The sequence below is a fragment of the Girardinichthys multiradiatus genome, chromosome 19 (assembly GCF_021462225.1).
Source record: "Girardinichthys multiradiatus isolate DD_20200921_A chromosome 19, DD_fGirMul_XY1, whole genome shotgun sequence".
NCBI lineage: Eukaryota > Metazoa > Chordata > Actinopteri > Cyprinodontiformes > Goodeidae > Girardinichthys > Girardinichthys multiradiatus.
The window spans coordinates 4,106,494-4,178,582 of NC_061811.1; the positions used below are offsets into that span (position 1 = coordinate 4,106,494).

The 72,089-nt window shown below is 39.7% G+C and overlaps 3 long non-coding RNA genes across 3 annotated transcripts; 2 read left to right on the forward strand and 1 right to left on the reverse strand.

The window, feature by feature from the left end:
• The first annotated feature begins 7,044 nt into the window (after positions 1-7,044).
• On the forward strand, positions 7,045-16,630 carry LOC124855432. Its single transcript, XR_007035083.1, has 3 exons — positions 7,045-7,231; positions 7,689-11,717; positions 11,944-16,630. It is a non-coding gene; the product is annotated as an uncharacterized LOC124855432 (long non-coding RNA).
• Positions 11,928-33,383, reverse strand: LOC124855433. The gene is made up of 4 exons (XR_007035084.1): positions 33,001-33,383; positions 32,199-32,286; positions 31,072-31,145; positions 11,928-12,050 (listed from the first exon to the last, which is right to left on the reverse strand). It is a non-coding gene; the product is annotated as an uncharacterized LOC124855433 (long non-coding RNA).
• LOC124855430 lies at positions 21,211-46,580 on the forward strand. Its single transcript, XR_007035079.1, has 6 exons — positions 21,211-21,477; positions 21,747-21,830; positions 23,164-23,382; positions 34,415-34,970; positions 46,180-46,283; positions 46,522-46,580. It is a non-coding gene; the product is annotated as an uncharacterized LOC124855430 (long non-coding RNA).
• Positions 46,581-72,089: the final 25,509 nt, after the last annotated feature.

Genomic DNA, 72,089 nt, shown 5'->3' on the forward strand with positions numbered 1-72,089 from the left:
AACAATGTTTGTGACAATCATTTCTGAACACAATTATTACAGTCGTGCGATAAAGCTAGATTCCACCGCAGGAAATGTGTTTTTATTTCCATTTGCTGGAATGGTTCTTCTCTCCTACATCCAAATCTAATGATCTGCACTCTGCTCATCGGAGTAACTCAGTTCCGCTGTATTGATTTCCTTTGTGCTGCAGATTGATCTGTGCACAGTTACAGCTCAATATGTCCCTGCTTCTCTGCTACATTTCCACGACAGAAAAACAGAGGCGACGCTATTGTCTTCAAAACAAACCGTGTGGTTCATCAGATTCATCTGCGCAGGTATCTGATATGTTTTCTCTTTAATGCTCGACTGTCTGTGGTTCCTTTCATAGAAGCAGCTGTGTGAAGTATAATCTTGTTAACAATCTAGAGCGCAAAACAAGATTACATCTGCTCGTTCAGAGCTGCAGTATGTTTTTTTGTATTTGCATGAGAAGCAGGGAAAAAAATGGATGCTTAAAAAGGAATTGATTAACATGTGTATGTGTATCTTCTGTCAGATCGAGACAAATTTATGTTTTTGTTTTGGGGGGGGGTTATGTTTTTTTTTTTTTTTTTGCAAGACCATACACAGACTGTTAATGAACTGATATGATGCTGGCTATCATAGTGGCCAAAGACACCCAGGTTTGACCTTTCACACACATTTATCTGCTCTTCTCTAAGCACACTGAAAATACCCCTGATAGACACTTTTAGATAAGGCAAACAGTCTTTTTTCCCAAGCCAACGATGTCAATTTGTCCTTAGAAAATCAGGGTCTTCATGAGCATGAGGTGTTAATGTCTGAATGTCTGTGAATATGTGTCAAAGCATCTCCTATTTGAATGATCCTATTTTGTTGAAATTCCGAAAACACCTCATGTTAGATTCAACTATTTGTTAACTTTAAATGTGGATGATTGTTTGAAACTTTGAAGGAGGAAGCAGCTCTAGGAGGAGATAGATTTATCTACAAGAATGCTACTTTAAGTTTTCCCTCTTTTTGAGCATAACAAATACTGTAGAAAAAAAATTATTCATTTTTTTCATTGGTTGGGTAATGCCAGGTGTTCCAGATTCCATCTCGGATTGGCTGATCGCTCCTGATCCCCAAACAGCGTCAAATTATGCTCTGAAAGCCCTTTGTTCAAACTCCAAAGAGAGATCAGCAAACATTTGATAAAGGTTTCACCTTTTCTGGCTTAAGCAATAACTGGAAGATTCATTTCTCCATTAGGAATAACTCTTCCCTCTCAAGAATAATAGCCTATACAATCACAGCTAGTTCATGCTTCTTTTTACTTAAATAAATCATAAGCACATAGACCATAGTGTAAATAATAATTAATAATGTAAGTACAATAAAAAAATGAAGAAATCTGTAGTGGGAAAATACTTTTTGACAGCACTGTATAAAATCCTTGATTATGTGAAATTTTTTGAACTATGGTAAATAAATATTTTCTGTAAATCTACAAAAAATTCCTTATTCTTTTTTTAAGGGTACATAAGATGACTCCCTAATTATTAAAGAATTATTCCTTCAAACTGATTTTTCCACAGATATGAGGCTGGTTCATTTCTTAATGAAACTAATGGAATTCTTTTACAATAGTTCAATCTGGTTTATCAAATCCGCCACCCTATAATGCTGCTGCTCCTGCCAGTGCAGTGTAATAACATGTGAGCATTAGCCTCAGAGAATGTAGGGTCTCGTTACAGCTTCGAACGTCTCCGACAGCGTCATCTCACTGCAACCAGTAAACCAAAATTTCCCAGGGCTGATGCACACAAGTGGCTATAAATGTGCAAACCAATGCAGATGCACAAATTACTGCCCAGTTCTTCCCATTAGGCCATTTGCTAAGTTCTAACATGGTTGTCTGACTTCCCTCTCTCTTCCATGCTAATGCAGACTAAGCCAGCATCACGCATCTAAAAGGAAAAAATTATCACTCCGTCAGTTTTGGAGCTTTAAATATTAGGAGCTGCAAAGAAAAAAGTGGTAGAAATGTGCAAGTCCAGCTAACGCATGCATGCCTGTGCATGTGTTTGCAGGATGCGTCTGTGCAGAAATGTGTGCCTAATGTCTTCTGAGGGGTTCGGAAGGCACACGATGGGACACTCTCCCGCAGATGCAATTAGACTAAATGGGATTATGCCTATCACATTTCAGACAGGCCGGCCCCAAAGCCACCTGGGGGAGGGCTTGATGGTTAGAGGGGGAAGACAGGGGTGATGAGCAGGGATAGAGAAAAGGGAAAGTGTTGGGGGAGGAAACTATTAAAATATAGACTTTTAGAGGCAGCATCCTGTGTGTAAGCGCACAGATGCTACGCTTACATGTTTTCATTCCTAATGCACTTAAAGATATAACAGAAGTGATAAATCGAGGTTGATAGCACATTCAGCTAAATTTTTCAGATCCTGCAGTGTTGTGGGCAGACATGTCTTTTCCATGTGATGTACTGTAGGATACCCTGCTCTGGTGTCAGGCTAAATGTCAGCATCAATAAAGAAACTGAGGGTGGGGTGTCTGACATTTTCACACAGAGTGATTGTGCTCATAGATTCTCCCCCTATACTAAACTGTGTGGTCAGAGGGTTTAGCAGAAGACCTGGATGAAGGGGAAATTGCAGGGATTTTTGCCTAGCAGACATGTTGTTTAAGTGTGTCTGTGATGCAAACCTAAGAAGATAACAAAGATCTCATGGAGGCAGAACACAAAGAATTGCAAGAAATGTGACAGGAAGATAGATTACTCAATAATGCAGTCACAATTGGATCTACTGTGCTTTGCAAAAACATTCATAGACCATATACTTTTTCACTTTTTCTCACAATGCAACCTCAGACTCCATTGTTTTTAATTGGGATTTTATGTAACAGACCGACACAAAGCAGGGCATAATTATAGTCAGTACTTCACCACGTTTCACTGCAGTTACAAGTCTTTTGGGTTAAGTCTCTACCAGGTTTGCACATCTAGGGACTGACATTTTTGTCCTTTGCAAAACATTTCTTAAAACTCCTTAGATTGGGTGGAAGGGGTCTTTGAAGATAAACATATGTTTTTTTCTTTGACTGAACCATTTGACAGGGCAGCTTCTACCATGTTTTCTTTCTGGATTGTAATGTACTTGGATCCATCCATTACTCAACCAATGATGGCCAATGTTCTGATTCGTTTTTACTTGCTTGACCTATCAGTTTGGATGGACGGCTATGTCATCATGAGATGATTAAATATTGGGATATTGTTTTAGAACTGAACCCTGCTTTAAACTTCTCCACAACCTTCTCCCTGACCTGTCTGCGGTGTTCCTTGGTCCTCTCTGAGGCCTTCACAGAATGTCTGCAGATATACTGAAAGGAAATTACACACAGGTGGGCTCTGTTTACTTAGTTTAATTAGTTTTACTGGATTATATTTAGGGGTACCAGAGTAAAGACAGCTGAATACAAATGCAAACCACCTTTTTCAGTATTCTGTTTATAAAGGATTTTGAAAAGCATAATTTTTCTTACCTTTCACAGTCATGGACTATTTTGTGTTGGTCAGTCACATAAAATCCAACTAAAATTGGCTGTAGTTTGCAATTATAATATTATATTATAATATTATTCCACATTCAGAGGTGGAATAAGATTACATTTGCAAAGTGCTGTTTGGAGCTACTGAACAAGAATGCAATTTCTCTTACAGAGAAACACTTGGGTGCAACATTTCATCAAATCCAGGGTCAAAACACACAAACACATTTATCCACATTATTTATTTGTTTCAATAAAAGCTCACAATGTCACAGGAAAAACGCACCATATGTTTTGATGTTCACATGTGTTTAACTCATGCATTATTCTGATTTACACCCAGATGTTCTGTATCACACATGGGGAGAAGGTTGATGTTACTGAATTGTTTCCTTGCGTTCAATCCATCATTGGAGGCCCATAGAAGTGTGTATGCATGTCAAAGTAAGCAAATAACTGTGCAGATACAACTAGACATCTTATAATGATGAGGAATTAAATGTTCACAGGTAACTGCTAGATGGACCTACAGTTTAGCTCCTGAATGCCCGGGTGCAGAGATCTGAGACTTAGAGGGGGTAAACAGGAGAGCTGTGATAGGATACGGCCCATTAATTATTGAATTTGCTGACGTTAAGACAAATGGCATTGTTCTGGCCCTCGCTGGAGCCCGTGACTTTTACAAGGCCAGCTGGACATAGCCTCAGCAGTTCTACAGTTAAACCTTTAACACAGGTTTAAAATATGTGCTGTTTTATTAGGAGCTTTTTCTCAGCCCATCTGCAATATGACAGACGTTAGATTAAAGAGCTGGAATAAAATACCTCTATGCTGGGCTCATTTATATTGTTGCAAAAACTAAAATCCACATGGAGAACCTCTTTGTAGCTTTGCTGATTTGTGAAAGTGAGTAGTTAGGTGAAAGTGAGAGAACAGTGTCATTCAAAAGTATTCACACCATTAGACCTTTCTTCATTTTGTCACACTATAGCTTTAAATTTCAGTGTATTTTATTTGCATTTTCTGTGATAGACCAACACTCTGTAGTGAATAATTTTAAAATGAAAGGAGAGACATGCCTTTCTGTTTTTAAAATAAAATTCTCAAAAGTGTGCAGTTGTACGTATATTGCCCCCTTTACTGTGATACTCCTAAATAAAATGTATTACAACCACCTACCTTCAGAAGTCACCTATTTTGTAAAAAGAGTATGTACGTAAAATTACAGCACAACTTAAAATCTACCCAGACATGACCATTTACCAGAACTGGCAAACCTCGCAAAGAGAGCATTGATCGAAGGAGCATTGAAGAAGCTGATGGCAACTTTGGAGGGGCTGCAGAGATTTGCAGCTCAGGTGGGAGTGTCTGTTCACAGTACAACTAATAGGGGTGCAAACGTTGTGTTAATGTAAGAGTAGCAACAAGAAAACCACAAGAAGTCCTGTTAGACATTTGCCACATGGCAGGTAGGAGAGACAGCAAACATGTGGAAGAATGCACTCTGGCCTCCATGCAAAACACAAAGACTGTACATCAAACTCAACGTACCATCCTTCTGGTGAATCATGTTGGTGGCAGCATTTTGCTGTGTGGGTGCCTTTCTGGAACAGGAAAGATAATCAGAGTTGATGAGAAGATGGATGGAGCTACATCCAGCACAAGAAAACCTAATAGAGGCTAAATGTTACAACCAGAGCCGAGATGTTCTATTACGTCCTAGGTGTATGTCTTTGTGAGACAAGTTCAAATCAAGTCTTTCACTATGACAGAAATAAATATTTTTTTGGAGAGAGGTCTCTGTGGTCATTATTGTGAAGCTACAGCTAACATAAACACGTTGTAAACATTTAACATCCTGCAGTCAGAAACATTACTGATAGAGCAAGCCCATCCTCTCACAATAAAAGAGCTCAGCAGTGCATCGCCAGCACAGGCTGCAGTCTGTAGCTTGTATACCAGCCCACTTTTTGTCACAGTTATATAACAAGACTGTGTCAGACTCTAACCTTGAAAACTGGCTCAGAGTTTATTTGTTCTTTCTTTCGAGGTGAAACGACTAAAGGAGCTACATCCGCTAACATTTACTTTTCCTTCCCATAGAAAGTACTCCTGGATCAGTGCTTCTTTGTTCTCTTTGTGTCTCTGCTCTGTTCTCTCTAACCCCCAGTCGGTCGTGGCAGATGGCCGCTCACACTGAGCCTGGTTCTGCTGGAGGTTTCTTGTTGTTAAAAGGGAGTTTTCCTCTCCACTGTCGCTACATGCATGCTCAGTATGAGGGATTGCTGCAAAGTCAACACCAGTGACTGTCCACTGTCTCTACATGCTCAACTGGGAGGAGTTAATGCTACAAGTCACTGACTGGATGCAATCTGCTGGGTTTCCTTGGACAGAAACACTTTTTATCCAATTTGAATAAATAACTGAATCTGACTGCACTGTTCAATGATTAGGATTAATTGGAATGTATGTACCTGACTGTTGTGAAGAGCCTTGAGACAACATGTGTTGTGAATTGGTGCTATATAAATAAAACTGAATTGAATTGTACAAGACTTGAGTCTTAGACCATGAGTCAAGTCTTGAGTCCTTAGAGCACATGTTTTAGTCAAGTCTGAAGCCTTTGTATCTTAAATGCGAATCTGAATCTGAAACTCAGGTCACCATCTCTGAGCCAGAGCTGCAATTAAACCATTCAGATCCATTGGATCTGTCACACAAAATAAAAATAAATTCATGGTTGTGGTTGTAACATGACAATATAAAAATATTATATTGTGCAGGTTTGTGGGTAATTAAGCCAGTATGGCACTCAGTTGTTCCTCAGTGTCGGGTGTTTTCATGTCATGAAGCCAGCAGTGAAAGAAAGGTAACAGTGTGCTGTGTTTACACTGCGTGGGACGCCCTCTGTGCCTGACGTTTATGTGGTCAACCGTATCCTGAGAAGTTGTCCCTTAACATCTCCCAGATTCAAAAGTGAATACAAAGTGCATTTTCCCGTTCAAAACACAAAATACTGTATTTATATTTGTTCAGAAGAGTTTTTCCATTGTCTATGTGTTCTTCACTGTCTGTGTCCATGTCTAAGTCTGGCATACAATATACATTTTACTGAATACAAATGATTCTTGTTTGTTTCGTGAAAAATAAATGCCTCAGCAGCTGGCAACTTTTAATAAAAAAGTAACAATAAAAAAAATAAAAAATGTAACATCTGAAATAAGGAACCTGCTACTAGTCACTTTTGTTTCTTCTTGTGATATCCTGCTTAAATTGGTCACGTATAAAGGAAATTGGTCTCCAAGGAATTGAGCAGGGAATGAATGTAAGTAATTTAAATTACTGAACAACTGGTTGGCACATACTGAGTATTATCTGCTCAGATGTTATGAGAAACTGAAGGCGGACCCAACTTAAGCAAGAATAATTGCACCATTTATGAGTCAAACGTGTGGTGAGGAGTCACAGAGGGCATTCAGAATCCTATGCTGTTTTCCTATCACAGAACAGAGCACAGAGTCTGTGAGGGAGCCAGAGTCTACAGGCATTATCGCCTCCTATTTCTTATATTTTGTGTCGTTAGTGGCGCTCCCTGTAGACGCTGCCTGCTGCCAGCTGCTGCTCTAGCCTTCTGGAAAAGAGGGGGGCAATTAGACCTTGTGCCTAAAACAAGGTGAGTCAAGACCTTTTAATAGCGCACTATTTCTGAGCTCCTCGCACATGTGGCCAGTTAGATTTCTGCTGTGCCAGAGAACTTTGTGGCACTGAGGCGTGGAGACTACAGTGTCCATAAGAGCGAAGCAGTGGGTTGCTAAGGAGCGATTTAAAATGTTTTTTTTCTCTCAATAATTAATTTTTTTTTAACTTGTACAAGGTGCTTCACTGACTACAGTATTGTGAAAATATGTTTGCTTGGACACAGATTTCTTCTTTCTCAAACTATTTTTAATATCAGTCATGGATGTCAAGGATAACCTAACAAATTACAGTTTTCAAATGATTGTGTTATTTATTAAGGGGAAAGAAGCTTTGGAAACCTGGCCTTATGTGAAAAAGTAATCGTCCCCTCTTTGTCAAAGCATGGATTAACTGTATTTAACCGCACTTTTTTCTGGGTTGAATTTTATTAGTCACACAGCGGCCGGACTTCTGCCGGACCTTTCCAAGGTTTGAGACTCCAGTGAACCACAGTGAGAGCCATTATCCACAGAGAAAACATGGAACAGTGGTGAACCTTCCCAGGAGTGGCCCGTCTATCAAAACTACTCCAAGAGTACATTGATGACTCACCCAGGAGGTCACAAAAGAACTCAGAATGACATTTATAGCTTTCCAGGCCTCATTTGCCTCAGTTAAGGTCAGAGTTAATGATTATACGATAAGACAGAGAGACTGGGCAAAAATGGCCTCATGGGAGAGTTCCAATGACAAAACCATTGCTGCTCCAAAAGAACAAAAAGGTTCTCTCATTTGCCAAAAAACATCTTGATGGTCCACAAGACTTATTGGCATAGATTCTGTAAAGATGTGTGTACTGTTACATCTGGTGTAAAACTAACACAGCATTTGAGAAAAAAGAACATCATACCTGCTGTCAAACATGGTGGTGGTAGTGTGATGGTCTGGGCTGCTTCAGGATCTGCTGCAATTGATGAAACCATGAATTTGGAAAATTTAGAAAAGCCTTCTAATGTGGCTGAAATTAAATAATTCTGCAAAGACAAGTTGGCCAAAATTCCTCCACAGTGATTTAAATGACTCATTCCAAGTTATTACAAACATTTGATGGCAATTATTGGCGGGAAGGTTGGAACAACAAGTTATTATGTTAAGGGGGCAATTACTTTTTCATATACTACCAGATTAGTTTAGATAGCTTTTTCCTCTTTATAAATAAAATCATCATTGGAAAACCCTTTTTATTTACTCAGTTTATCTTTGTCTGATATTAACATTTGTTTGATGATCTGAAGCATTTAAGTGTGACAAGAAAGCAAAAACAAGGAATCTGAAAGGGACAAACATGTTGTAACAGCACAGTATGTTATTTTCTCACTGCTCTGTAAAACTTTGGTGCTCCTGCATGATAGCTCTGCATTTGGCTCTTTTATTATCTTCAAGGACGAGATTAACTTTCTCTTTCCATCCTACCAGAAAAAGATGAGGAGAGACATTACTATCAGTGCCTTCATTGGTTTATGCTTGGTTCTGAATAGACTGAATGTTTGCTGGGTGAGGTCCAATAAAACAAGGTGAAGTAGTCTAAACACAGACAGCCTTTCCTCTTCTGTCTTATCAATGTCTGAGCAGAAAGATGAGAGGGTATTACACCATTGAAACATATGCACACAGCATGAACGTATTGAGTTAAAGAATAAACCATTTATTTACTAGGCATTTTTTACAAGCATAGTTACAAAGTGCTGTACAAGACATGAAAATCATAAAAATCTAAATCCCAGCAAACAAAAAAGGCCTAAAACATAAATATATTATAGACAAAAGAAGTAAGAACATGCCTAAGAAGGTAAAATATTAGTGCTACTATCACGAAACTGCTTTATATGTGAGCACTAACACTTCGAAATGAAACCAATAAAAAGCTTATTAAACAAGAGTGTTGTTTGAACATCATTAATAACCGGGCCGCTGAACTGATGCTGATTTGGCAATGCAGATGTAAACCTGTCTGCATTAAAGACAGTTATAACTGCATAACACTTTAAAAGTTGCTTTATACGTGTCAAACAATCATTTATTTAGAGTATTAATATTTCAGTCATTTGCTAGTTGTGTGGAAAATAATGTCACAGATGAGGTCCTAACATCACTAATGAAAACCAAAGGGTGTGTAGTAGAGTTCTTTCTAAGATTGGTTTGGTGACATTTAGCTTTCAGTAGGAGTTGTCAGATGGCATAATAAAATCCTCCAGCACCTGACCATGTGAGTCATCCTCTCCCTGTAACAAGCTGTCAATGACTATTGTGCAAACCTCAAGCCCTGAGGAGAACCAGTAGAGGATCTGATTCTCTGCTGGGATCTGCCAACAACAAAATGTAAAACCCATGTAGCAACACCTGGACACATGCCGGTTAAAATGAGTCACTAATTTATGACCTAAAATTTTAGGTTGGAATGTAAAAAAAGAAGAGTAATCTCAAACCAGCAAGACCATCGGTGTGTTTGAAATTCAAGAGTTAAGACTGCAGCATCAACCCTTCGATCACACCTGTAGGTAAATTGTGAGGGTGTAGTCATCTTGCAATCTGATAGTTGTGGGTTTGATTCCAGCTTCCCCCTATCACATGTTGATGTACCCTTGGGCAAGGCACTTAACCCCCAGTTACCTACCGATCTGCATATCAGTATATGAATGTGTGCACGTTAGTCAGTGCGATAGGCTTAATGTGGCTCTAACGAAAAGCGCTTGGAGTACTCAGTACGTCTAGAAAACCAGTATATAAATTCAGTATATTTAACATTGAATTTATCCTCGTCAGATGTTACTAACTTCCTCTTGAACAGCTTTTAAGAAACTTTAATGACATTGTGTGCTGTGGATCACTTCCGGTCTTTCTCGGGACCTCAGTGTCTATGTGTAAGGTGGTCCTCTCACAAAGACACTGTTGGAACGAAGGTTCATCTGAAACTGTACTTCCTGTGGCATCTCAAAAGTACACCCCACCACAGGAGCTGCTGGCCATCTTGTACACTGCCATCACTCAGTCTGTCCTGTCTTCATTCATTACTGTGTGGCTTGGCCCATTCACAAAACAGGACACGTCCAAACTAAAACAAACAATCAGGACTTACCTTCTCTTCCAGCTTGTACAGGTCTAAGGTCAGGAAAAGGGCAGCTAACATGTCTGCAGACCCCACACATTGTGGACACAAACTTTTTAGACTTTTACCTTCAGTGCGGTGCTATAGAGAGACAGTTTTCCCCCCAAGCTGTCTCTGATGAACACAATGAAAACCTTACAGCGGGAGTGGTCGTATATACCGCTCTTTTATCCTTATTTTAAAGTTTATATATTTATACCTACTGTCTGTACACAGTGAGCACTTGAAACCGAAGTCAAATTCCTTGTTTGTGTGCACTGTTTTAATTCTAAGTAATTGTGGAAATTAATCCAGAATTATTTTCCACAATACAGGAACCCTTTGCTGCTCTAAAGACTGATTATACACATATTAACAAAATCTGGAGAGTTGGTCTGCACAATGCTTTTTATGAGGTGCCCAGATATATTGTTCAGACCAGGACTCATTTACTTCTACAGAGCACACTCCTGACATCCTGATCCTTAAAGACAAGATCAGACAGTAGAGAAGAGGAAAACTCCTATTTCATCAGGTTAATTTGATCTCTAAAATCCTAACTATCAAACCCAAGGTAAAAGTTTTGAAATGATCAGCTAGTTCCTTGTCTTAATTAAACCAATTTAGTCTGATGTGTGAATTATGTACTTTCTGAGTGCCTCAGCCTGCTGAATAAAACCACTGTGGTCTACAGGATCAAATGCTGCAGTGGTCTTAAGTAGCACAAGCACATAGCGATGCCCAGCATCACTGACCATCAAAAAGATCATTCTATACCTTTGAAAGAGCTGTTTCTGGAATTTACAGTCTGGCTAATGGAGATTTAAAATGTCATTATACCACCTTTTCCAAAACTACGCCAATAGATCCTGCTTTAGATTGTCTGGTAATCACAAACAAACAGTGAAGACCTCATGTACATGGTGTTTTCTGGTTTTGGATATTTAATCTGTTTTCAGTTCAGATCTTGTTTCAAATTAATCCATTTTTGCTGTGATATGAAAGCAAAAATATATTCTGCAAAATACAGAAAATATCTGAGCAATTGGCTTTTTTAAGGAGTGGCAGCAAGTGAAAAAACCAATGTTATTTTAGTGAAGTGTAGAAGCCTGCCAGGACCTTGCTCAAGCTGTGAATTTTTAATCCTCAGACCAGACCGAAGAGATTCACACTCATCCATACACTGTGACAGACGTAAAGGCCACCTGACCTCGACTCTGCCTGGCTGAGGCGGTCAGGCAGCCATCTGAGGACTGGGTATATACTCATGAAAAATGACAGCCTTCAACCTGGCCAATCTTAATAGATGATCTTGGCTGAGTCTTTCCCAAACCAGGTGCCAATGTGTAAAATGGCCTCACTATGTAGAAACCATACAGTTACTATATTCTGTCTAAAAATAACCATGTGAACAGAAGGAGCAGTTTAAATTGTTTAGTGCTCTGTTTTTATTGATTAGAAACATACAGATTATTAAATTTATTAAAATGTATTTAGATGTAAATGTATCCAACCATTTTGGTCTTTTTTTTATTGTTTTTTTTATGTGTTCTGTCCGGCAGAGTAGCACTCAGAATTGTTGCCCCCATCCCCGGATGAAACGGCAAGCGGAGTAGAACACCACAAAGACCGCCGAACCACCCGGCCAACGCCATCAGCCCCAGCCTCCCTGTCCATAAGAGAAAAATAAAAATAATAATAATAATCCATTGTCTTCTACTTAATAGAGTAGAAGAGTAGATCAGATTGCAGAGCTAACAGATCCAGGAGGGGAACCCAGACATATTTCTGTCCGTCGACACTCTTCATGCATATAGTTCCTCCACCAAGTTTTGGGCCTGCATTCAGTTAATAATTCTAAGAAAAATCAACAAGAACTTGTAATTATTGTAATCCAGGATTAAGCATAAAACATAAAACATAAAAGCAAAGACTACCTTATTTCTACTTTACTACTATATATAGGATATAAAGTCCACCTGTGTGAAATGACAGAAGTTACATTTATCATGGGTTTATTGATCTGTCAGGAATCAATGAAAAGATGTTTTGCTGCCGAATTCTAGCGAATGTCCACTACGATTTTAGAGGCAGAAGACAAAAATGGAGGATTAAAATGCTTGGAATCCCCTGGATCCATCAGCTTTAAGCTCCAAAACCGACACTAACCTTAGCTTATCCAAACATGCATCTGGGATGTCCATTAGTGCTATACAGCCTACACGTCTATAAATATACATATATACTTGTTGCTACACACAGCACCAAATTGTATTAATATGCAAATATTTGTACACTGATCTATTTTTAATTATCTTTACCTAATATGTAGGTAAATTAAAATAATTGCCAGTAATAATGCCAGTAAGGATCCAGGTACTTTTGATGACAAAATTAAAATGTGTGTGCATGGATGCGTAGTGCGATGATGTACTTGTCTGCAAAAAGCTCTCTGTCTTTTGTTCTCCAGGAGATAGAGAGCATCCGCTGCTCTAGTAACAACACATAAATATGCATTAATCTGTTCTGGTTGGGCGAATTTGAAGAACTGTCAAGCATCAAATGTAAAGGTCATGCTTTGCTTGCTGTAAGGGGTAAAATCCTGGAGACCACGGTTAGGGCAACATTTGAATAAACTATGCAAGGATTTACAAGCAGTAACCTTCAGGGCAAAGCACGCCCCCGTCCCCCACCAGGAAGTAGTTACTGTTACGGATGGGTTCCGTCACTAACTTTGCCATCCTGACTCAGGATGTCACTGAGATAAAAGTAAACAGAGCACTGATATATGCTTTGATTAGAATACACTTTGTGTATTCATATTATTGTCTTTGTTTAATCTCAGATTGAATATAGTTCATCATTTCTCCATTGGTTTTTTGAAGAACAAAAAGTCTTTGCAGAGTAAATCTCCTCTTGAATTTTGAGTAAAGGACCGGCAACCTAACCCCCACCCATCTCTGGACCATGACAGCCAGGCAGAATGTGGCAGGTGGAGGTCTTTCAGGCAGAGCGAGGGGTGACCTTGCCACTTTATTTCCCATTGAATCGGCTTGGTTCACAACACAGTGCCAGATTTGTAACTCCACGGACAGCCATAGTGAGCAGAGGGCTGGTCCCATCCCCGGTCTCATCGCAGCCCTGTGGCAGCAGATGCCACATGGCCGCCCCAGAGCCTTCAGCCAGCTAGTAGACGTAGGCGAGCGCCAGCCGGGTCACCGGAGCCCATGTCTGTGTCATGCAAAGAGAGGGCCTTCTCAGCAGGCGGCCCGGCAGCATGCCGTCCTGTCCTGTCCCCCTTTCATGGAGGAAGTGTGTAACAGCTCATTTGTACGTGCTTTGTGTAGATTAAAGCAAGAGTCTGTCAAAAGTAATTAAACGCAATAGAGTTTATCGCTTTATAGATTACTGCTCTAGACAAAGCTGTTACATACCTCCTAAATGTACAGTGGTGTGAAAACTATTTGTCTCCTCACGGATGTCTTGTATTTTTCTTTTTTGTCCTGTTTAAATGTTTTAGTTAATCCAACAAATTTTCATAAAGTCATTGTGATTTACCACATTTTTAGGTGAGATTTCACCAGGCACATCTGTCAGACCTGTAAAATAAATAAATCACTAAAAAGGAACCTGTCTGACAACTTGAAGTAGGCTTTTTAATTTATTATAGCTGCTTTTTAAATAAATGTTTTTTGTTAATGTTTTACAGTCTCAATCAGTGCTGCAAGAAGCACAAAAATACAGTTTTTGATTCAGGATTTATTAACAATATCAAAAAACTGATCAACTGAGTTTTTAAGAATTGAGTCTGATGACAGATTCTGGGGAAACATTTGCTGTGACTGCAGCTATGCTGATTATTGACTTTCTGATATGCTGTCACAGTCAGTTACAGTGAGCCTTTGTTGTGAAACTTTTACTGCGTTTTGTCTGCAGCAGATGAACTTCAGTGTTCCAGAGAAAGTTTTGAATGATTGTTTAACCTTCATAAGCTCGCCGCCTACCACCTGATGAAAGCAGTTCTTTCCTCCTAGCCTATCTTATGCCTGGATCAATGTTGGTGCTATGAAAGAACCAGTTTTTCAGTGTCACAGCCAAGCCAGAGTTTGAAATGCTTAAAATAGAAAGATTTGGTAATAAGCAATTGCTAGTACCAGATGAGCACTGGAACCAGTTAGGTGGGAACAAACTTTGAGAAATGTATGTAACTCCTTACCCCAAAATCACTAGCAGATTGATGGCAGTAGTCCCCATCGCTTCTATTAGCACTTCAGAATATAAGAATGGTAGGATATTAGTTGTCAACACCACTAATAATTCCGTTGCGTTGCTTTAAATGACCTAAAACCAAAACAGCAATCTCTTACTTGAAGATTTACATGCTGTGTGCACTTGCTGTTATAAGTAATCAGTCCTGTTATCCAAAGTAAATCATTAGCCAGTTAAGCAGTGGTGTAGCTGTTTTTTAAAGCAGGTCAGCTTTAAGCCCTCCTCATGTAACGGCTCTGCTGCTGAGCCTCCAAGCAGACCACATTCCATGCTTCCTCACTCAGCTCAGTCAGCTGAATCGACTCTTGAGCAGTTGGTCATGCAGTTTCTCCCTCACAAAAAACATCTATTATTTTCTAAACAACATTGAATGGCAATCTAATCTAAATAAAGATGATTTACTCAATTTAAATGTTGGTGAAGCTGCAAGTCAAAATGTTAACCTCTTGTTTTTTTCTCACATAAATCCTGATTTAAAAGCTTCACTCCAAAACAAACCCAGCTGGATGAGGTTCTTGATGTTTCCTGTCCCCAATGCAGCAACTTAAATATGTGGGAAAAAGGTGTTAATTGTGAGATTCAATAATCAGTTCTTTTTCTCTATAATAAAATGATACAGGAGGTTGGAATGGCAAGCCATATTTAAATTAGAAGGGACAAAATAACCATTTGGACTTGGTACAGTAATAGCATAATAAATTATGTTCTTCTGGGGACATTGCTTGAGGAAATGTTTTAAAACGCCCATGGGAACCAGCACTCATCAATCACACATGGTGTGGTTTGGGCTGTTGTGATGCCCAGCGGACTTGAGGCTGCAGAGCAGCCAGTAATCTAAATGGTGAGACTGAGCTCCAGGGCCCCCATGGGGCTGCCCGCTCTATCGCCTGCAAAGAAAACAGATCAGGGTAGAAGGATCAAGGTTTGTTTTCTCCCTTTTCTAGGTCATTATTTATTATGTGAAATATCAACGTCCTTGGCTGCAGCATGGGATCTTCCTCCCCCTGCAATTGACAGATCTCATTATAAGATAAACGTGACAAAGATAGCTCATAATGCTTCAGAGAAATGTAACACCATTAGCAGGTCATTGTCATCGTTCTAATGTGTCCTTTTAAGCTGCTTAGTGAACTGGTGCTGAAGTGTGATACAGGGATTAACCTATCAGAGAGTTGCTGCGGAGGAGTTGAGCTGCCATTGATGGAAATTTTTGGATGTGTGGTGATATCTTCCCAGGCGCTGTGCAGAGTCATGGTAGAGCCTGATTCGTAAACATACTGAGGTATATGGTTGAGGATGTCTATAGGGTATAGGCATACATAAGACTGGAAGTGGTGTGTCTGAATTTCTTCATGGATCAAATATATGCATACTGATTTTTTTTATACCAAGAAATTATCTTGCCATATTTATAATTAGGTCATTAATTGGTTCCTGCTGTCAGTTTCATCCAGTAATACAAAATAACTCTACAATATGAGCACTCACATCACATTTGCAATACTTTTACTTTTTTTTAGGAAAGGGTTTGATCTAACCAACTGTTTGTAATGTGTTGATTGGATACATACCGTATAATGTGGGTGCATGTCACCTAAATTAATTAATGAGTAAATTTTAAACTTGAATTGTGGAAATAACTCCCAAATTTGGTAAGAGGAAAATTGGTCCAGGGTTAGGTGATTTTTTATGCATTTATTTTTCTTTTTTTGTTTGTTTTACCAGAAAGTATGCACCTTTGAAAATTCACAGTTATTCATTCATTACTTAATTTTTCTATCTATGATTGGAAACTGACACAGTTAAACTTATGATTTTCACTGCCTCGTCAATCATTTAGTTAAGGATCACATTAACATACGGTGCCTTCCAAATGTTTTCATACCCCCCTTTGATTTTTTCTGTTTTGTCAAGTTACAACAACAAACTTGTAAAAATGGATTAGAACAAGGATACATTAAATATTATTTCAAATAAGAATATGTGGTATGCAGATTCAATCCCTTCTGTGACCAACTACCTTAACTTACTTAATGAGTAAACAGACAAACATAACTGGAAGCTAACGGAGTAGCGCGCAAACTAGCAGCCGGCGTACAGCAACCAGCAGACTGTAATGTGCAAGCAAATTAAATCACCAGAAAAGGTGCTAGAAAGACAAGTTATGCCTTGTTAGAAAGGTAAGTGTCCCTAGTTTGTTATGATGAGACATGTGGGGGTGCTGCAAAGAAAAAGGTGCTTTTTGTTTACAGAGTGAGCAATGTCTAAGGGACCCTAAAATGTCATCGCCTGTGTTTAAGTTGCAGTAAAACTAAAAGGTATTTTTGAAAAACTCATTTGGGGAATTATTTTGTGATGATTAAAGCCTCGTCTTGCGATATATTTAAAAAAAAAGAAATTGGTGGAGTGTTACCTAGTCTTATAGACCACCAAAAAGGGGCGTGACCTAGCGTTGCTGTCTGGCTTAGGGGAATATATTAGTACTGCAGAAAACTAAAACTCTAAATGAACCATAGTGAAACATGGTGGGAGCATCATGCTGTTGGGATGCTTTTCTTCAGCAACAAGATATTCAGAGTTTATGGGAAGATGGTTAGAAAAAAATGTATCCTGGAGGAAAACCTGTTAGATGCTGCAGAATACTTGAGACTGGACATCTTCTAGCAAGACAACAACCCCTAACACACAAAAAGATCTACAATGCACTTGTTTAGATAAAGTATATCCATGTGTTAATGACCCCAAACACACCTCCAGGCTGTGTAAGGGCTATTTGACCAAGAAGGAGAGTGATGGGGTGCTGCGCCAGATGACCTGGCCTCCACAGTCACTGGACCTGAACCCAATCGAGATGGTTTGGGGTGAGCTTGACCGCACAGTGAATGCAAAAGGGCCAACAAGTGCTAAGCATCTCTGGGAACTCCTTCACAACTGTTGGAAAGCCATTTCAGGTGACTACCTCTTGAAGCTCATCAACAGAATGCCAAGAGTGTGTGGAGCAGTAATCAAATCAAAAGGTGGCTACTTTGAAGAACCTAGAATATAAGACATATTTTCAGTTGTTTCACACTTTTTTGTTCAGTATATAATTCCACATGTGTTAATTCATAGTTTTGATGCCTTCAGTGTGAAGCTACAATATTCATAGTCATGAAAATAAAGAACACTCTTTGAATGAGAAGGTGTGTCCAAACGTTTGGTCTGTACTGTATACGCAAGTTGGTTGACACATACAGCCCTCCAACAGAAAAGTATTTTTATAAAGTATTGATGAGGTGTTGTTGTATACAGAAGCATGCCACCATTTTAAGATTTTTATCCATCCATCCATCCATCCATCCATCCATCCATCCATCCATCCATCCATCCATCGTCTTCCGCTTATCCGGGGTCGGGTCTCGGCGGCAGCAGCATAAGCAGAGAGACCCAGACTTCCCTATCCCCAGCCACTTGGGCCAGCTAGCCCGGGGGAATCCCAAGGCGTTCCCAGGCCAGCCGGGAAACATATTCCCTCCAGCATGTCCTGGGTCTTCCTCTGGGCCTCCTCCCGGTGGGACGTGCCCGGAACCTCAACTGGCTCTTCTCGATGTGGAGAAGCAGCGGCTCTACACTGAGTCCCTCCAGGATTACTGAGGTCCTCACCCTATCTCTAAGGGAGAGCCCAGACACCCTGCGGAGGAGACTCATTTTGGCCGCTTGTATCCAGGATCTTGTTCTTTCGGCCATGACCCAAAGCTCATGACCATAGATGAGGGTAGGAACGTAGATCGACCGGTAAATCGAGAGAATTTACCGGTCCTAGGTTTCTCTTTAGTACAGTTGATAAACTTACACAGAGTCATAGCTCTGTTGAGCCATCCATTCCCTTAGCTCTCAGCAGTCATGACTTTATGGGATTCTTCCAAAATAAAATTGATTCTATTAAAAAGAAAATGTTTGACATACTCCCGAAGATGATTACTTCTTCATCAGCAAGTGAGACAACATTTGAAGTAACTGTAAAACCTGATCTGTGTTTGGACTGTTTTGATCCTGTGGAGATTCCTGAGTTATCAGAAATATTAGCTTCATCTAAACCTTCAACTTGTATGTTAGACCCAATCCCAACCAAATTATTTAAGGAATTGTTCCCTCTGATTACCAGCCCCATTTTAGATATGATTAATTTATCCTTAGTAAATGGATATGTACCACAAGCTTTTAAGGTAGCTGTAATTAAACCTTTACTTAAGAAACCTTCGCTTGATCGAGATGACTTGAAAAATTACAGACCTTTATCCAATCTTCCATTCTTATCTAAAATTCTTGAGAAAATTGTTGCTAATCAAATGTGTGAGCATTTTCACAGCAATGACCTGTTTGAAGAGTTTCAGTCAGGTTTCAGAGCTCATTATAGCACTGAAACAGCTCTGCTGAAAGTCACTAATGATATTCTTATGGCCTTTGAATAAATAACTGAATCTGACTGCACTGTTCAATGATTAGGATTAATTGGAATGTATGTACCCGACTTTTGTGAAGTGCCTTGAGACGACATGTGTTGTGAATTGGCGCTATATAAATAAACTGAACTGAATTGAATTGAACAACCAGAGCCTTAAGGTACTCCGGGCGAATCTCATCCACCCCTAGGGCCTTACCACTGAGGAGCTTTTTAATCACCTCGGTGACCTCAGCACCAGAGATTGGAGAGCCCGCCCCAAGGTCCCCAGGCTCTGCTTCCTCAATGGAAGACGTGCTGGTGGGATTGAGGAGGTCTTTGAAGTACTCTGCCCACCGAGCCACAACATCCTGAGTTGAGGTCAGCAGCACACCCTCACTACTGTAAACAGTGTTGGTGGTTTACCTCTCCGCCGAGCATTGTACTCCCCCAGCAGAACAAGGGAGTCCTCCGGAGGGGCGCTCTCCAAACACCCCCTCCAAGGACTCCAAAAAGGGTGGGTAGTCTGAACTGCCGTTTGGTGCATAAGCACAAACAACAGTCAGAATCCGTCCCACCGAAGGGAATCCCAACCTACAGGCGACAAGATGGGCGGCAACAAGTATACCCTAGCTCGGCGCCTCTCACCAAGGGCAACTCCAGAGTGGAAGAGTGTACAACCCCTCTCAAGGAGACTGATTCCAGAGCCAGAGCCGTGCGTCGAGGTGAGCCAGAACCTCTCAACCTCGCACACCAACTCAGGCTCCTTCCCCACTAAAGAAGAGACATTCCACGTCCTAAGAGCCAGCTTCTGCAGCCGAGGATCAGACCACCAAGGTCTCCGCCTTCAGCCGCCACCCATACCACAATGCACCCGACCCCTTTGGGGTGCAAAGCCAGAGCCGTGCGTCGAGGTGAGCCCGACTATTTCTAGCCGGAATCTCTCTACCTTGCACACCAACTCAGGCTCCTTCCCCACTAGAGAGGAGACATTCCACGTCCTAACAACCAGCTTCTGCACCCGACCCCAAAGTGGTCAGGTGCATTGTAATGTACCTGGTCATGATGCAGCAGAACACTGTGATTTCCACACCCTTGATCCCAATACACATGCATTTTTCAAAAAAGGACTTTATCTGAAGTGACACATCTACTTCAATTATGTGGCAGAACTTTTCTTTCCACAAAAATCGCTTTCTCATGTTTGCCCCTACGTATCATACTAATTACAATACAACAGCTTACATTATAAAATCTTGAAGCAGCAGCTTAATGAAAGGTGAGAAAAACAAAATAATGCTTGCTGCCAAATTACATAAAATAACAATATTTCAGCCACATTTCCTAACTGCATAAATAATGATAAAAACTGCTTTGATTTAATTTACATATGATATTAATCTTCAAATGGCAGCGCAATCCATAGCCATAAGCATCCTGGTAATTCTTAGTGAAATAGTAATCATTTCTCTGGGAGCTTTTTATTCATTTGTTGGGCATATTTAGCCGGGATGGATGAGATGAATAGAGACCCTAGATGTAATTTCATCAAAATTTAAAGTTTTGGGGTATAATTTTCAGCTTTTTTGGATTTGTTGAAGTTCTTATTACTGAGGGTCGGCTTCTGAAGTTATGCTGTTTACACTAGAATATCAGACAATATGTGAACCAACAGTCCACCAAGCCACAACACAGTAGTCACCGTAATGGAAATGTTTATTCATCTTTGTTAGGAGAAGAGGTCATGTGATCAGGGGATAGCAATTATAGCATACGCTTAATTACATTAGCAACCCCATGTCTTTTCATATTATCTCTGACGCAAAAAACACAGAGAGAGATTTGATTATGTTAATAAGGTGCGTTTTATACATGGTAATGGAGGCCCAGTTCAAAGCCATTAGTGCTATGAGGAATATCCATTTGAGTGTCGGAGCTCTCAAATGCAGCTCAGCTCAAAGTGCACATTGTTTAATGGTATTGATCAACGGTCTACTGAGCTCCAGGGCTTTTGCTCATTACTGTGTCTTATTCATGCTTTCTTGGATAATGATGCCCGCACAGCAATTACTGCCACAACCATTTAGATGATCTTAGAGAGAAATCATGGGGGTTAAGGAGAGGAGCAAAGAAACAGAACAACAATTTGGCAAAATCGGAGAGTAAAAAAATCGCTATCCATAGGAAAATGTCAGCTTTTCCAACAAATTTTTCCACAATGATTAATCTTTAAATCTTGCTTTTTTAGTGGATCCAAAATAGAGAGACAGATGAAAGAGGACTAAAAGTACAGAGGTCATCTGAAAAACAGTTTCAGCAGACTGCTTGAACATCTGAGATGTCAGTGCGTGCTGTACTAGAAACGGCAAAAGATACTGTGAAGAACCATCAAGCTTCTTGATCTATGGTGGAGTACGCTTATTTTTTAATTGCCGCTAAAAATATTAATTTGATTTAAATTGTATTCCTTTAATGCCACTGGCAGTATAACTAATATTGAAGAAGCATTTAGTGACAGTGATTTTAAAGGCATTTATGATGCTGATAATATTTATCTAATAATAAGTAATGATGTACTTTAAGGATCTGAGTTTTATAAGAAGTATTACTCTTGTCATAATTTGTGATGCACTAATTAGATATTTTCTGTCTTGTACTGATTTCCCATTTTCATAGAAGTCTGAACTGCTGACTGATTTATTTTTCTGAAGACTAAAACACACCAAGGAAGGAAAATGTGCCACAGGTTCCTTGATAAAGGTACTATTTATAATCCAGCAAAATGTGAAGTCACCCCATTTATGCATATGATGGACAAGTAATTGTTCACAACCAGCTGGCTAGCGAACGAGAAGTACCAACTCATGCCAACTCTTTAACCACTCCAACTCAGCTGAGAATCTATGCAAGCAGGACTTTATTCACATCCAAAGGTACGATAATGCAGGCCAAATACTCAGAGAAACATGGAGATGAATTCAACTTCATCCACTGTTAAAAAAGTAAAGAACTAAGCAAAAGCAGCAGCAGGAATGGACCCTGACTGAGCTTATTTTCTATTAAAAATTAATAAAAGTAAGCCTTTCATTAAAAAAGCAAAAAACAATGCTTACTAATGAACAAACATTCATAATTGCTAACTTAGGCTCAAACATATTTTTCACATGAAGAGCTGTTTAGTACCAGCAAGAGCTCGCTTGACCAAGGAAGTCGGGCCCAAAAGATCCAGATCTTTGAAAAGAGCCGGACCTTTCATCATTAATAGGTCCCCAACCTTCAACTGATTTTTACTATACTAGAAAAGGTGTACTCTTAGTCCATCTATAGACCAAACCTGGTGTTTTTTTAAGTTTGGAAGATTTTATTACATGGTGGAAAAAACCAAGATTTTTCAGCAATGGACCCGCAGATCACTAATCAGAGCCGATCATGGGGTTATTGCACGGTTCCAGTTTCTGGCTGATTGGCGCATTTCTACTTTCAATTGTCAGCTTTTTAAGGTGCAACAGACTGACAAAAACTGCAAAGGTACAAAATGGTAAACGGGAAAAATGACAAGCGACAAGTAGGGTGGGATGAAATGATTGGGAGTGAGTACAAGTTGGGGTTAGGAGCCAAGCCATTTCATACCTATGTACTTAAACCATTTTGTATCAGTTTATTCTTCTTTGTAGTTAAGTATTGTCATCTATTTTATTCAGAGTATTATATAAATAAAGTCTTAAAATGCTCAAACCTGACATAATTTAATATATTTGTGTATTATTTACAGAAAGCATTGGCGTTTCACTTAGTTTTTGGTGTACATCCCTGTTTGGGTGAAAGAATCTTTAAAAATATAAAATGTTATGAAACCTCCGGCTTATTACAAATGTTTGTCTGAGTGACATAACCATATTCCTTACAGTACACTATAACTACAATATATACACTGCCTGGCCAAAAAAAAAAGTCACCACCTGGATTTACCTAAGTAAATTGGTACGAGTCTCCCATTGGATAATTACTGCATGGGCGAGTATGTTTCAGCTGGCAACAAGTTATTTAACCCAAACTGGTGCAATGAATTGCTTCTCATTTCTTGAACAACCAGGTTGAAAGACACATCCCATGGTCGTGGAAAAGATGTCAGTCTGTTTCAGAAGGGTCAAATCACTGGCATGCATCAAGTAGAGAAAACATCTCACGAGATTGCAGAAACTACCAAAATTGGGTTAAGAACTGTCCAACGCATTATTAAAAACTGGAAGGATATTGGGGACCCATCGTCTTCGAGGAAAAAAGGTGGCCGGAAAAGTCAACAAACCCTAAGGTAAGGCGTATTCGTCACTTCTTGTTTTCACTGTTGCACTCGGTGGATTGTTTGGTATGTAAAGGCTCTCTCGTTTGATCTGATTTCTCTCTACTGTGATATCTCTTACTTCTTATAATACATAAGCACGTTAAAACACATACTTTCTGTTGCTGCATTTAACGTTTGGGGACTCTCCGTGTCTTACACGATTTTCTAGTAGTGGTAAGTCGTCGCTAGCTTAGCGTTAGCTTTAGCTCCACCATGGCTACCCGTTTTCTACCTGTTTCTCTCTCTGAGTCTCCTCCTCTCTCTTGCTCTCTCTGTCAGATGTTCATTTACTCCATTGCCTCCTTTAGTGATAATGGTAGGTGTAATAAATGTAGCATTTGTGTAGCTTTGGAGGCGAGGGTGTCGGAATTGGATCCCCGGCTCCTCGCTGTTGAAAAAACCAGCAGATAGCCGAGGCCCCTTAGCCAGCATGCATCCGACCGAGGGTAGCTCCCTGTAGCAGTCCTTCAGCAGAGCCCGCGCAGCCGGGGCCTCAGGCCGACTGGGTGACAGTACGTAGAAAGCATAGTCCTAGATCCCAGCCCTCTGGGCGTTTCTAACAGATTTTCTCCACTCAGCGACACACCCGCTGAGAAGAGAAGACAACTCTGGTAATTGGCAGCTCCATAGCCAGAACCGTGGCACTAGAGACACCAGCGATCATAGTCAAATGTCTGCCAGGGGCCAGAACGGGCGACATCAAATCCTACCTGAAACTGCTGGCTAAGGATAAGCGTAAATACAGTAAGACTGTAATTCACGCTGGCGGTAATGACACCCGGTTACGTCAATCGGAAGTCACCAAAGTTAGTGTTGCTTCGGTGTGTAAGTTTGCCAAAACAATGTCGGACTTCGTAATTTTCTCTGGTCCCCTCCCCAATCTGACCAGTGACAACATGTTTAGCCCCATGCTGTCATTCAACTGCTGGCTGTCTACGTGGTGTCCAGAAAACAATGTGGGTTACATTGATAATTGGCGAACATTTTGGGGAAAACCTGGTCTGATCCGGAGAGAATCCATCCCACTTTGGATGGAGCAGCTCTTCTTTCTAGGAATCTGGCCAAATTTATTAGTTCATCAAAACTCTGACAACCCAGGGTTAAAACCAGGAAGCAGGGTTGTAGTTTAATACTCCTCTCTGCAGCTTCTGTACTGCTACCCACCCATTACCTTATTAAGACAGTGTTTCACCCACGGCCAAAATTGAATAGATTAAAAAATAATCTAAAAGGAGGAAATCAGGAAAATCTAATGAAAATAAATACAATTCAGACTAAAAAGAAAAATAAAACAATTAAATGTGGCTTACTGAACACAAGATTTCTCTCTTCAAAGACTTTGCTAGTTAGTGACCTGATTTGTGACAATCAGATTGATTTATTTTGCCTCATAGAAACCTGGCTGCAGCAAAAGAATTATGTTACTATAAATGAGTCAACTCCTACTAATTATTTAAATTTTCACATACCTCGAAATACCGGGCGAGGAGGAGGAGTAGGAACCATTTTTCAGTCCGATTTATTGACTAATCCCAGACCAATTAATAGCTGCAACTCTTTTAAATATTTAATCCTTAGTTTTCCTCATCCAAATTGCAAAGCACTAAAATCACTTCTGTTTGTTGTTTTGTACCGTCCACCAGGTCCTTACTCTCAATTTTTAGATCAGTTTTCAGACCTTTTATCTGATTTAGTGTTAAATACAGATAAAGTTATTATAGTGGGGAATTTTAACATTCATGTTGACACTGAAAGTGATAGCCTAAATATAGCGTTTAATGCTATCTTAGACTCAATTGGCTTTGCACAAAACATTAACAAACCTACCCACCTTTGTCTTCATTCTCTGGACCTTGTGCTGACATATGGCATTGAGTGTAAAGACATAACAATATTTTCTCATAACCCTGTCCTGTCTGACCATTTCTTAATAACCTTTGAGTTTAATTTAACTGAGTACTCCACACCTGAAAGAAAATTTCATTATAGTAGATCATTATCAGACAATGCTGTAACAACCTTTAAAGAATCTGTCCCACTTTTGATTTCACCCATCATTAATAGAAGAGAACAAGAATAATCCTAGGTTTCTCTTTAGTACAGTTGATAAACTTACACAGAGTCAGGGCTCTGTTGAACCATCCCTTCCCTTAGCTCTCAGCAGCCATGACTTTATGGGATTCTTCTTAAATAAAATTTATTCTATTAAAAAGAAAATCTTTGACATACTCCCGAAGATGTTTACTTCATCCTCAGCAAGTGAGAAAACATTGGAAATAACTGCAGAACCTGATTTGTGTTTAGACTGTTTTGATCCTGTGGAGCTTCCTAAGTTATCAGAAATATTAGCTTCATCTAAACCTTCAACTTGTATGTTAGACCCTATCCCAACCAAATTATTTAAGGAAGTGTTCCCTCTGATTACCAGCCCCATTTAGGTATGATTAATCTATCTTTAGTAAATGGATCAGAACCACAGGCTTTTAAGGTAGCTGTAATTAAACCTTTACTTAAGAAACCTTCGCTTGATCGAGATGACTTGAAAAATTACAGACCTATATCCAATCTTCCATTCTTATCTAAAATTCTTGAGAAAATAGTTGCTAGTCAAATGTGTGATCATTTACACAGCAATAACCTGTTTGAAGTGTTTCAGTCAGGCTTCAGAGCTCATCATAGCACTGAAACAGCTCTGCTGAAAGTCACTAATGATATTATTATGGCCTCAGATAATGGACTTGTGTCTGTACTTGTCCTGTTAGATCTCAGTGCTGCATTTGATACAGTCGACCATAATATTCTCTTAAAAAGGCTGGAATATGCTGTAGGGATCAGGGGAACAGCGCTACGCTGGATTAAATCTTATTTGTCTGACAGATTCCAGTTAGTTCATGTAAATGATAAATCATCTTTAAACTCCAGTGTTAATTGTGGAGTACCACAGGGTTCAGTACTTGGGCCAATTCTCTTTACTATATATATGCTTCCAATAGGTCAAATTATCAGGCAGCATAGAATAAATTTTCACTGTTACACTGATGACGCTCAGTTTTACTTTTCCATGAATCCTGATGAGCCCAACCAGTTAGATAGACTACAAGCATGTCTTGAAGACATACAAATTTGGAAGACTTTACATTTTCTGCTTCTAAATTCAGACAAGACAGAAGTTGTCGTCTTTGGAGCGAAGTCTTTAAAAAAGAACTGCTTAGTCAATCACTTAACCTGGATGGCATTAAATTGACCTCCGGTAATAAAGTAAAAAACCTTGGTGTTATTTTTGACCAGGACATGTCATTTAAATCCCACATTAAACAGGTTTCTAGGATTTCCTTCGTTTACCTCTGGAACATTGCCAAAATTAGAAATGTCCTATCCAGGAGTGATGCTAAAAAAACTAGTCCATGCATTTGTTACTTCAAGGCTGGACTATTGTAATTCTTTACTATCAGGATTTCCACAAAATGCAGTTAAAAGCCTTCAGCTGATTCAAAATGCTGCAGCAAGAGTTCTGATGAAAATTTAAAAAAGAGATCATATTTCTCCTATTTTAGCTTCCCTTCATTGGCTCCCTGTTAAATCCAGAACAGAATTTAAAATTCTCCTCCTCACATATAAAGCCCTTAATGATTTAGCTCCATCATACATCAGAGATCTGATTGTTCCATATGTTCCTAACAGAGCACTTCGTTCTCAGACTGCAGGTATACTGGTGGTTTCTAGAGTCTCTAGAAGTAGAATGGGAGGCAGATCCTTTAGTTATCAGGCTCCTCTCCTGTGGAACCAGCTCCCAGTTTTGGTCAGTGAGGCAGACACCCTGTCAACCTTTAAGGCTAGGCTTAAAACTTTCCTTTTTAATAAAGTTTATAGTTAGAGTGGCTTAGGCTATCTTCCTTATTTTTTACCTCCGCCTTCCACCCTCCCTGTTGGACGGAGTAAGGGGGAGTCAGGTTTGGCCTAAACCGGCTCAGTTATGGTTGAGGTGCAAACACACCCTCCATTTCTGCTACCTGTATGACCCCTTCTCTTTTCCAATGGTTATAATCAGTCTGACAGAGAGAGGTATCCCGATCCTTGTGGTTTTTAGTATAACAATGGCCAACAGTGGGCTCTAGATGGACAAACTTTATCAATTTATTATTTTACTTAGTGCCCCTACACGTGGCCCATTCTGGGGTGGCCGAGCTCTGGCTCTTGGTGGTTTGGTCTGGCATCCCCGGCGGCCCCGCGCCATGGAGTAACTAATTATATGTGCTCTCTTTCAGACTCTATCCTTGAAAACTGGCTCAAAGTTTATATGTTCTTTCTTTCTAGATGACACGACTAAAGGAGCTACATCCATTAACATTTACTTTTCCTTCCCATAGAAAGTACTCCTGGATCAGTGCTTCTTTGTTCTCTTTGTGTCTCTCCTCTGTTCTCTCAAACCCCCAGTCGGTCGTGGCAGATGGCCGCTCACACTGAGCCTGGTTCTGCTGGAGGTTTCTTCCTGTTAAAAGGGAGTTTTTCCTCTCCACTGTCGCTACATGCATGCTCAGTATGAGGGATTGCTGCAAAGTCAACGCCAGTGACTGTCCACTGTCTCTACATGCTCATCCAGGAGGAGTGAATACTGCAAGTCACTGACTGGATGCAATCTGCTGGGTTTCCTTAGATAGAAAAACGTCTTATCCAATTTGAATAAATAACTGAATCTGACTGAACTGTTCAATGGTTAGTATTAATTGGAATGTATGTACCTGACTTTTGTGAAGTGCCTTGAGACAACATGTGTTGTGAATTGGCGCTATATAAATAAACTGAATTTAATTTAATTGAACTCCGGGCTGTTTAATAGTGAAAGTAAGAGCATTTCCACACGCACAATGTGAAGGGAACTCAAGGGATTGGGACTGAACAGCTGGGTAGCCTTAAGAAAACCACTAATTAGTGAGGCTAAATGGGAAAACAGGCTTCAATTTGTTAGGGAGCATAAAGATTGGACTCTGGAGCAATGGAAGAAGGTCATATTGTCTGATGAGTCCAGATTTACCCCGTTTCAGAGTGATGGACTCATCAGGGTAAGAAGAGAAGCAGGTAAAGTGGTGCACCCATCACGCCAAGTGCCTACTGTACAAGCCTGTGGGGGCAGTGCTATGATCTGGGGTTGCTGCAGGTGGTCAGGTCTGGGTTCAGCAACAGTATGTGTTCAAAGAATTAGGTCTGCTGACTACCTGAATATACTGAATGACCAGGTTATTCCATCATTGGATTTTTTCTTTCCTGATGGCACGGCCATATTCCAAGATGACAATGCCAGGATTCATTGGGCTTCAATTGTGAAAGAGTGGTTCAGGGAGCATGAGACATTATTCTCACACATGGATTGGCCACCACAGAGTCCAGACCTTAACCCCATTGAGAATATTTGGGATGTGCTGGAGAAGGCTGTGCTCAGCGGTCAGACTTGGTCAGACTCTATCATCAATGAAAGTGGCTGATGAAAAAATAATGCAACACTGCGTGGAAATAAATCTTGTGACATTGCAGAAGCTTATCAAAACAATGCCACAGCGAATGCGAATGCATCAAATCTAATGGGGGTCCAATTAAATATTAGAGTTTAGGACCTTCTGTTTTTTGGTGGCGGGTTTTTTTTTTTGGCCAGGTAGTGTAGTTGAAACATGTTATTTACATACACTGTATAAAAAGACACGAGCATTTTATCTCACTGTCTGACAATAAAACCTAAACTTTTAACTTCCTGGCTGATGTCTAGAGATGTTCCTTCAATCTTTCCACATTCAGTTAAGCCCAAAATGATTCATAATCCTGTCAGATTTCTGTTTACAGTAGTCCTAATTGTACCAACATGTTTCATGTGATTGGAAGCAATATTAACATTTTGCAGCGGTGGAGTCTTGACTTGAATTTGACAGATAATCTGTGGAAAGAACTAAAGATTAGGGTAATGGCAAGGAGGACTTCCAACCTCAAAGACCTGAGGCTCTTCACCAAAGATAAATCATCAAAATACCAGAGGATGCTTGCAAAAAGCTGCTCAGCAGTTATAGGAAGGGCTTTGTTGCTGCAATGCTAATAAAGATTTTTACTTTAATTATTGAGAAAGGCACAAATAATCTTTGAGGTGCCATTTTAAAAAAATGTAAATAAACTGTCCTTTTTCAATTTAAAAAAAAAATATTTTGAGATATGTATTTCTCATTTCCTACCAGAAACAAACTATTTGGTTAAATGTGAAATGTTAAATGTGAACACATGCTGTTGGTTGAGGATTTCTCACTATTTGACCAATCATGTATCAGAACCAATGAAGGGGAGATTTTTTGATTTCAAACTCTGACCGCTTGACTGTTGCATCTGTAGTCAAAATGCTATTGTTCTGTTTGCTAATCTAGCCGAGTCTCTCGTGTCATCTCTGCCTATCTGCCTTGGTTTGGGTTTCTGTCTCTCTTTTACCGGTTCCCCCTCAGCCGCCCTCCCACCCGTCTTCCATCTCACTATATCAATGAGGCGGCAGACATCCCAGACCTGCTCAGTCAACTGCTTCAAGATTTATTCTTTGCAACAAATCTGCAACAGCTGGAGAGCCGGGGAATGCATGTAAACTTTGTGTGTGTAATTTGGTGACAAGTCAGGCTTAATCAAGCTCCCAGTGGCTGGATGAGAGGAGCGCAAGGGAGCGGCATATGGGGACTTGAGTGGTGAACAGGCAGTGGGCAGGGAAGGAGACACAAAACTGTGCTCGTGTGCATTAACATACCATGCAGTGGCAATGGCAGGCCAAAGTTGAGCCAGAAATTAGCCAGCCAGCTTAGTCTCAGACAAGATATTTAAATAGGTTCTGCATCTCTATCAAGAACCTGTTTTCATTTTGTTAAGAGGTGTAAATGACAACATATTTGGCTTATAGACAAGAGCTTGATGTGGTGTACAGTTTAGCACAAAATATTAATGGCAAAAAAGCCACCACAACATTACTGTTGAAAGCAATCTTGTCTTAACCAAGATTACCTATTTGCATTTGTTGTTAAAACATTGAGTTTTCAACAAAGATCTTATTTTGTGGAAATTTGATTGTTTCCTTTGAGTGTTGCTGGGACTGTCTCTGCTTTCCTGGAAATGTGGCCTAAACTAAAGAAATTGTATGTCAAAAAAAATAAATTTGGAAAATGTTTTGTTTAAAGTTTTATCTAAACGTACGAATGTGTGCTACACAGTATGGTATTGAAATTGTGTTTAGATATGACATTATTAAAGCATCTTGTAAAACTATCGTATGATGCTGTTTGCTTTATATTACTGCTACTCTCTACTGTTATTGAATCTAATAGGAAAACTGCTTGCATCACTATAATATACTGAATATAGTTTCAGAATAATCAACACTGTAAGAAAAATGTAATTTTTTTTTATTGATTCATTTTATTGATTTTTTCATGATTTTTTCTCTCTTCAGGGTCTAACTGTGCACAAATAGCAACCTTGATCCAGATCTCAGTTTATAGGTCATATTTCTATTTAACTTTATGGAGCAGAAGAAATTTGTTATAGAGATGTGATTTTTTTGTACAGGGGACAACTTGCTAATTTTACAAAATCTATAAGAGGATAGTATAATAGTACTTATTATAATAGCAGTTAAAACATGTCGTTTACCCTTCCAGCTGTTGGGTGGTCATCCATTATTTACACCAGGAGCAGAGGTGATGCCATGCTGCTGTGTGAAAGAGCTGGTGCAAAAAACAGGTAAAACAATTACAAAATGATGAGTGCAGTTAGCACAGCTAACATGAAAACTCAAAGATCAAAACAGAGCAACACACACACACACACACACACACAGACTATATAACACGTGGACATGTCTAGACATTTTGCAGAAAATACAATGCCTCAGTGAAACTAAAACAGCTAAAATTGAGTCATTTTGATTCAGAAACATCAACTATGTTCAACGTTTGAGTTTTGCCTCATTCATAAGCTATTTGTCAAAGTTAATAGATTAAATATTTATTATGTTTAGCCAAAAATCGAGGCTTGAGAAAATGAAGCCAACTAAAAGCTATGATGGTCACTGGTTCTAAACAAATTGAATTTATTTAAATCAAGTTAAAGGCTCTGATGTGAAATCATAAATCTACTCTGTTGGTTATGAAATATTCCCCTTCACCTTACAGCTGTGATCTAAATTATAATGATGAAGTAAACACATAAGGCAGAAAAGACTCAGTAGTGAAATGTGGCATTAAATGTTATCGCAGCAGGAGGACAAAAGCTGTGGAAAGAGACAGTCTTTTTGGAAGTGTCCTACACTAAGATCCACTTGTGTGGTAATTCCAGCTGTCTCTGGAAGGAAATCAGTCTCTGGTATAAAATAGTCACAGTTAGATACAGGTTTGGGTAATATTTCTCACCTATTCGTCACTGTGGCTCTGAAGGAAAATGAGCTTCTAACTTGACTTCAGTATATTTCTCTAATTTTATTTTATGATATACTAATACCAATGCACTATACAACACCATTGTGCATTGGCTAGATGTTAAATGCATGACTTCTAGGCATTGTTTGTAGCTTTGTGTCGTCTAGTATATGTAGCATTACAGTGTGAACAGCAAGCTTTTAGATTTACAGCAACTGCTGTAACTATGGAACATTCAAATGCAAAATTAATGAAATATCTTCCTGCAAAGTATTTTAATGCAGTTCTGAATCTGCATAGACCTTAAGAACAAACACTCCCTTACACAAACAAACACAAATGTTCATGAGCATGTACAATTACCATGGTGTTGAGTGCTGGGTCACTGATGGGGCCTTAGTGTTAATAGCAGGGTCTGTTGCTGAGCTGCAACAACAGCTGGGTTGGTTTGCTTTAACATAGCACACAATACAACATATTTAATGACGAGGACAAGAGGGAGGAGAATAAAACAGAAGCAACAGTTCAAAGTGTGTAACATGTCGTTTTCTAGATTTATTCATTTTTTGTTGTAGCAACTTGATGCCACACAGCCTTGATGGGATCAGGTCAGATTGATAAGTAAAATGAGAGATTTTGGATTTATGAGCATTTTTCCAGCAGGGTTTTGGGGGTTTAGGAAACATCCTTGCATAGATGTTTTACCCATGGCATTATCACTGTGATAACATGGTCAAAACAATAGCAGGGGAAACCTTAAACTAATTAGACATAAAGTTATGACCACCTTCAAAATAGTTTCTGTTTTACTGCCACAGCAGACCCCTAAAGGTGTGCTGAGGTATCTGGCACCTACATGTTAGCCACTAGATCTTCTAAGTTCCAAGGTTGGGGCTCCTTGGATGACACCCAACATGAGCTATAGGTGTGGAGATGCTTTGACCCAGTCACCAAGCATCACAATTTTGTCCCTGTGAAAGGGACCCAAATTGTTACTCTGCCCAATTTCCTTGCTTCCAACACATCAACTTTGAGGACCTGCTGCCTAATATATCCCACTCACAAGCAGGGGCTAAGAAGAGAACATCAAGACGATTCACTTTACTTCCTTTTTTTCCAGATCGATGTGTGTTGAGTATTAAGAAAAGAAGAGGGTCATGCTTACCTTTACGCTGAAAAGATGGAAGTTTGCTGTGACCCAGCTACGTTCAGTCGGTCTTTCAGATCCTAGAAACCTGAGCGGCGAGGCGGTCTTAATTTGTTGTGCTCCTAATTTTAACAAATTGTATTTTTACAAATGATAAGTCAAATGTTGTAGATGTTAAATGATAATTGATGGATGGATTTATTACAATCACTAGTTGCATCAGAATAAGCATAAAAACACCTTTAAAAAGTAGAGAAAGGGAGAATAATGAGTGCTTCATGTGAAAGTGTTGTGTGAGGTTGGGGAAATGTGCGTCTGTTTTGTCGTGATGCATTCTAGTTTCTCCACATGAACACATGGTTAGGTATTTACCAAGCCATCTGCTAAAATCGCCTGGCTGAATTGAGCTGACATCCAGTTGCTAAGGAAATGAATGCTTTTCAAAGAGGCCAGCCAGTATTGCACACCTGTCAGTGGAAAAGGACCCAGTCTCCCTCTCATCCTCTCCCTCTTTCTTCATCTCTTCATGAATGTGTATCTAAAGCTCATCACTCGTATACAATGTTAAAAAGTAATGAACATTTAATGTGACACCTAACATTGTTTCTCCGAGGAGAAACTCCTGTGCAAATTGTAAATTTGAAGTGCAAACCTAAACTTTTGGCAGCACGTACTTTTTACTTTTAAGAAATCACAATAAAACTGCTACAGTGTGCAATGGCTGAAAACGGAATGATCCAACATGGATGTGCACTGTACCAAGCTTGATGAATACTAGCCGAGAAGTGTGCCTGTGAAATATTTCACAGTTGGGACACATCAACAAGCAGGTGGTTATGATTGCTTTTGTGTCACAATCCCGCGGCCTGCAGCTACACACTTTTCCCAGAAGAAGATAACGCAGTTGGAGAAGTGTGCCCAGCTCGCGTGATGAGTTTCAGAGGATGTAGCTGCGGGGCAGGGCTTGACCTTCGGAGAGAAGCTTTGTCATCTCGGCCTGAGTGCTGAATCCCTGTCTGGGTGACACCTATAAAGGTCACTGCAGGTGCAGGGGCATGGTCATAAATCAACACGGGGACCTGGGAGATTGTGTCCTTTTGGTCCCACTCCTGCTGTCCTGCTTGGGCCTTGACCTATTTTCAACAGAAGAAATTATATTATGAAAGGTAGTGTTTATAATACAGCAAACTGTTTCTGCATTGTTTTATAAATATAAGATTAAAAACTGTTTAATGATGTCAAAACAATTCAGCAAAGAACTAGATTCCTCCTACAGTGTTTGCTATTTCATTATGATGTATTGTCCATTATTTCAGCGCCATACACTAAATATTTTACTGCAACAAAAATACACTAATCGCTTTGACAACACTGACCGGCCACTGTGAGGATCGTGTTCTTTGATTTCTCCAATGTTTTTACTTTCATCCAGCCTGGACTTTTGAGGGACAAACTGGAGCTGTCAAGAGTGGACCACCATCTCTCCCAATGGATACTGGACCACCTCACTGGCCACCTGTAGTATGTGAAGACATGGGGCTGTGTCTCTGACAGCTGGTCTGCAGCACAGGGGTACTGATATAGATGTGGCGAAGACGCCTTATCGAAGTTTTAACTGAGCATCAGAATGGTGAAGGACTAATGGTTTCTGCTGCCAAATGGCCTGGTCTGAGAACTTCACAAACTGCTCATCTACTGGCATTTCCCCTCCCAACCGTCTCTCAGGTTTACAAAGAATGGTCTGAAAATGAGAAACAATTTCCAGCTTAAGCTGAACTGGACCCTGCAACATGACTAACCCAAAACATACCAGTAAATCCATTGAGAACTAGCTGATAAATAGGAAATGGAAAGTCCTGGAATGAGTCAAGGCCTAGATCATGGGATGCTCTGATGTGACCTATAAATGGAGTGTACAAGCAAGAAACTCCCCAAACATCCCACAGCTGAAAGTAAGGAGTGGGCCAAACTAGACCAGCTACCGGGAGGTAAGGTTTCTTAACCTTTTTTCTCAGTTAGAAAACAGATATTGTTTTATCCCTTTTGTGTTTAAGGTTAATTTTTCTTGTTTAGGTAGAATCAAATCACTTTCTTTTTTAGAGATAAATAAAACATCAATAGAGATCAATATTTGTTAACATTTTTAGCAATAAACATTTAATGAGTTTCATATTTTTTCACTCAAATGTATTTCAAACAATCCCAATTCTTGTTTTAAAAGTTATGTGTATTATTCCACCCAGGAAAGAAATCTCCACATCTTGTCCAAAAACAGTCTGCTCTGTACTTTCTAAAGTTCAAACCTTTTACTTTTCAGATCCATGCAGGCTGTAATTAGCCAGATTTATGTGTTCATTTCAAAGCTTCAGAAGGTGAAAATCTGTGTCAAAGATCAGAGCTTTTGTTCTGTATTATACTTAACATCAGCTTTGTATTCCACACGCCAGCAGTATATTATTACTTTGCCATAACAGGACCATCAGCCTTCCATTAGTGAAATATTAATATGCATCTCGGAAAGATAATTGCCCTTGCAGCTCTCATTGCGCAGACATCATGTGAACTTTGAGACAATCCCGCCTGTCTGTGCACCATGAAACAAAAGAGCCTTGGATAGAGGAGGAACATCTTCATTTCCTTCACAAAATACATTTGGCCTGTAAGTGGGCTGGGTTATTGCTGATGCCTGCGTTTGCGTCGGGCACCTGGGATTCTCCAGACCTGTTTGATGTGGCCCTTTTCAAGCACTCTGATCATCCTGTTAAATTGCGACTAATGGACAGGGCCTGCCACTCAGAGAGGCCCAGACAACGGTGGGACAATTTGGTGACACGCACACACCTGTCCTTTGTAGTTGAGTGAGACATTGTGTGCACGGGCACATTAGTCTCTGCGGTGCTCAGACAAGCACTTTGTGAGCTGCGGTGTAGCCAGAGCTGCCATTTAGTCTTGAATAACCCCAGGTGCCATTACCTTGGGTACCTGAGTATACCCACACACGCATACTGTGACCAAACAATGCATGGTCAGCGTGGGTGGAGGGTGCTTGTACATATGCTTGCGCGTGTGTGTTATATATTGTGTGAAGCCGTGTTTGTGTGACTGTGTGTGGACTTTCTTCTTCACCAGGGGGTTGGGTTGATGCATAGCTGCACCTGTCTCGTCAATGGAATCCCCTCGATTGAGAATAATAGATGGGGGAGGTGGTATTTGGGGTGCTGCGGAGACAGATTGTGTTTTCCTAAGCCATGCCTAAAACATCTAAAACAACAACTATGTTTTTAATGCTCTGCAAAGTTTTCGTTCCCGAAATATGGGATAAGAGTTTATAAAACGTTAAGCTGAGACTTGAACATTTTGCATGTTCTAAAATACCCCAAATTAAGGAAATACCCCATTACCAGAGCATCTTCTTATCAGCTTTACACTGTGGTTATATTATGTATAAAAGCAAGGACTTGCCATTGTGAAAATGATTATTACCCAGAAAAAAAAACAAGGTTCAAGCAATAAGGAATTGCAGACACAGCCATTAAATGGTTGGCCACCGAAAATCAAAGTAGTGAACTATCTGCACAGTCAACAGCTGCAGGCTTCTGACTTTAGTTGGGCTCCAGATTAGGTCAATGAGTATGGAGGTCCGATCCTGCCATAATGAAGAATAAATACAGAAATAAATAAATGACTCAATAAAATAATTAATGGGCAAAAACGTAGCTAGAAATATAAATTAGTGCGCCATTACATGCAACAAAATAAGAAAAAGACGAGATTTATTAACTTATTGATCAATTAATCAGATATAAATATATATATATATTTCTATTTTAATCTACTATTTTTATTTAAACCACTAATTTTCAAATCAGATTTTTTTTTCTTGAACTCTTTATTTTTCTTTTGTTTATTTAATACAAGTGGATTTCTTGCTGTTTTATTTTTTTCCTACCTTTTTTATTTTTTTTAATTTGTTACCACTCACTAATATATTTAAAACATGTTTTTTTTCCATGAAAATATATTATTTTTCAAATTATTTTACTATCCTTTTATTTCTTTAGCACTGATATATTTTCCCCTCTAATATACTCCTGTTTTGTTTTACCTAACCGTTTATTTCCATCTTTCTTTTTTACATTAGTTTGTCTCTGTATTGTCTTTTCCTCCTCAACATGAGGAAGAAATGTAAATACGAACGGAGCGGGACTGAGACGGGGGTGGCGGTCTTTGGACCAGCGTCACCGCCTCAGCTTCTTACCTATTGGCTGAGGTCAAGCTTCTAGAAAGTAGCTGCAGAGCCTCACTATGGCTGGCAGGATCGGTCTTTCATAACAAAGAGGGCAAAAACAGCTTAATGGAATGGGTTTATATGTGTGAGTGCACTTGTGAATATAAGGTTTCTGCATAAGAATATTCAATAGCAGACGTGAATATTACATGCATGGGTAAAAATGTTTTGTTTACAGAAACAAAATAAAAGTAGAAAGAGTGAAAAATTAAATCCTCATTAATGAAATAAGGGTAGATTGTGACAATGTGTAAGTTCTCAGGAACATGCTCCATTTGGATTCATCACCCTTATTTAGTCAATTTAAACTAAAAACATAACAGTGTCAATGTTATCAGCTCTGTGATTATTTTTAGAGCATGAATTTGTTTTTTGTTATAAAGATTATTGTTTGTTAAACAGTCTATTTATTAATGTAGTACATTTATGCAACTTGTCTTAACCAGGACTGGCTAAAGAAATGTTGCATCTTAATGGGATTCTTGGTTAAAAAAGTAAAGAATCAATCTTTAGTTACATTGCTTACTTCCCAGGTAAAAAGCATAAAAACACTGCAGCACATTTAAAAGACAGAGTAATAAAACCATTCTGCAGCATTCTGAAACAAGAAAGTGAGCAGGTAAGTTTGAGAAATGTCCGAGGCTTGGCTCCCAACCAGGCCCATATTGAATGGCACCTAACAGTTTTAAATCAAGTCTCTGTGCCCAGCATCTGATGTGGGAGGGACTGGGAAAGGCTTTCTGCAAGCGCACCGGGAGATTTTTATATTTGAGATTTCAATGTGTGTGTGTGTGCGTGTATTTGTGTTTGTGTGGACAATGACAGTATCTGTTGTGCCAGAGGAACTGATGAGCAGGTGGTCTGAGTGGGATTCAGCATACTCTCTCTCCCTCCTATTCACACTAGCACTCATCTCTCTCTGCTTCTGTATTTGTGCATTTTTGTCTGTCTGTCTGTCTCTCAGTCAGACTCATTCTCTTTCTGTTTTTTCTTCTTTGTTAGTTTTATTTGTAAATTGTTTTGCTGCTTGATGTGTAACAAAAAATGCCATAAAGTTTTCATCTAGCTTGATTTAACTGATTTATTTAAAGTGTAAGGAAATCTATAATAAACTCTACTTTGAAGACATTGAAGATGGGACTTCTGAAACCTGCACTTAATGTCTAAATAAATAAAATATTACAAGAACCATCCTCTTCAGTTACTTAGGCAGTGCAATGTTACATGACTCACAGTACTGTGGACAATACACTCTGCTCACACTCACATACATACTTTACATACCTTCACTCACCAGATGTCCACGGTATGTCCATTGATTGCTTCAGTGACATGGTTCAGTGATGTTCCCTTTATCTGGCACGAACAGCACACAGTGTCCGAGCACACACAGGCATCTACAATAGACACACACACACACAGACACACACACACACACCCACACACACACACACACACACACAGTTGAGCAGCTCAGTACAATGCAGTGTAACATTGTGCCTTGAACCCTTCACGGTATATCTGATGTGACCCATATGTTCTTGTTCCGTTATTTTAATAGTGACACCGTGCTGAGTATCATCTCCTTCAAAAGATCAGGTTGTGATCTACATTTACACAGGCATGGTGTCTAATAGCTCTGTTCCTCTCAGACAGGGTTATGGTACGATTTTAAAAAATAAAGATGGATAAATTAACTACTTCTGCTTTGATGCACAGGAAAGAAATATTAATAAGTCTGAACTTGAACTTGAAAAATAATGATTTATGGTTTCAAAACGGTTTTCAACCAGGACCTGAAAAGTGTGGTGCAACTATTCGGCCCACTTTATTCTGATGCCCCTAATTTATTCCCATTAGGTAAAAGAACCCACCCTTTTTATAGTTTAATCTCAAGATAAATCTACCTCTTCTGTGAAGGCCTTAGACATTTATCATATTTACTTGCAAAATGTTTATTACTTACACTTGGAATATATCAGGCAACAAATACTGTGTTCCAGACTGTTCTCTGTGAAATTAATTTTGCCTACACTATTGTTGCAATGATCATACATTCCTGATATGTTGTGCCACCTCAGTTTTTAACAACATAATATTAAAGGTTTCAAGATGTTTCTTCAAAAAAACATTTAGTCTAAAGTCTAAAATCAGTCAACCATTGCATTTACATGGAAAATGTCTTGTTAATGTAAAGACTCAGTAATCATTAAGTCCAATAGATTATCTATTTGCTGCGTTTGGTCTGTACTGACACAAAGCTTGGGCTTCCACTTTACAATAAAAAGGAAACTCATAAAAACAAGATTCAACAAAAAGCAAGCACAGCCACAACACAACACAACAAAGTCTGGTTTGCTGAAATAAAATTAGTGAACACAAGTAGCATAAATAACCCTAATGCTTAAAACAAAACAGCTCCATTTGTTCGCTTGTGTTACTTGCCAGGCTCTGCAAGGCTGTGTAAGGGAAAACTCCTCGGAATGTCTTAGACAGGAATACTATCATCACCTAAGGTGATTAAAAAGAAATTGGAAATTTTAACATGAGATAAACCAAACTGAGTTATCTCACGCCAGCTCTCTGTTGTTTCATTCGCTTTTTTCATGCCTATTTGTGTGTAAAGTTTTGGATGATCTGAAGCTCCAGCTTTAATAGTAATGAGAATTTGCCACTGCCTACAAGTGCTGGGAATCAAGTCAACATTAAAGTGAAGAAATTAGTCAGTGAGAATATTTGTTGATTTACCCAGCAGTATTTAAAAAGGAGTTAGTGAATCATTTATGTTGTTTTTCAATCACACACAGCGTGGGCTCTGGAACCCATCTCCTCGAGAGGGGCTGGACTCTCTTCTACTCTGCAGTGGCCCACAGGGAGAGGCGGCGGGCTGGGGTGGGTTTGCTTGTTGCCCCCCAGCTCAGCCGTCTTGTGTTGGGGTTTACCCCGGTGGATGAGAGGGTCGCATCCTTGCGCCTTCAGGTTGGGGACATGTCTCTGACTGTCGTTTCGGCCTACGGGCTGAGCGGTAGTGCGGAGTACCCGGCCTTCTTGGCATCCCTGTCAGGGGTGCTGGATAGTGCCCCTCCCGGGTAATCCATTATTCTGCTGGGGGACTTCAACGCCCACACGGGAAACGACAGTGACACCTGGAGAGACGTGATCGGGAGGAATGGCCTCCCCGATCTGAATCCGAGTGGTGTTTTGTTATTGGACTTCTGTGCTAGTCACGGATTGTCCATAATGAACACCATGTTCAAACATAAGGGTGTTCATCAGTGCACATGGCACCAGGACACCCTAGGCAGGAAGTCAATGATCGACTTTGTTGTCGTATCATTAGACCTTCGGCCGCATGTTTTGGACACTCAGGTGAAGAGAGGGGCTGAGCTGTCCACTGATCACCACCTAGTGGTGAGTTGGATCCGCTGGAGGAGGAGAAAGCTGGACAGACTTGGCAGGCCCAAGCGCATATTGAGGGTCTGTTGGGAACATCTGGCGGAGCCCTTGGCCAGGGATGTATTCAACTCCTACCTCCCGGAGAGCTTTGACCAGATTCCACGGGATGTTGGAGACATAGAGTTCGAGTGGACCATGTTCTCCGCATCTATTGTCGAAGCTGCTGCCCGTAGCTGCGGCCGTAAGGTCTGCAGTGCCTGTCGTGGCAGCAATTCCCGAACCTGGCGGTGGACACCGGCAGTAAGGGACGCTGTCAAGCTGAAGAAGGAGTCCTATCGGCTGTGGTTGGCTTGTGGGACTCCTGAGGCGGCTGACGGGTACCGTGAGGCCAAGCGTGCCGCGGCCCGGGTGGTGGCAGAGGCAAAAACTCAGACTTGGAAGGAGTTCGGTGAGGCCATGGAGAAGGACTACCGGTTGGCCCAAAACGATTCTGGCAAACCATCCGGTGCCTCAGGAGGGGGAAGCAGTGCTTTGCCAACACTGTTTACAGTGGGGGTGGGAGGCTGCTGACCTTGACTGGGGACATTATCGGGCAGTGGAAGGAGTACTTCGAGAATCTCCTCAATCCTGCCATCACGCATTCCCTGGTGGAAACAGAGACTGGGGACTCGGGGTTAGAATCTTTCATCACCCAGGCTGAAGTCACTGAGCTGGTTAAAAAGCTCCGTGGTGGCAAGGCTTCAGGAGTGGATGAGATCCGTCCTGAGTACCTCAAGTCTCTGGATGTTGTAGGGCTGTCATGGTTGACATGCCTCTTCAACATTGCGTGGTAGTCAGGGACAGTGCCTCTGGACTGGCAGACTGGGGGTGTCGGAGGGTGTGTTCCAACTACAGGGGGAGTACACTCCTCAGCCTCCCTGGTAAGGCCTATGCCAGGGTGTTGGAGAGGAGAGTCCGGCCGATAGTCGAACCCTGGCTTCAGGAGGAGCAGTGTGGTTTTCGTCCCGGCCGTGGAACACTGGACCAGCTCTATACCCTCTACAGGGTACTCGAGGGTTCATGGGAGTTTGCCCAACCGGTCTACATGTGTTTTGTGGACCTGCAGAAAGCATTCAACTGTGTCCCTCGTGATGCCCTGTGGGGGGTGCTCCAGGAGTATGGAGTCGGGGGCCCTTTATTAGGGGCCATCCGGTCTCTGTACAAGCGGAGCAGGAGTTTGGTTCGCATTGCCGGCACTAAGTCGGACCTGTTCCCGGTGCATGTTGGACTCCGGCAGGGCTGCCCTTTGTCACCGGTCCTGTTCATAACTTTTATGGACAGGATTTCTAGGTGCAGCCAAGAGCCGGAAGGGGTCTGGTTTGGGGACCAGTGGATTTCGTCTCTTCTTTTTGCAGATAATGTGGTCCTGCTGGCCCCCTCTAGCCAAGACCTACAGCATGCGCTGGGGCGGTTCGCAGCAGAGTGTGAAGGATGAATGTGTGGGATGAAGATCAACTCCTCCAAGTCTGAGGCCATGGTTCTCGACCGGAAAAGGGTGGCTTGTCCTCTTCAGGTTGGAGGGGAGTTCCAGCCTCAAGTGGAGGAGTTTAAGTATCTCTGGGTCTTGTTCACGAGTGGGGGAAGAATGGAGCGGGAGATCGACAGACGGATCGGTGCGGCTTCCACAGTAATGGGGGGGGCTGTACCAGTCCGTTGTGGTGAAGAGAGAGCTGAGCTGAAAAGCCAAGCTCTCAATTTACTGGTCGGTCTACGTTCCTACCCTCACCTATGGCCATGAACTTTGGGTCATGACCGAAAGAACGAGATCCCGAATACAAGCGGCTGAAATGAGCTTCCTCCGTAGGGTGGCCGGGCACTTCCTTAGAGATAGGGTGAGGAGCGACCCGGTCCCGGATCAGCGGAGGACGACGAGTACGAGTTAAATCAAAAACCCCATAAAAGTTTCCTTTAGATGTTGGATTTCCACTTTGCTGCATTGGTGGACAAACAAAATGACATGTTCTCCTCCAGATATCTATATCTGGATTTTTCATTAGTTTCTTTCAAAACGAATTTACCACTAAAGTTAGTTTAATATCTGCTGTATTTGGACCTCCTGTCCAAACAAACTGTTTTTATTTAGAAAAATTTAGATTTTCAAAGTGCAGATTTTTAGAAACCAAAAGTTGGTGGTATGGACCAATCTATCCGGAGATGATTTAAGATCAACATACAAAAACTACAACACAAAATACATCTTATATGTTTTTGTTCATATCTGTCCCACTTTGTCCTGATTCAGTTTCTTTTTAACATCAAATGTGAGCTGAAAAAGTTAATGACTGAGAGGGAAGCATAAACAGTGTGAAAGACAACAAAAACTACATTTAATTTGTATTTGTATTAATTTAATCTGTTGGCCAAAATCACAGAAGAGTAGAAAGTGCCTGAGCATCCGGATCTGGATTATTATTATTATTATTATTCCTGAAAAGTCTCAATTTATTTGTTAACAATTTGTATACTTATAACAGTGGATCTATTGTTGAGAATTCTATTTGACACAATTATTATAATTAATGAATAATAATGATAATAATCAAGTATCATAATTGTTATAATAAATATTATTATTACAATTATTATTAAAATAGCCAACATCTGAAAAACTTTTTTTAAGGGTTTCACATAAACACCTTAAAATTGAATAATATATAAATAGTCATGACGCAATTTTGGTTAAAGTTCAGTTATTGTATCTAAAACCAATTAAGTGGTTTGTATACTTTCAGAAATGTCATGAAGGTGTCTTGTGTTTAATAACGGTAGTTTTCATCTCTTCATCAGTGCTAAAATAAATGTGTATTACTTTCTTACTCCACAAGAACTTGTGCTTGCCCTCCCAGACCTGCACGAACAAAACCATCAATCTATTCTTGCAGCTTCTTCTTGACAAATATTCTGTGCAGAACCTTTTTCTTGTGTTGTCTCAGAGAAATATAAAGGTGATGTGCTGCAGTGGGAGTGACCTGTGAAGCCTTCCTAGGATTTCTGCACATGGGATTTTTTGAAGTATGAAATGTTCAGGTCAAACAGAACTTTGTTCTTGCAGTCTCAGGTAAAATGATGCATTTCTCTCTTCTTTCGCTGTACGTATAGGCCTTTAGTCAAGCAAAAGATCCTTTTTTCAAATTTAAAATAATCATTGTCTGTGTTATAGACACCTGCTGGAAGGCATAGGTATTACATAGGCTGTGATTGGAATTTCAAAAACACTTGTTTTCAAAAGACAAAAAGAAAAATATCTGTAATTATGTGGTTAATTCATATTAAACAAAGCATGTGTTTTTATGATTTTTTTTTACTTTTATTTGAATTTAAATGACTGATATGCACATTTTTGTTTTTTATCATAATGCAACATGCAGAAAAAGAAAATTCACACTGATGTCAGAGTAACATGAACGATTAGTCAAATGTACAGCTAACTAACCGGTGTTAGTTAATTATGTAATGAGCCTTTTTCCTCTGAGACCTTCAACATGTTATATGACATAAAATGCAGTTTTATCTATACTTGAAGTGTCTTTGAAGTGAAATATTCCTCTTGTGTTTTCAAGGCAGCAGCACCCTTTATCATTTTCCTCCTGTCACTTGCATCAGCCAAAGGCAAGAAAGAAAAAAAGGGCGACCATCTTTCAATATGCAAATATTTTAGGAATCATGGGATTGATTTAAATAATGATGTGAAACGATGAACCCATTTTTCGGGAGAGGAACCGTCGTGGTAGCCATGGACCACTGTCCTTATCATTAGCCACAGCACATCAACCCCACAGATGATGTGTTACTCCTTGTGTGTGTGTTCATGTGTGTTTTGCAAAAACCTTCAGTGATCCTTCATGGCTCTTTAATTAGGGAATATTTTTCTGCATTTTACTTTCAGCTCGTTATCAGTCATGGCACCACAAATGAAACCTCCAAACCGAGGGGAGTGACGGGTGGAAGAAGGAAGATAAACAGAGAAACTGCAGCCTTGACACTGGATGTTGAAATTCATTTTAAAAAAGAGTTTTCTTTTATCTTCTGCTTTAATCTTACATGAAAATGAGCTACTGCAGCATCATTTAATCATTTACGCCTTTACCCTCTAAGCAGATATTTAATTGAAAGCTTCAGTCAGATGATCTTTGTAAATAATATTTTTAATGGGACTACAAATTGGAGGGGAATTTATCATCCGTGTTTTCATACATGGCTGTGATCTGTAGATAATTTCCATCAGAGCTGGGATGGTCGCTGATTTTTATTGCCTGTTTTGTTAACTTGTTTGCAAAGAAAATCAATAACAGAGGCACTTAAGAAAATTGGGTAACAGATTTATTTTATTGGTATTGATTATGAAGTCTGCCACAGGGGCTGTTGTTGGTCTAGGGAATGTTGCTTCAGCATTATTGCGAAAAAGACAGAAAAAATTTAAAGGTTGAAAGGACAGATAAATTGATCAACCTTAGTTCAATTTCCACTTTTTATTATTCATTTAGTAAGAGTCTGACAAATACAGTGAAATGAAAAAGTATTTGCCCCCTCACAGATTTATTTTGTTTTGCTTTTATCTCTCACATAAATGTTTTTGATCACCAAACAAATGTAAATATTATGAAGAGAAAAAGCTATCCAAATAACCTGGCTCCATGTGAAAAGGTAAACTGCAACCAAACCTAAAAACTGCTTCATTTGAACATTTGCTATCATTTTGTGATAACTGGTCTTTTATCTCACCGTGAAGGAATTTTGGGCCACTCTTCGCCAAATCGTTTTAAGTTAGCCACACTGAAGGGTTTTCAGCATGAACAAACTGCTTAAGGAAGATAGGAATTAAGTCCAGACATTCACTAGACTACTCCAAAACCTTCATGTTATTTTTGGTGTGTGTGTGTGCATGAGCCAGTTAGAGGTGGTCTTGCTGGTGTGCTTTGGATGATTGTTTTGCTGCAGAACCCAAGTACGCTTAAGCTTAAGATCACAAACTAATGGCTTAACATGGTCCTTCAGAATTTTCTAGTAGAGAGCAGGATTTATGGTTCCATCAATTACAGTAAATTGTTCAGGTCCTGAAGCAGCAAACCAGCCCCAGACCATCACACTACTTACCTCATGTTGACTGTCACTGAGATGTTCTTTTCTGATGTGCTGTGCTAGTTTTACACTAGAAATATTAGGACACACACTGTCCAAAAAATTTCACTTCTGTCTCGGCAGTCGACAAAATACTTTTCCAAAAGTTTTGGGGATCATCAAAATTTTTCCTTTAGGAGAGCAAACATTTAATCTGCTAAAATGTCCCAAATTGTATTTCTGAAATTCACATTAGAATCTAATCACAAGCCCGGATATTCATATTTTGAGACAACTTGTAGTAGTTCTCCAGAAATAAAAAACGATCAGCGTTTAGATCAACAACTGAAGCATCAGCATTTAACCTATCCCATCACATCTGTCATTCTGCCTTCAACTTCTTCTGTTTTTAACAGATGGTATCATCTGCATACATTGACACATTACATAGTAGTAAGTGAAGAGATTGTACCGAGTATACAGCCCTGTGGGACACCACCTGAGGGGAAGGAGACCAAAGGTAAGAGTTAATAAAATTGTCAAACTGTGTGAGAAAAGTAAGTCTAACTAATTTGCCAAAGTGATAGTTGTGAAAACTCAAATGTTTTCTGTTGATTGGAAATTATGACAGTCACACTTTTGCTTAACTTTTAACATTTTCTATAAAATTGTATGTCGTTATTACGGTTTAATGGTCAGATCAGGAGCACCACAGGGAACTGTACTCTCACCATTCCTCTTCACTCTGTACACCTCAGACTTCCAGTACAAGACAGACTCCTGTCATCTGCAGAAATACTCAGATGATTCTGCAGTTGTGGGGTGGATCAGAGATGGACAAGAAGATGAGTACAGGAAGGTGGCGGACTGCTTTGTGGCATGGTGTGGAAACAATCATCTCATTTTGAATGTGACTAAAACAAAGGAGATGATTGTAGATTTTAAGAGAAACAGGAATAAGTCAAAAACTATTTTCATCATGGGAGAAGAGGTGGAGGTGGTGGAGGAGTATAAATACCTCGGTGTTCACCTGGACAACAGACTAGAGTGGAGATGCAACTGTGAAGCCATCTACAAGAAGGGACAGAGCAGACTGTACTTCTTGAGGAAGCTTAGGTCCTTTGGTGTTTGCAGCAAGATGTTGCAGATCTTCTATAAGTCTGTTGTGGAGAGTCTGATCTCTTCTGCCATCATCTGCTGGGGAAGCAGCATCAGAACCAGGGACTTAAAAAAGCTCAACAAGCTGATAAAGAAGGCTGGTTCTGTTCTGGGGTCTCCTCTGGAACCTCTGGAGATCATTGTGCAAAGACGGATTCTTCATAAAATGAAGAACATTATGGAGAACCCTGAGCATCCTCTTCATGAGACTGTCCTACAACAACAGAGTGTCTTCAGTCAGAGGCTTCTTCAGATCTGCTGTAAGACGGAGCGCTACAGGAGATCCTTCCTGCCCACAGCATCAGCATCTACAACGGCTCTTTGAAGAAACCTTCATAATGAGCTACAACAACATTTAATTTCCCTTTGGGATTAATAAAGTAGTTTCTAATTGAATTGAGTTGAATCTAGAACCAACTTGCATTGGATGCCCCATAATGGAAGTCATTTTAAGAGGATCAGTCAGTAATTGGTCTGTTTTTGTTAGTTGACAAAGAATCATCCTCATGTTGTTTTTAAGGCTAAAAAATATGAATAAAACAAATTCTGTGTGATTCACTGGTCTTTTGTTGTTTGTTTTAGGTTCATATGAGAGGGTTAAAAAGTCAGTCGGAAAGGACCAATGGATCATTTCAGTGTGTTCTCATTCTCTAATGCAAGAGTGTCTGTATATGGGTCTGTATTTGATTTGAGTCTCTCAGTGGGTGTTGTCTGCTGACCGATACATATCAAACTATGCATTGGCAGGTGTGGGATGCTATGTGGGCTAACTAAAGTGTCTAAGCCAGCCAGTTAGCCAGCCAGTCATCCACTCATTCAGGCAGCCAGGCGCACAGAGATGCAGAACACAGCTGTCTGAGCAGGCCTCCATTATCCTGCACAATCTATTGATTCACCCTGTGGGATTTTTCCCTCTTTGGCACGGGATCATCTTTGAAGACACACCAGCTCACTAATGTGCAACCTGGCATACACACTCGAGCATGTGAGCAAACGTTCAGATGTGTGCACAGATGCAGCATGTATGGAAACGAAGACATACATTTCCACCAGCAGTGCCTAGAATCAATAGCCTGGGGAGATGTTTTTATCTGTTCCCAAATATACATCTTCTTACTTAATTTCCTCATATTTTATTTCAATCTGTGTGGAGACTGCTGTGTTGTACTCTTACTCTAATTATACAGCTTGGGAAAAGCTGTTAATATCTGTGACAGTTTTGTTTACTTTATATCATGTTACATGTAACTTTTACTACATTAATAAAGAAATTCTAAATGTTTTTACTGCATTTATGCATACTTAATTCAATTGTTTTTGTCTTTAATTATTTTTAAATTGAAATTAAAAGAGTACAATATTGTTAAACTTGAAGATTTATACCAATGTATGTTCATACTGTCAGCTACATTGCTGTTAATAAATCAAAATGTTTTTTATGTTTGTATTTATTTTCCATGCGTGTAGGTGTATACGTCCAAATATGGATTTGCATCAGTAGGGGTCATTATATTTAGAATATTTCTTCAAAAGTAATAAACCTAGTGGCAAAAAATGAAAAAAGAAATTGATACATTATTGTAATAAATTCAGATTTTTATTAATAATTGTTAGGGCTGCACGGTGGCGCAGTTGGTAGCACTGTTGCCTTGCAGCAAGAAGGTCCTGGGTTCAATTCCTGGCCTGGGGTCTTTCTGCATGGAGTTTGCATGTTCTCCCTGTGCATGCATGGGTTCTCACCGGGTACTCCGGCTTCCTCCCACAGTCCAAAGACATGCCTGTTAGGTTAATTGGTCACTCTAAATTGACCTTAGGTGTATGAATGAGTGTATGCTTGGTTGTTTGTGTGTTGCCCTGCGATGGACTGGCGACTTGTCCAGGGTGTACCCTGCCTCTTGCCCATAGACTGCTGGAGATAGGCACCAGCTCCCCCGTGACCCACTATGGAATAAGCGGTAGAAAATGACTGACTGACATTAATAATTGTTATCAGTTATCATTGTATTTATTGTTATCATTATTATAATAAAATATTAATATATAATAAACAAATAAATTATGATTTTGTTTTACAATTTCATGTATTTTGTTAATACTGTTAATTAATTAATTTAGTATAATAAAATAAAAAATAAATAGTCATCAGGTAATACGACTTCCTTTAATGGCTTTCACATCAACCCTTTGAAATATAAGAAATATAACTATCATTTATAAAAAATATTTTCGCTAAATATAATAATAATAATAATAAAAACAATAACAAATCACAATTAAAAATGGAGCTTATGCAATTAAACATAACAACTTCAACTTTTCTTATCCCCCTGCATGTAATAATATATAGACAACAAAGAAACATTTTAATCTGAGTGAACATGAACTTGTTATCAGGACTTGTCAACTCTATATGATTAATCATATGATCATATGATTAATGTATTTGTCTGATGCATACACCCAGTATTCAGCATAACGGATGATAAATAATGCATGAGCTCCTGGCTTTGTTGAGGCTAAAGGTGCGTCACGGTCATGAGGTCTCTCTCACTGTAGCATCTTTTCCCATCCTCTTCCTTTCAGCTGAATTTGCTCTACCATATATTCCACCTTTGTAACATTTTTTTTATTCCCTGCAGTACTTCATTCATAGTGCAGGCAGTAGGTCAAACAAGGCTGTGAGACAGGGCGAGGAAGACAATAAATTACAGCCGTTAATCTCTGATGGAAAACATCTTTTCATATGAACATTTCCAGGTTGATCTCCCAATCCCACCACACTGACAATCTGGAATATGCAGACCCTAGAGGGAACGGCTCTGTAATCTGCTTAATCTGTGTACCCCCCTCCTCCCTCCCCTCACACAATATCCTCAACGGCAGCTGTTAAGCATGCCTCACTTGTTTTCATCAATGTAGATGTTCTTTAAATATCACTCCAATATTTAACATGTCTCTCTTCTGGGGCTCTGGAAATGATTGAACCAGCATTTAGACTATTGTACACAAGGAATGTGTACTTGGCTGGGCTGTCTCTAATTTGGAAATTATAGTGATTACGAGCTAAATATAAAAAGCAGGGATTTGAAGCTATAAGAGGCCTGCAGTAAGGGCTTACTGTATTGTTTGCCAGGTGCAAACACATCCAGGAAAATACACAAATAGGACATTGTGTGTGCAATGGAAGCATAAATTGTCCGGTAAGGGTTGTGAATGGAGCCACATACAAGATGGCTATCACCTGTTTGCCAGATTACATGCAGTATGGGCTCAGCCGTGCCTCAAATGCAACTGTATGTTTGCATCCAATCATCCTCTGAAGATTTGACTCTTCCCATCTGTCTGTGCTGAATTCCAGTTGCTAGCTTCCTGGTTGCATGTTACAGGAAGTGTATATATATGTGTATGTGTGTGTGTGTGTGTGTGTGTGTCTGTGTGTGTTGGGAGGATGGGGTGTATTGTTGAGAAAAAGGAAGCATGACGAGAGTCTGCTGTGGATATAATTAATAGGCCACATGCGGCTGCACCAAATGTGTCACAGCGAGGAGAAATCAATCGATGAAGTCTGCCGACATTAAGGGTGTGTTTTTGCCTGTGTGTGCGTGTGTGTGTGGGAGGGAGTGTTAAAGCAAGGATTGGTTGATGGTAGATTGGAGGCTAAAGGGGGAGAGGGACATAAAGAAGCTGGTGTTGGAAAAAGAATTAGATCTGTAAGCGATTGAATGAAAAGCAAGCAATACAGACAGTGAAGGAAACAGGAGTGGTAGAAGAAAGGAGCAGAGTGGGGGCAAGAAAATATTCAAGAGAACAAGGGAAGGGGGATTTGAATTCTCTATCACACCTTTCAGCAATATCCTGTAAAGAGATTTGACATGGAAATACGTGACCGTGTTAATATAGGGATTCAGTGTATATCCAACACAGTATTTGTACCAGATACCTTCAACCAAACCAAGTCAGGTTACAGCGGGTGGCGTTGGAGTTATGTGGGTCGTGGTCTGGGAGCTTTTTAATTAACTAGAGATCTATAGAAGCTAACTATGCAACAGTTTGCAAAAAGGGCTATACAAATAAGGTGGATCTATTTAAAAGGTTGATATCAGACATTGCTGAAAGGCAGGCCATTTCTTTAAGAAATTCTAGAAGAAAAGGTCGTACGCTAATCTTATTTCATCAGGTTTCAGGGCCCTTCAAAGCACATAATCAGCTTGATTAAAAGCCACTAAGATATGCTTTAAACAATTTGTAAATGTGTTCCTTTAATTTATCTGAATTTGATTTTGGTCTCTGTTATATTGTTAAATTGTAAAAAATGATCTTCCTCTAGAGCTGCTTTAAGTTGTGCTGTCACTCAATGATCCCTGGTTGTACCACAAAGAGTTTGCGATAGCGTCAACATCACAGTGGTAGAATTTAGGCCCAGTCTTCTTTGCTTCTTATATTAATTCAGAGGTGGACTTGCTAGTGTACTTTGGTTCATCGTGCTGCATAACCTAAATGTGCTTATGCTTAAGGTCATAAACTGATGGCCGGACATTCTCCTTCAGGACTTTCTAGCAAAGAGCAGCAAAGCTTCAAGATAGAGACCATCATACAACCATCACGTTAGACTGGCAAATCTGAGATGAACCTGTCTTCTTTTGGGTCAGCAGTGGTTTTGGTCTTAGAACTCTCGCATGGATGCCATTTTTGCCCAATCTCTTTCTTATTGATGTGTTTGGGCCATCTTGCCGCAGAAATAGACTGTAACTACACCTCCCAGCATCCATTGCAGATCTGACATAACAGCAGAGGTTTTAATAGCCAGACGATGATGAGGATGAGCTGCTTTTTGCTGGCACAATTTGCTGCGCAATTCAGTAACTTGAGGGACAATTTACTCTTTTCCTTTCTCAACAACCCTTCAAAGAAGAGCTTGGCAAACCTTGAAATCATTTCTTTGTCAAATTACTGTTTTATTGACCCCTTTTCCTGACCAAATTGCAAGCGTGAGTTTTATTGCTATTGTTCTACTCAGTTAGCCATCAGCTGAACAGTGGCTAGGAGCTAGGCTGCTCTAAACAGTAGGTAAGTTGGTCTGGTCTTCCCCTTTTTCTCGTCTGATTGTGCCTGGTCCAAACATTCTCATCTACTTGGATATATGCCCAAAGAGATCCATTATTACCTCCCACACTCCAGATTGGTCCAAAGTTTTGATTATTCCTGTCATCGCTCATAAATTGCTGGTTTGATCTCTGTTACTTCTCAGTGTGTATTCCTTTTAAATTGATTGATTTTTTGCATTTTTACTCTTCGTTATTATTTTATCTTTTCAGTAGTTAGTGAGCATCCGGTTTAGGTGATAATTTATTGGACCTGAGAAGTTTGATTGTAAGAGGGGACTATTTTGTTTAATCCATTTTTACATGAGAAGGTATTTGTAATTATTTTATATTAAAGTGATTTGCTGTCAATCAGTGTTGTCAATAAGGCTAGTGCTCCCATCACTCTTTTGGTACAGTTGTTAATCAGAATTATTAATCGTTACGAGTGGCTAAACAATCTCAATTCCACAATAAGTTGGTATATACGTTTTGTGTGATTTAGGTTAATGATTATTAATTATTAATGACAATTTGTTATTTATAATTATTGATGCTAGTAGCCCAAACATCCCAATCCCATAGTGTATTTCTGACCTCTATTCGTTATGGATAGGTTTGGTTAGTAGTTGTATTTTATGAATCATGTTTTTCAATTACAATTATTAACAAATAAACAGACGAATCATTAACTCTGACCTTAACTGGGGCTCTTTGAGTGATGTTGGTAGGTCAGGCACTCCTGGGTAGGTTCACCACTGGTTTTTAATGCTCTCTCTATCTGTGGATAATTGTTCTCACTCTGATTCTCTGGAGTCCCAAAGCCTTAGAAATGGTTTTGTTACCATTTCCAGAGTGATCTTTTATCCTACTTCATGCTGTCAAAACAGTTCTATTTCAGTGATTTCATTGTTTTATCCACAGTAATCAGGCTTAAAAGTGTGTCTAGTGAAACTAAACTCAGTTTTTCAAAAACAATCACAGTTACTTCATGCTTTAACAAGAGACGTAATTACTTTTTCACATGGACAGAATTTTACCTTAATAAATGAAATCATCATTTATTATCTATTTATCATTTATTGTGTATTAATTCAGGATATCACTGTCTGACATTAAAACTAGTTTCTTGATTTAAAACCATTAATTGTAAAAAAAAAAAAAGAAAGATTTTGTATATTCACAGCTCCGTGGGTGTTCTTGTTTACGGCCAGTTAAAGTTTATTAAGAAGATCAGCTCTATGGTAAAACATTGACTTTTACAACTCAGAAACATCTCTCAGTGACGTAGATCTCACTGGTTCTATCAGCTCAAGGTTAGAATATTGCAATTCTATTTATTTTGGCATCAGTTGCTCTCTGTTGTCTCATCTACAGCTGGATTAGTATCTGCAGCCAGATTTCTGACTGGAACCAGAAAAAGAGAAAGAATCACTCTGGTTCTGGAGTCTTTCTATTGTTTACAAGCTAAGTACAGAGTTGCATTTGGGGTCCTTTTTTGGCACCCAACTTTATTTCTGAACTCCCTTCCCCCCTTTCTAACGCTAAAGCTCTTTGGTCATCTGAAACGTTCCTTTAGATGTACCCTGTTCTAGATTAAGCAGTAGGGGAGCTTTTGCTGTAGAAGCCCCCTACTGTTTCCCAGATATGCATCTTCTATTGGTGTTTTTTTTTTTTTTAATAACCATATTTGTTTTCACACAATTTTATTTGTTTTTCATCATTTTAGCATCATAAGTAATTCTTTATTAATTCTTCAGGACATATTTGTACATTCTCTTACTCAGTTTTTTAGGAATTGCTTTTCAAGATTTTCATGGTTTGAGGGGTTTTTTGTAAAACACTTTGTTTCTTTATGCGCTTTATAAATAACATTTATTTTATTGTTGTTTATTGATATTAGATTTGATTTGGCTAATAATATAGGTAAATTAGCTCACAACCCAAGTAGAGACATATTCTGTTTTCTCATGGGTGAAACTCTGCAGTTGGCCTGTTTTTAAAGACCGCATATCTGAGTTTGGAGGTAGATTAGGAAATCAATAGAGATAAGAGTTGGATTGAGAGCTGTGTGTTAGACAGGGCTGCAGCAGACTGAGAGGGGCGGTCTGTCACCAGCTGTAAGGCCCTCTCCGTGAGATGGTGTTGCTGTGTGCTCTGCTGAGTTGGACACCTGGGCATCTGTGCAAACTGTCACTGATAGTGATGCCAGTTGCCAACCATCAGTATGCCCAAAGGGGGTGCTAAAGTAAAAAACTGCTCATGTTGCCCTTGGAGCCATAGAGTTATGTGGGTAGGGTCTAAGGCAGAATGCTAAAGCCCTTAAATATGCACTTGAAGCCTGAACAAATCTGTATTGGGAAATTTGCTCTGAACATAAATTGTCAATGGGTTGCCATCGTTAATTTCTCAAAGAACATCCAAACTGTTTGTTGGTGAGGTCCTCTAAAATATAAAAGGAAGCCATTTTTCTGTTCTTTGTGATTCAGTCATGAGATGACACATAGAGTTCAGTTAGTGAGCCAAGGTACAGAGCAGAGATGGCAGAAAATGGTTTAATCATTCAAAGAAATATATTTAAATATTCAGCTAAGCTTCTATAAACAGAGAAAGGAATACATTTTTCCTCTGCAATGTCATAAGATATGTGGTAATGGCCTGCACATTATCCCAGTTCCCAGAGACCCCAAACACTACAATCAGTCATCCACCCACTGACAGTGGTAAGCTAGCATTGCCACAGAGCCCTCTGACCAACTTCAGCAGGCAAGGCAGGTGAAGTGTCTTGCCCAAGGACACAATGACTGAGACAGACAGAGAGGGGTTCAAACCAACAACCCATCAGTTACAGGACAAATTCCCACCACCTGAGCCACAGTTGCCTATCTTTACAACTTAGTGGCAAGGTTGCTAACCATCTAAGGACAGGAGACTAACAATGGGTCTAAAGATGGCTGAAACCTCTTTAGCTTCTCATGACAAGAGCAGTCTCACATAACTCTGTGTGGTGATAGTTAAAGTGCTCTGTATGATTGTTGTGGAGTGTTTGGATGCTTGGATGACAGTGAAAGGCCAACGCAGCCCTTCAGACTCTACATTTATCCCAAGTAGTGATCTAACGGTACATTCGGCTCACGAGACAAGACGATACAAAGGCATGAGATGAGATTTTTAGCAATACTTTAATATAGTGAAGGTTTTGCAAATCAGAAATTATGTTTTAAAGAATCTGTAATCAAAATAAAATGTTCTGGTCCATATACTCCAGTTTTCTAGCTTGTCTCACTCTATAGTGGTCCTAATGTAAAAAGAAAATTCTGCAACTGCTCCTTTTTATAAAAGCATTAAGTGTTTGACAAAGCTCAATCTGTGTTTTAAAGAATTTGATGTAAGTAGAACAGCCAAAAGTTGTACTCAAGTAGGAGTAGCATTACTTCATTATATCTTTACTTAAGTAGAAGTAAAAAACAGCCATTTAAAAAAAATCACTCAAGAGTAAAACAATATTTGGTGAAAAGACTTGTACTGAGTTTGATCATAACATCTGATTATATAAAGTTATTTATCTGTTCTGGTATTATAAACAATAAGGTACAAACTGAGTAAAAAAAAAAAACATTTTGCAAAATAAATTCAGGCAGAAGAAACACACATTTTCACATCAAATTTTTCCACAGTATAAAACCTTTGAAGCTAATACTTACAGCGGGTAACGTGTTCATGTTCGAACAGGGCAAAGCTCTTCCAGTGACAATATCTACTGTGTTCACTTGACCTCTAAATGGCTCAACAGGCTTAGCAGAGGGAAAATAACAATTATTTAATCAAAATATGCTGTTTTTAATAACTGCACAGAATAATTTTCTTATGTAGTAGATTTATCCTTATTGTACAGTCTTTTCTCTTTTGTTATATGCTTTACCTTTGTATGGATCTGCATGTTTCCATGTGCCCTTCAATTAGCTGGTGGTTTCTATTCTATTCTATTCTATTCTATTCTATTCTACAGCTTGTGTACAGGCAAATAGTCTGAGTTTAACAAAAACTGTGTATCTATTTCTGGTGGATTTTTGGTTAAAACATAGTTGTTTTATTTTGTGAAGTAGTTTAAGGCAGGTAGAGTGGCCAGACATCGTACCCAAGTAGTAGTGTTACTTCAAAATAATATTACTAAAACAAAAGCAAGTATGGTGCAGTAAAACTACTGATAGAAGTAAATTTTTCTCAAAAGTTAGTCAAGTAAATGTACAGTAATTAGTTACTACCCACCTCTAAAGGAGAATGTTACCTCTACAGTTTGATCAGTCAAAAGCATTTTAGATTCTGAGCTTCTGTAATCAAATGCAGTCCAGACTTATAAAAACAATTAAATAGCTTATAAATAGTTATGTATCTTTTCTGTCACTCTGTCACCATTTCTATTTTCTAATGTTTACCCAAAATGCTTCCACACAACCAGTTTAGAATTGGTGAAGGCTCCTTCGATGCTTTTGGAAATGAGAGTTTTCAGCCAGACCAACAAGAAGTCGACTCCATCAACACAGCTGGACAACACAAGAACTTCTTCCTGTCGCATTTAAACTAATATAGTGTAAAATCCAAACATTTACTCTTACATTTACATTTTTGGAGGAGCAGACTGACAAGTTGCAGATGACGTGCCAAATTAATAAAACTAACTGTATTACTTGTTTAAATTTCCAAAGTCGGCTAAGACAGATTGTGTATCACTGACTAGCTGTTAGCTTCCAACATTCAGAGGGTCTGTTAAATTCTCTAAAAAGATCACAGTGATATGAGATCTTTTTGTCACAGGTAAAGGAACCATTTCCAATAGCTTCACAGAACCTCAGTTAAACAAACTCAGAACTAAGTTTTTAGAAAGAAACTGCCAAAATGCTACTGGTAGGTCAAATCTTTACAATAACCTGTGATCAGAAATCGCCTATAAAGTTGTGGCCTGTGCATCGCTACTAATAACCCAAACAAGTTGTGTTAAATCACCATGGTTGCATGGATTGTTCCATACTTGACGCTGAACTGGGTTAGCAAGTTAAATTTAGGGTTTACAATTTAAATTTGGTTATCTTTAACTGGGCAGATTAGAATGTGAATTTGTTGCTCTTTAGAACTGATAATTTAGAACAAAAACTGTTTCAGAAAACATCTCAGACACAACAAACTTGGATTATAAGTTTCAGAATGATGGATATTAATGAGGATAAAACAGAGACAAATCACATAGCATTCTAAACACTTATTGAGCAGTGTGTCAGATCTTATCAGCTAACCTGATTTTTTAAGTGTACAGTTATGCTTTAATCTTTATTTGCATTAAGGTTGTTAGCTTTTTTTTCATGTACTCTGTAGATCAGGAATTTTTGCTTTGTTTGTTTTGGGGAAGATGAGAAGATGTCAGATTGCTGTCATTTGGTCCAAGGAACACACAGCCTTGGACCCAACGTGCCTGGTCTCCGTAGCACCCCTTGCTGCCACTGCCTAGTAAACAGTCCATTAGCGTAGAGCTCCAAGGTAAACATATTTACTGGCTGGTGATGGCTTGCCAGTGTGGCTCCTCGGGCCCTGTGGCAGAGGGGATTTCATTAGGCAGAGGGCAGGGGGAGAAAGAAGGAAATTAATGTGCCATTCAAGCTGATTTCTTTGTTTCCTATCAACATGATCACAGACAGGCCGCAGGGAAGAGATGATTTACGCACACAAAGGGAAGAGACGGGGAGAAAGAGAGGAGGGCAAGAAGGAGAGAGAGAGAAAAATATCACAAAAGGCTCCCAGTGCGTGAAATGTCTTCCTTTTGGTGGAAATGCTCTTGTCATGATTATTGTTATGGCTTGAAGTGCTGGAATTGTTTTCAATCAGAAAGGCTTTCTTGTTTGTCATTAAGGATTGGAAATGGAAGTATTTCTGAGTTAAAACACCAACAGGCACAACAATGTAATGCATTTTCCAGTTAAATACAAAGTAATCCAACCAGTGCAGAGATGTCCTGCAGCCTTGTTAAGAACCTGTTAAACAATGAGAGTTGTTTTTATTAAATGCATGCTTTGCAGCCTCGAGGACATAATTCTGTGCAGTGCCTCACTTCATAAATAACTTGGGTTCAGCAATTAACTGTCTGAGAAATAAGCACAAAGTGGACTATAAGGTTAGAAATGATGTTGTTAAACAGCTGTGGTAGTCTGTCAGACATAAGTAATATAATTTTTACATGCATGGTTGACTTTCACTTGTTTGACTTGTCATTAAGGAAAATATCTACGTTGTTAATTACAAGACCCAGTCAGTGTAGGCATGCTGACACAATGCATTCCTACTGGGCAAAAACATAAAACTAAAGAGAAATATATTTATGTAAACCTAACTGACCTTAACAGAAAAAGTTTAGTGTGATTTAATGTCAGATAGTGGGAAAAAAAGTTAAGGTTTATTGTTATTTTAGACAGTGCTCAATGATCTCTAACCAGGATCTGGTCCTTGGACAGATTTATTTGACACACTTCCAGTTGTTTTGAACTTTTTAATTCTTGCTCTGGCTGTAGATCTGGGCTTTTTTTTCAGCCAGTAGCTATTTTCTTGTAGCAGTTTCCTAAATTTTAAGATCAACACACATATTTCTTACTTGAAAGGCATGTTTTCCTGCCTTTCCTATTTTGAAGATGGGCAAAGGAAAACAGTGCTATGTGTTGTGGCATATTTATATTCCAGGGAAGGGAAACATAAAATCAGGATAATTTAACATTTTAAAATGAGAAATGATTCACCAAAAATATTTCACCTACATTTAAATAAAATTGTTAGGCGTGTCAATATGTTTGGCACTAGTGATTTTGTTAAAAAACAAAACAAACAAAAACACTTATATCCCCACTGTGCACCTCTTACAATATTTTGTGAATTTTAAAAATAAGATGACATTAATGACACTGGTAGCAGACAGTTTACAGGTTTTAAAGAAAAACAAAAAACATGTATGACAGGAAAATGGAAGTGGCCAAACAATCGTCTAGGGTCACCACCAGGGGGCAGCATAGCGGGAGGAGAACAGTTTAGCTGTACACACGATAGCATATTGTCACGATTTTTTGTCACGAAAGCATATTGTTATGGATGCTAATGGGAAAAGAATCGCACCCCCTCCATACGGCTTGGAACATAGGTATGTCTTCCTGCAACACAAATTTCCGTATAAGATAGGCTGTTTCACCATTCGACTAAAAATGCGATTACACATATTTTTGACATACCTACGTTTGTCCAAAATCATCAAAAGTTTAGATGTGTTCATTTCATGGCTTGTGTTTGTAAGGATTATGATTATTGATTAATTAATATTTATCAAGAATTATAATTTAAAATAATAATAAAAAAAATAATAATAATTTCTTAACCAAAATCATTACTTATGAATAGAAATTAGAGATGTCCTCTGGTGTTGTGATTATGGGCTCAAAGCTCTTTAATAATTATAAATTATTAACCAAAACCACCAACTTTCACTGTTTATTCAACCACTTCACCAAATAAACACGAAATAAACACAAACACTTCTCTTAATTATATATATGAAGATTTTTTGAAGCCAAATAATCCTGATATACATTCTGGTCCAAAAACCTTCACCTAACTAACAAGCACTATTCTACACAAAGGGAATAAAAATGACTAACAATAATAATAAAAGAAAAACATATGCGCATTTAGTGTCTATGAAGATCAAACCAGTAGTTTTATAGACAAAATGTGTAATTTGGGTTAAATGGAAAGAAATCCTCCTGGTGTTGATGTCTCAATCAGCGATCAGCCGATAAACAGTGGGGCCACGCCCCTTTAGCCACAACCAGCTGAAAACCCCAAATCTTGACAAAGGGTCATAAAACTCTGAGGTAGGAACTCAGTGGAAAATCTACAGTAATAAAACTGGAACAAAGAGTGGTCGGGTGAGGCCCAGACCGCAGCTGCTTTGAATGAAAAACTTTTAAAAGTCCAATTTCTAACTCCTGGCTGATTTGAGATCAGCTGGACAAAACATGAACCACGCAGCAGCAAATCAAAACACAGTTCAGCATAAAATACTTCCATCAGTATTGCAACAAGTTAATACCTGAAATTAACTACTGGTGATCCTACATCCCCTTAACTTCCTCATCCTGCCCAGACCTCTAAATGCATCTATCCGGTTTAATATGAAAAGAACAAAATTATTTTGACGTTGATTTCTGCTCTCCACCGGTTGAGGAGGGATCAGGTCTGAAATCAAGAAAAAAAACTGTAATTTCTCATCCGTCCAGGAGGGGAAGATTATGAAGAACCGTTAGTCGACTGCATTACACAAGGAGGGAAAACTCATCTCCTTGGACATAGAACTTCTGTGGGTTTTCACCTGCACCGGGTGTCGGCGTGGTCTTCGATCGGCAAATAAATCTCCTGATCTTCTCGTATCAGACAGATTTCCAGCTTTCAAGCTCTTCCAGGAATGGCCTTGTGGAGCAAAAGTTGTCCATCTTCCACCACATATATTCTGTTGCATATTGACCAAAACATCCGATTTTTACCAGCAAAGTGCATTCTTCCACATATTTGCTGTGTCCCATGTATGGATTGTTGCAAACTGCAAACAGGACTTCTTGTGGCTTTCTTTTTGCCCCTGTTCTATCAAGTCCAGATCTGTGTAGTGCACAACTAATAGTATTCATGTTAACATACCTCATATTGAGCTATAGATCTCTGTAGCTCCACCAGAGGTACCATGGGCCTCTTTGCTTCTTCAGTTAATAATGTCCAGCCTATCAGTTTATCTTACCATGTTCAGATGATGGATTGAACAGCATTTTGTGAGATGCTCAAAGCTTGGGATATTGTTTTTGTACCTAACCCTCATTTAAACTTCTCTAAACTTTCTCCCTGACCTGCCTGCTGTGTTCCTTGGTCTTCAAGATGTTTGTTCAATAATGTTCTCTAACAAACCTCTGAAGCCAGAAACAGAACAGCTGCAGTTATGCTGAGATTAAATTAAACACAGGTGGACCCAATCTAATAAATAGGTAATTTGTGAGGCAGTGGTTTGCACTGGATTTTATTTAGCTGGAGTCATGGGGGGCTAACAAGAAATGCATTGGTCCATCACCTGAAATTCCAACCACAATGCATATTCTTCTGCATGGTTCTCTTTGTTAATCTCCATCCACCCTTCTCTCCATTCAGATTATATTCAGGGCTGCCTGACACCTGTGAGCAACATGCAGGATGACAACAGCCGCATATTAATGACTGCAGAAGAAAAACATGGCCCTTTTTATTTAGACGTGTACACAGAGTTTATTTTCAGATGCCCATCTCCCTGCGTTAGGAAGTGGTTTTATGCAGTTGGTGACCTTCGGTGGTGGAGCAGATGTTTATGTTCTGATAACATCGTGACAGAGAGTACAGGTATGACGGCTTACAGACACGAAGGACACACGCACACACACACACACACACACACACACACACACACACACACGCACACAAAGGCAGAGACATAGATTTTGCTTTGTATTTGGAAATGCAACTAAAGGCAGTAGTGTTACAGCACATTGGATCATTTTTCTGTTTGGATACAATGTGCGTACAGCTTGGATGGGATAAAATCTATCTGAAATAGAACTAACTGTACTGTCCACCAAGCTGCTAAACCAATACTGTTGTTCATTGCCAAAGGAGCAAATATATTCAAGAGTTGAATGCTTTCTCATTGTAAACATTCCTTTTAAACTGAAATAAAAATCTCTTCAGTCCCTTGATATTTATTTTTAATCTTTATATTAAAAACTAAAACCAAATATATGTAGAACAGGGTTTGTATTCTTTTTACCTAACAGTGGTGACCCTACTGAAACAACTATAAATCCGGTTCTACACTTCATCCTTGCCAAAGTGTTTGAGAAATGTGCAAATGACCAATTAAAGAAGTACTTGGACTGTAAAAATTTTATTTTACAGAGGTTTGTTCATGTCAGTGTTTTTTCCTACCTAAGGTGCCCCTCAGGACTCTACAATATATCCAGGACCTTTTCCGATGTGATGCATCTTTAAGAAATTATAATAAAAAATCATAATTCAGAAAAATAATTTCTTAACCAAAAATCATTACTTACGAATATAAATCAGAGACATCCTCTGTTGTTGTGATTATGGGCTCAAAGCTATTAATAATTACAATTAGTTATTTATCATTAATAATTTATAATTATTAACCAAAACCACAAAATGTCACTGTTTATTCAACCGCTTCAACGAAGGTGGGGGAACTTTGACCTTACTTTGACAGATAAATCACTTTTGCATGACATTAACAAAAACGCTTCTCTTAAATATAAACGTGAAGATTAATTGAAACCATATAGCCCTAGTATACCACTATTCTGGTCCAAAAACCTTAATAATAATAATAAAAGAAAATATATGCACATTGAATGTCTATGAAGATCAAACCAGCAGTTTTATGAACAAAATGTGCAATTTGGGTTAATTTGGAAAGAGTAATCCTCCTGGTGTGCTGATGCATCTCGATGGCAGCTATTAGCTGGTAGACGGTGGGCTGTGCCCTCAGCCATTAGCAGCTGATTGCCCCAAAACTCGAACAAAGGGTCATAAAACTCTGAGGTGGCAACTCGGTGGTCCGTGATCAACAAAAAAATTTTTTTTCATCCATCAAAAACGGGGAAAAATATGAAGAACTCTCGACTGAATCAGCAAAGAGGAAACTCATCTCCTTGAAAATAAAATCTCTGCGGGTTTGTCACCTGCGGCGGGTGTCAGCAAGGTCTTCAATCGGTATATGAATCTTCTGGCCTTCTTGTATCAGACAGATTACCAGCTTTCAAGCTCTTCCGGGAATGGCCGTGAGAAGAAATATTTTGCCTGCGAGCTTTTGTCTCTCCAGATATGCGCCTCTGATGCATTGTCCCATGAGACACACTGGAAATAGCAGTTTAAACGTTTGTTTCTTCAGCTTTTATAGCTCTGATGACGTCAGCTTCGATGTCCATCCTGTAATGAAGGCTGAGTTGCGCATGTTGCGCAGGTTTGAAGGGTGTGATTAATCGCAGTCTTTGAAGCTACCAGATCCATCCATCATAGGAGCTTAAAATCAATGATCCATGAGTGAAGTAAAACTAAAAAACAAAAATACTGTCCCTTTGCTCCTGTTGGCAGGAACGGGAGATCACAGTTCAGTTTGCTTCTCAAAGGCCTATGTTGGGACCCACAGCCATGAGTTACAATAGGAAATGCGGTAAGGACTTTTCTGGAACTTTCAAAATAAATTGCATTAACCTACTTCCGGCACAACTTAGGAATTGGGGGTAACAGCGAGCTTTCCATAATGCCACTGTCCACATAAAACCCCACTTCCCCCAATGGTTCGATCTCTTCCACATGGCCTCCAGAGGGACCGGATAGGGGGGAACAACGCGCTAATGTCTCTTTGCTGGCAAACAGACATAAACTCTTCAAACTGGATCCAAGGGTGTCATATGATCACGCAATCATATGCACAAATTAAGTACTGATGAATTACTGTTGAAAGAATCCGGTATTCATTCATAAAGGGAGATCAAGGTATAAGCATTGCTTTACTTTCTCTCTCTGAGGCCTGCAGAAGCAAACTGTGCTCCAGAGTTCCCTGCAGAGACGCTGTCTCTACGAAGCAGAGTGGAGCGGTTTTTCCCCAGTCTGAAAGGACGACAACAGGAGCCGCATCACCATGGTAACTTGCAGTTGGTTGGCGGACACAAAGAACCGTCTTTCATCCACAGCTACGGAAGTTAGCTGGAAGCTAACCGTTTGTTTTGACTGCGGACGTTTCTTCAAACTTCATTGTCGCCCGGACAACTCCTCAACATGTTCATAAGAGGTTAAGTTTGGGCAGAATAAGAGAGAAGGATTTAGATTGAAATGATCTAAACGTTTTTCATTTTATGAAGTTTGGTTTTGTTTGGGTTGATCTCAGCTATCTTGGTGCTAGCAGACTTATCTGCAGCACACGTGTTTAGTTTTGTGTTCTTTGTTTGTGTGTTTATAAAGTTAAGACAAACTTTACTTGAAGGGTGATTTTAAACAGAAAATTGATCATAACACGCCGTCCGCGCTTATGCATTTTAACCCTTTTATTGACCCTGGTATTTTAAAGGTATGTGTTTGATTCTGGTGCTAAAAAATATTTAACAGAAAGGTTATTAGTTTCAAGCTAGTGAATAATAGTCCCTAAACATTATTTCACTAAATCTGATAACTAAGTAAACATCATTAAGCCCCATTTCTCCAGAAAGATTTGGCTCTTTCCAAAATATTCCCTTAATAATATTTCTTCAAATATTATTTTAATAAATAAAGGCAGCTAATTAGACACCATTGAGAATTAGTCATCCAGAAGGTTGGTTTTATTCAGCAGATTATTATTTAAAATATTATTTTATTAAAATAATATTTTATCTGATCTTGCATTATGAATGGTTGTCTAAACGTTTGCTGATTATTTCCTAAGTTGGTTCCAAGACTAACTTAACTTCACTTCCAGATTCTTCAAGATAATCCTTGGTTCTCAAACATAAACATTGCATGGTAATGTTGCATCACTCTTTTGGTCATAATTTCCAATCATCTTTAATCAACTTATTGTACATAGCCCATTAGTCTTCATTATTCTTTAATTCTGCTTGGTAGTTTAGTTGGATTGTTTTAGCATAGTCAAGAGTTTGTTGATTAAAATATGTTTGACTTTAAGTTGACTGATTTTTGTTAATAAATTCTTGTATTTTAAGAAATTGTGTGAATTCATTCCATTTGTGTGCAGAGTTTTGCTGTTCAATAATGTCAGAGCTCGTCTCACACCTTTCTATTTTGTCCTAATACCATCACCTTACTGGGCTGGTATTCACAGGACAACCCTTAACAGACCAAAATATTATTTGATAAAATATTAAAATATTAATATTAAATATTAAATAATATTCTCAGATTCATAATCCCAACACCTATGACTGGCAGGATAAGGTTAGCCTGGGTAGGACTTAAACTCTGACTAACTCATACCTGTCAATGCAGTTCAATGAGGAAATGCAAAAATAGTACATTCACATCATCATCACATTCTTTTGGTCATCAGCTTTGGTAAGCCTAGGACAAAGTAAACAACAATAAAAGAAATAAAAATAACAAGATAACCAAAAAATGGGGTCATAGCTTAGTCATCCAATTCCAGTCACACGGGAATCAGCCTGTGTCATTGGCATAGATGGCGCTATGAATCATGGGAAAATAAATATGAGGGAGTCAATCCTGGTTTGAAACTGACTATGCAGTGTGTTATCTTAACAAAAACCAATGTTTAACACAGGTTTAGGTTTCAACACATTAGCTCCTTCAAATGATGATGGGATTTAACATTCCTTTCTCTAAACTGTCTAGATGGGCAAAGGGAGAAAAAAAACTATTTTTTGGAATTGCATTATTCAAGCTATAAGCCAGGTGTGTTTGTGGAGGTTGCAAGGAGTCTGCTGTGGTGGACTTTAGGATTTTCTCTATTAAATCCAGCAGAACTAGGCAAGTAGGAATCCGTGCCTCGGTGGGGCTGTCCACAGATGAACCAACCTTTTAATAAGATTGTGCATGAAATCTCTGGCAGTGTGTGTGTCGATTAAATCATTCTTAATTACTTCTGTGAGGGTCTGCTGTGCATGCAGAGTGTTAATGGAAAATTATCGTGCCAACTTACAGTTTAACACTGTGTCCTGGAAGGTAGTTATATTTTTAACAGTTTCTGTTGAAGAAGGTTCTTAGTGGTTAGTGCATGTTAGTGTGAGTTTTGAAACATACACCTATTTAAACTGGTCCTACGCACTGGTCTTTTCTTTCCTGGACATGGAGACAAGCTCTGTTCTTGGGGAGGAGAGTAGAACTTCATCTGGTTCAGCAAAAGAGCAGCAGCTGGAATGACGATGTCATTTGGTACTGACTTAATGAAGCTACATGTCACAGTTAAGAATAATTTGTCACCTCCGGCTAATTTTGGGACTGGTTCGACCCAGTTGGTCTGTAAGTGGAACCAAAGTAATGTAACCCTCATTTGCTGAAGCAAAGGTTGACTGAGTGGCTGGGATGGCTGAAACTGGCAGCAGGTTAAGCATCCTTGGATGTAGACCTGAGTGTCGTGAGACGTTGGAGGCCAGTACGCCATCTGTTGGAGAGTGTGGAGTGTGGCTTTGTAGCTCCTATGGTCCCCTACAGGAGAGTAATGGGCGTAGGCTAATGTGATCCCCCTTTGGTCTGTTGGAACAATGCTGGAAGCTAGAGAGAGCTGTTTCATGACAATCTGCATACTGGAAGTGCACACTCTGGCTGTCTTAAGGAGACGGCGAAGCCCGTCTGCTAAGAGGAGTGTGTGGCTGTGTTGTGCCTAAGTTAAACGATGATCTTCTTGGCACAAATGGCCATACAGCTCTCTACTGGTTGATTATTTTTTCCAGCCAGAATGCTAGAAGCACTTCTGGTATGAACATGGTTTCCAGGTGTACACCTTCCACCACTTTAGGCAGAATGGCTCTACTCACCCCCTCAAACAAGACTGAGCACATCAGGCTGATCTCTGATCCTGTTTTAAAATGGAAACTTAGTTTGACACGTCCTCCTATACTGGTGAAGTGAGGTACTGGTATAGGTGATGTGTATGTTCCTTTTGGTTCTCTTTACCTAAAAACCTTAGAAAAATGGTTTGTGGTGTTTCTCCTGGCGAGGTCCCAAGGGGTTCTATGAGTTTCCCAAGTTTGTCTCCCCATCCGATCAGGTAAACTCTGATGGCTGTGGAGACTGGGTCCATGCCTAGTCGTGCTGACGGAGGTTTTGGATCTGGTTTCACCGGATGGTCGGCTGTCTCTAATGATGGTGGAGGTTGGGTGCATGCCTGCCGCACTGCTTTTGTCAAAATCTTGTGGAAGGCATCCTCCATCTCTCTCTTCAGGTTCCATCCTGCTTGTTGACTCCAACCTTTACCGTCAGGCTTACCTTTGGTCCTCACGTGATGGTCAGGTCTTCTGTTCGACCGGAAGTGGTCCGGCAACTTGGACTTTGGTTGGTGCTCAGTACCACCCTGGTCCAGTTGATCAAACCTACGTTGTTCCCTTAACCTTTTCCTAACATGGGTTCTGGTTGAAGGCATTTCTCAGCCTTCCAACACAGGACTGTCGTCTCTCGTGTGCACCTATATAACTCCAGCCTCATCTTCTGATCCATTAGATGGGCGTGCACATGTTTCTCACGCCATCTGAACATATTTACGGATCTCTTACATGGTGAAGGTTTTTGTACTACAGTACATTGTAAAATTGTATCGTAAGCTTTCATGAAGGTTGTGGATGAATAATGATTTAAAAGCATGGTCCTCCTCTATGCTGGGAGCATTACCTCCCTGGAAGTAAGCGGTTCTCAGGTGGCAGTAATACTCTCTGGGTGCTTTGCTTTTCTTTTGCTGGATGGCGAAAGCACAAAGTGTTGTGGAGGCCCAGTCCGTGTACACAGAATATTCTTCCCTTAAAGCTTCACAGAGGGTTGAATAATGGTCTTGGACTCTAGAGGGCAGGCTCTCCATCAAAACATGGACGCTCCTGGTTGTCGTTTTCCAAATTAGCTTCAACTTTTCTCATGCTGATGGGCAGTACAGGTCTAAAAGGCAGCGTTCGACTTCCCTGAAATAATCATCAACGTTTGATTCTGCATTAATAGGGTCAAAATGCTCTATGTCTTGGGCAAGAGACTCAAGCTGGCATGTGCGCAATCCACTCTCAGGGATTGGTGCTGGCCCGTCTGAGTCATCATCTGAAGGTTCACTTCTGCTGCATTCCTGGTGTGTCAGGGCATCACGCTTCACCCTTGGGGGAGGCACCAGAGGTTGCTAGTGGTACAATGGTGGGCCCTGTGCTCCATGGACTCGGGTCCTGGGCAGCGGTTGAGGGCGGTATGAACCACCTGAGTCCCAGAGACGGCTCTCCTGTCGCCTTGGCGGAAGTGAGGGATCATAGAGGAGGGTACTGCGAGTCAAGTGTAAAGGCTGCTCAAGCCTGCTCAAGCCTGGGAAGTTTCATCCAAATCAGCCAAAATGCACAATGACAAAACAACGACAGCGCGAAACAAACAAAGTTGGTCAGTTATGAACGACCACTAAGATAAATTAGCAGTAACACAAACAGACGAAACTTTTTAGTTTTGAATGATCACTAAATCAATTAGCAGCAACACAGACTAAGCACTCAGCTAACTGTGTGATTCACATATATCTTGCAGGTGTAAGCAGGTTTGACCATTCAAAGTGTGGCTTACCTTATGCTTTAATGGAAATAACTGTGAGAATCCGTGGTGTGTCTGCCTGCACCTAACCATTTTACCGCCAGGTGCCGTTGCCTGGAGGTGCTGGAGAAGGGACAGGTGTAGCTCATCAGGCTTATCAACTGGGCAGTATATGAAGAGGCCGCGCCTGCACTTCGTTGCCTGAGCTTTTTGCCCTTGCGGTACAGCTACTGGCCTCCCCTGAAATCTACTCTCGTAGTTTGAAAGTTATTTCTGAAATTTTCTGTAAACACGCACTGATTTTGCCTGTCCTGACACTCCCAGGTGCCTTACCTCTGGATCTGACGGAGTTGACCAGAGATTTAAAGAATCGGTCTGAACTGAGTCCCGAATTGAACCTTCAGGCTCACTCTTCTGTGAGCAACCAGCGAAGCGAATCCTGTCCGCTCTCCCAGCACCTTCTGTCGGCCCCATCTCAACAAACATGGCGGTCAAGGCGAGCCACTCTCCCTTACACCACTGGATCTATGACCATCCCCCCCGGCGGGTTTCCCTACGCTTACCTGTAAGCTGCACGATCAGTTTTGGTTGTTTCCCGTTCCCAGGATCATTTGTTTAAATAAACATTCACTAATCTCATCTGTCTCTGGTTGTTCTCTGCATGTGGGTCAGGTCGGCAGTTAACATTATGACAATAACACAGCAAACAGAAAAGTGTATATATATATATATATATATATATATATATATATATATATATATATATATATATTTAAAATAAAAGAATAATAAATGTTAGAAAAAGGAAAAAAAATTAAAGAGTGGGATAAGCAAACTCAAACAATCAAACACTATTCTCACACACACATGCATACACACAGCAACACACAAATAATCTAAATGGTTGACGGTCATACAGGTACAGGTTACTGTTACATCAGTGTGGTTTGCCTACTTTGATGCTGGATCCAGTCTTGATTTAATAAGGTCAATCACATAATTAGGAATCTGTATTGAAATATCCTTTTAGTAGTGCAAGTCTGCCCTGGTACATGCAGACAACAAGCTTCTCTCTATGGCCCGACAGAACACGTGAAGAAAAAAGGAAAACGTAACATTGTGATATTATTGTTTTGTATTGAAATGCCGATTTTGATTACCATTAACCCACATTTTCTCTTTCTTTGCCAGTGTTAGCTTACTGACCCAGGCCACAAAAAATTATATGAGTTGTCAGCACAAAGCACAGTAAAACTTCATTTTAATAGACAAATACACATTATTGAAAAAAGTATTCACTCACCCATCCAAATCATTGGATTTGGTTGTTCCAATCACTTGCATTACCATATGAATACAAAATGCAGCAACCAGCCTGGCAGACTGCTATTAAAACATTTGTTAAACAATGGGTAATTTTCAGGAACTAAATTACAGTGTGGTACCATAATAGCCTGTCACATGTGCAATAAATATAGTTATGAAATTTCCTCACCACTTAAAATTACAGTCGAAATCTACAGACCTCCATACTTCATATGGTCTTCAGTTTAGCTCAAGAACAGTGCATACACTGCTTTATGGAATGGGTTTACATGGCTGACCAGCTGCATCCAAGCCTCACGTCACCAAATGCAATGCAAAGTGTCAGAAGAAATGGTGTAAACACGTTGCCTCTGAACTCTAACCCAGAGGATACTGGTTTTCTGGAGTTGAAGCTGTTATAGCTGCAAAGGCGGGGCAGACATCATATTAAATCCCATGGATTAAGAATGGAATGTTGTTCAAGTTTATATTCATATGACAGCAGACAAGTGAAGTGACTTTTGCCCATGTCAGGTGTTATTGGAAAGTGTAGTTTCAATGCATGGCACCTGAATTCTATTGTCTTCTAAATATTGGATCAACATGGTCATTTGCATATTGCACACATCAATAATGTGATGACGATGGCTGTTTGTTATATTGTTCAGCTCTTGTAGATGTGCAATAGTGTGACAGAGGTATTCTGGTTGTCCTAGTTGTCTTTTCAGCCCCTCCATTGTCCTGTCTGATGTTCCTTGTAAATAGTGAAAACTACAATATAGGCTGAGCTCTGCAGTTTAATCCATCTAAAGAATTTTAAACAGACAGGAGAAACCATGGTAGATTGTTATGTCTATTTCTCATGTTTCACACATGGCACCTCCTGCTTTCATTGGATATTTTCAGTTAATCTGCTGTATAACTTGTATTTTTATTGATACCATCATTTTGTATGTTTGTTTAAAACAGGTCTGTTTTGAAAATGAAATCCTTTATTTCATTGTATGAAAAATGTACAGTTTAAAAGAAGAAACAAGTTAAAGGAGAATGTCCCCCTTGCTGCTGTCTATAGGGAGACTTGTCCTCTGCACCATCATGTGGTCAGAAACAGTACAGCAGTGACTATCATTGACATTCCCCTCATAAAGGCCTTGGAGAGCAGGGCTTCCTTACTGAGGCATGGGAAGAAGGATGACACAATGTAATTGATCCCAAGCAGGAAATTGCACACCTTGTTCCAGAGCTAAGAAAGTTTGTCCGTTATGCTGCCATCCACTCGCATACTTTCACCCTGAGGACGGATGCAAGAAGTGCTTCTGTATGCCATCAAACCATGAAGAGATGTGTATAGATTTAGACTACAACACGTAGTGCACGATTTATCTTTTGAGAAGCCCTAGCCTTCAGGGTGATGTTTTGTTGATATCCTGCGAGCCCCAAGGTGCAGCCTTGATGTGGGCTGATATACAGGCAGTGAATGTTTTGTCTCTCCTGTTCACATTGAGCATGACAGAGAGGATTTTGGAAAGGCTGCTCTGCCAGATGGGAGATTGTTCCTTCATGGGTATTGTCTGCGAAAAGCCTTGGAATATGTCAGCTTTATCTGTGTTAAAACATACCAAACATTTTTCCATGTGATACTGTGCAACCAAAGCTATAGCCTCTCCCATCTGTGCTGCTGCGAACTGTATCTTGGTCCTGCAGCATCCAGCAGACGAGGCAGAAATAACTCCACTGATCTGAGGAGAGTGCCAAATTTGTGATACGTAAATGTGTGAAATAGTGTGATATTGAGACGTGGTTCCAGATAGATTATGTTGTATCACTGAGCTGTGTTTTATCCAGACTCCTTGCCTGTCTTGCTTTTTTTTTGCCTCTCTATCTCTTTTGCACACACGTACACGCTGACACACATAATGCTCTATCATCTCCCTCTTTCCAAGCAAGAGATGTAAGAAGCAAATATATGCTCTCACCCGCTCTGAATGCAATACCGAGGTCATGAATGGAATGTTAATGAATGTTTTACCACAAATCAGTGGTCACACACTCGTACACACAGACATGCAGAATCCACACCAGGAGCAGCATAATGAGTACCAACCTCACCAAAACCAGAACAATACAGAAATTCAAATATGCATCACTCTGCAAGCAAGTGGGTTTTTTCTCTTATTTCTAGACCCCGCTAGCTTCACAAAATGCGCAAAAGATTATACTGACCAACTATGTAGAGATATTCAAATGAAAGCAATGCAGCCATGTGGGTCCTATTCTGAATGCAGCTCGTGAACTCCAAATCTGTGTCACATTGGGAATAGCAGTGGAAGAGACAAAGGGGACAGAGGGTGTGGGAGAAGAGGCCGCGGCTCGTAGATCAAGAGGCTGTGTTTGAGTATCTTATCAAGGCTGTCGCTAGCTCAACCTGGCTCTGCTGACTATGTGTG